The sequence below is a fragment of the Cottoperca gobio genome, chromosome 14 (genome assembly GCF_900634415.1).
Source record: "Cottoperca gobio chromosome 14, fCotGob3.1, whole genome shotgun sequence".
Classification (NCBI taxonomy): Eukaryota; Metazoa; Chordata; class Actinopteri; order Perciformes; family Bovichtidae; genus Cottoperca; species Cottoperca gobio.
In genome coordinates, this window is record NC_041368.1 from 265,936 (window position 1) to 327,712 (window position 61,777).

The 61,777-nt window shown below is 39.5% G+C and overlaps 3 protein-coding genes across 7 annotated transcripts in view; 1 reads left to right on the forward strand and 2 right to left on the reverse strand.

The window, feature by feature from the left end:
* LOC115018604 (RAC-beta serine/threonine-protein kinase-like) overlaps positions 1-4,290 on the forward strand; it is an 18,244-nt gene extending 13,954 nt beyond the window's left edge. For all 4 annotated transcript variants that reach the window (XM_029447670.1, XM_029447669.1, XM_029447671.1 and 1 more), the window contains exons 11-14: positions 18-232; positions 450-537; positions 971-1,073; positions 1,170-4,290. In XM_029447670.1, the coding sequence (XP_029303530.1) occupies positions 18-232; positions 450-537; positions 971-1,073; positions 1,170-1,249 (486 nt within the window). In that variant the 3' untranslated portion in view covers positions 1,250-4,290. The remainder of the gene's footprint in view (positions 1-17; positions 233-449; positions 538-970; positions 1,074-1,169) is intronic.
* A 33,638-nt stretch (positions 4,291-37,928) lies between these two features.
* LOC115018517 (golgin subfamily A member 4-like) lies at positions 37,929-50,464 on the reverse strand. 2 transcript variants are annotated; one of them, XM_029447523.1, is made up of 4 exons: positions 50,323-50,464; positions 50,145-50,206; positions 47,522-49,506; positions 37,929-46,347 (listed from the first exon to the last, which is right to left on the reverse strand). In XM_029447523.1, exons 2-4 carry the CDS (start codon positions 50,179-50,181, stop codon positions 38,260-38,262), a joined length of 10,110 nt encoding a protein of 3,369 aa, XP_029303383.1. In that variant the 5' UTR covers positions 50,182-50,206; positions 50,323-50,464; the 3' UTR covers positions 37,929-38,259. The 2 variants fall into 2 exon arrangements, with proteins under 2 accessions (XP_029303383.1, XP_029303385.1); XM_029447525.1 differs by lacking the exon at positions 50,145-50,206 and having other exon boundaries at positions 50,323-50,438.
* Positions 50,465-51,832: 1,368 nt separating this feature from the next.
* On the reverse strand, positions 51,833-59,036 carry LOC115018519 (trichohyalin-like). The gene is given in 2 exon segments (XM_029447528.1): positions 51,833-56,797; positions 56,800-59,036. Coding segments are annotated over 2 exon segments (4,983 nt in total). The 5' UTR covers positions 58,850-59,036; the 3' UTR covers positions 51,833-53,864.
* Positions 59,037-61,777: the final 2,741 nt, after the last annotated feature.

A 61,777-nucleotide genomic window follows, 5' to 3' on the forward strand; every position in this document is an offset into this window, starting at 1 on the left:
AAATGTCTGTTTCTCAGGTCCTAGAAGATAATGACTACGGCCGGGCGGTGGACTGGTGGGGTCTGGGTGTAGTCATGTATGAGATGATGTGCGGCCGTCTGCCTTTCTACAACCAGGACCATGAGCGTTTGTTTGAGCTCATCCTCATGGAGGAGATCCGCTTCCCCAGGAACCTGTCGCCCGAGGCCAAGTCCATGCTGGCTGGCCTACTCAAGAAGGACCCCAAACAGAGGTGTGTGTGTGTGTGTGTGTGTGTGTGTGTGTGTGTGTGTGTGTGTGTGTGTGTGTGTGTGTGTGTGTGTGTGTGTGTGTGTGTGTGTGTGTGTGTGTGTGTGTGTGTGTGTGTGTGTGTGTGTGTGTGTGTGTGTGTGTGTGTGTGTGTGTGTGTGTGTGTGTGTGTGTGTGTGTAATGCCTACTTAATTCTTACATGATCTTGTTTGACTGAAAGGTTGGGTGGAGGTCCTAATGATGCCAAAGAAGTAATGAGTCACAAATATTTCATCACCATCAACTGGCAGGATGTGGTACAGAGAAAGGTAAGACATTCTGACGTTGGAGGAAGTGAAACTGAGCTTTGCTTTGTAGTCACACAAACAGAAGATGTCCTCGCTGACTGCTTATTTCATCTTTATATCTGTGATTTCAGACACTTTGATCTGGCTTTAACCAAATGTTTGCTTATATTTTGAAAGATGCTCTCAAGTTGTGAACCAGCAGACTTAATTCATCGCTATGAATTAAAATCAAAAGAAACTCCTATTTTATGATATGGTTAAGTAATGTTGAGAAATGGTTCCCATAGAATATATCCCAGTGTTGGTAAGGAATGACACTGCCCTGATCTGCTTATAGTGGATATAATGTAATATTCCAGATGTGTATAAAGTTCACAGGCATATAAATCCATATAAATCCAGTGTCTAACCAATCAAATGCCATTTTACCAATGTTCTCCCCGTCCTGCCGCAGCTCACCCCACTCTTCAGACCGCAAGTGACCTCAGAGACAGACACCCGTTACTTTGATGACGAGTTCACAGCGCAAACCATTACGCTCACTCCTCCAGACAAGTGTAAGTATCATTCGAGAGGCCCAACGCTGTCCATGATGACGGTCTGGGTTCTTGACTGAAATGTGACGACTGACTTCTGATGTCTCGTTCTTACAGATAACAGTCTGGACTGCGACGACCCTGGCCAGCAAGCACATTTCCCCCAGTTCTCCTATTCTGCGAGCATAAGAGAGTGATAGCATCTCTGCCACACACACAAAAACACATGAGGCATGAACACGATGGCCACATTCTTACAGCTATAAACTGACTAGAACCTCCATCAATGATGTTTTAGTCTGCCAGAATCTAAGTGCCTCGGCTGGTATTGTTCTATAGAAAACCCCTTTGTCCACACTACGGACAAAACCTGGCCACACTGGCTGTACTTTTCTCAAACTGGACTTAAGTACCTCACATATTCATCAGCACAACTCAACAACACAATGTCTGTAGCACCTTTGGATGTCTTATAAACAACTACTGCTGCTTTTTCAGAATGTAAACCTGTTATTTTTTAACACTCTCCTTGTTATGGTCTTTATGGAAGCCATACAGTTTCTTTATGATGTTTCCAAGTGTTCTTCAAAACTAGCTTTTTCCACTGATGATAGACATGTTTGTATATGAGGGAGGAAGCAGTGGCAGTTAGTTTTTTTGGTAGGTGTGTGTATTGTTTGTTTTTTTCCTGAAAAAGAGCATCAAATCCAAACTGAATGTCCTCAGTTTAGTCAAAGTGAGTCTGAGCGCTTGAGGCTTGTCCGATATGCATCAGATCAACAGATTCATTGATATGATCAAAGTGTCTCCGTAGAGAAAAGCTTTGAGGGAAAAATGAGGTGTTGGAGAAAGAGGCTTTCCTTTGTAAACTATATGCAATGCAATGAAAACAAATGACTTATTAGTTGGCTCTTATCTCAGAATATGACCTGTTAACAGATTATATGTGAAAACCTTAATGATCAAGGTGTATGTTATTTTTGGAAAAACATGTTTTTGTTTTTATTATTCTTACACTTTAAAAAAACAAATTTGATCATCCAAATACACACCCTACGTGTGATTTAAGAGACTTAATGAGCACTTATTGATTTAAAGCAGACCCAATTTTTCTCAGATGGACCATTTTCATAATGCAGTTGAAAGCTTATTATTTGTTTAACATTTCATGGAAATGTATCAAATTGAGATACCAAAAATTGGTGTCAGACGTCCCGTCAGATTCATAATCCTGTTGAGCTCTGTGATCATAAAGGTTCTGATTCACATCAACCATTCGCCAGATTTGGACTATTTAATGTTGACAATGTTCTTGCAAGGCTGCATGCAGACAACATTTGACATTGGAGAACTTTGGCTATTGTTTTGGTTAAATGTGCATTGTATCTGTACTAAAACCAGCACCAAACGGAAGTCATAGCACTCAGATTACATAGTTCAGATTTGGAGTGTTATCCTTTCTTAGCAAGTTACTTCTGTAATATTTCTTAATTACTCTACACCTATGCTATAATGTATCTTTGTAGCCTTTCTATGAAAGTGTTTCCTTTTAGATAATAACTCACCATGTTATACTTTAATATTCTTGAAACTTTACAAGTTTGAAGTTGTGGCTGACATTTTTTAAGTTTTAATGTCCTCCTGGCAATTGTGTCCGTCATATTTTCTAAATCTTATTGTGCTTAAAATGTTCCCGTGCATCCTCACAGCTGCTGCTTCTCAGACTTGACTATGCCATTAGATTTTAATGGACATGTCTTAGCTGGAGAGCTAAGACATGATCCAGGGAGCTGAGTATATCATGAGCATGGTCCATGATGAGATGTTGTGTTTGAGTGCAATGGTGACTTGAAAGGATGTCTTTTTATTATTTTCAATTCCTCCGATTGATAATATCTGCACAACATTAAATTATAAAAAGTAGAGGTGCACTGTCAAGATTTGCAATACTGGGTGTTATACTGTACATGACAATGCACCCAACATTGTATTGGTGCAACACTGTTGAGTCACTAGTTTTAAATAAAGAGATGATGCAGACAACCTGCTCAACTTCCCTTTACTCACAGAGCCTTTATCACCTGTGCTGTTCTGAAACAACTTCACTTAGTTTTGTTTTTGTCTTGTTTTTCTCCTCAACTTGTTGTTTTTCCCTCTTCCTTCCAACCTCCTTCACAGATTTACAAAATCTCAAATTTAGGAAATTCATAATGGTTAAAAGAAATATGCATTTTCAGTTAAATATTGTATTCAAACAATTCATTTATATTTGTCTGAATGTAATTTTAAAAGACAGTTATCCAATACACGTTTTTAACTGTCTTAATACATCCTCATGGTTGTGTTTTCATTCTTTTCATCCCTTCACTGGAAGGTGCTGAGGTTTTTCCACTTGCTTTTTGTTGTAATACAGGTAACAAGCACTTGTGAGTATAAAGCATTCCTCGCCCTCAGTTGGTCAGGTTATCAGTTATCACCATTAAAGCAGAGCTGATAGGATGAGTGTTTCCTGCCAAACATTTAGTCTTGCTGATACTTTTTCTTTCTTTCTGTTACTGTAACAAATCTCAGTCTGTGACGACATCACATCATTGGTTGGAGGTTGAATATGACACTACCAATCCATGATCCGAGGTGACCAGTGTTGCTTCAATGTTTGTCTTGCTTTTTAAACACTTAACAAAATTGTTTCAAATGTTGAAATATTCAAGACCTTAGATCAGGGGTGTCAAACATGCCAAACGATGACTGAAAAATTAGTTGTTTTGATCATAAAGTAAAATACTGTTCCAGATACCTATGACAAAATGTTTTGTGTTTTTGTAGATACACTGATCTGTAAGTTGTAATGCACATGTGTAAATGATGAAATGAGGCATAATGTTGTTGAAATTGTAAATATTTTTCTCAAGAAATTTCAGGTTGTTCATAATGTTTTGTAAATAATTCATTAAATTTGAATTTTGAGAATGTACTTTGCACTAAAATGAAGAGAAAAATATGGAGTTGTCGTTATTTATAGGTTATTATGCTATGATTTTACTGGTCCGGCCCACTTGAGATCAAATTGTGCTGTATGTGGCCCCTGATCTAAAATGAGTTTGACACCCCTGCCTTAGAGATAACTATGACTGACATCACTGTCTTGTGAGAGACATGGTACCGAGGGGACATTTCACTGGTTGTCCTCGCAGTTACATTGCAATTATTATTCCATCAATTAAACTCCAAACAATCACCCGGAAGGCATTTTTATTAGTTATTAATCAGAACTAACCCACTCAATTGAAGTTATCAAAAGAGTAGAATCCTTTATTTTGCTGAAAATAAAAATTTACAGACCAATATGTCTACCTGTATGCTATTTACATACCCCCTCAGAATCCCCCTGCTACAATAAAGATTGTTTCTACTCTAGAGGGGGAAATAAACCATTTTAAAACGTTAGGAAATGTGGTATTCTATGGGGACCTGAATGCTTGAAGAACTGGAGAGAAGGCTGACACTGTAAATTCCCAGGGAGACACACACTTAAAGCCCGGACAGACCCACATCAGAGAACACGTGGCGACAGCCAACTGTTGCGTCGCCAGCATCTTAGTCAGAAAGTTGAACTTGAACACATCGCAAAGAATACACTCAACGGCCAAGTAGCACATACGTTCTGCGCCTGCGTGACAGGAAATAACTCCATGAGCAGGCGCCGGTCGTCTGTATTCATCATTCAAAAAGGGAAACCAAAAGACCAAAGACTGCAGATATACAAGCCATTGTTATGATACACACATTAAAACAAAGCAGGGTCTGTCGACCACTTTCACACCACTTAGCTTCATTCCAAACATCGGTTTCTCTTCTTGTGCGCTGATTTGCTTAAACTGAACAACCAATCAGAGTGATTTTAAACATGGTGAATCCTCCAAAAAGCTGCTGACAAGGGCCACCTAGTGCCAACGGTTCGGGACACACCGCAAAAACAAGTGCGACAGACAAGCCAACAGCCTGTTGTTGGCTTGGTGTGTCAGGGCTGGAGGAACCTGCTTTCCCTGCCTGAACTCCCCCCTAAACACAATTTTGGTGAAATGACAAACACAAATGGTACCAAGCTTCTACAGCTCTGCCGCACACTGGGTCTGTACATAACTAATGGTAGGTCACGAAGAGACTCTGGGCTGATACACTTTAAGTTCAGCTAAAGGTAAAACCAAATTATAAAAAATTGAGATAAATATGACCATATAATTACCGTGGAATTTGTAAATAGTAACCTGGTAAAAAACTTTTAAAAATGTAAGAATAAAAAACATTTCAGTTTTATCAATGACCATGAATGGAGGGAAACATTTGATATAATTAAATCTATGTCCACAAGTAAATATGCAGTAAAAATAGGAGACAAACAAAACCTTTTACCAGGGTCATGGGGTGAGGCAGGGTTGCAAACTTAGTACAATCCTCTTCAATGTATCCATTAATGAATACATGAGTTTTGTGATGCTATTGCTGTCACAAAAATGTGTCCATAGTCACGCACACACAGAAGATGAAAACAATAAATATACAATTAAATTATACTAACTAGAGACCATCTTGCGATGGGATTACACCAGCCGCAACGCCCAAACAAGGCCATTTTCAACTTCCTACCCCCTACCTCCTGCGCCCTTGCTTGGACCACACCCATCTTCGGACTCCCTTTTGGAGCCAGCCTCAAGTCACCATTTAATGAACTGCAGAGGTTGTTGCTTGGTGTTAGTGTGATCTGCATTGCGTTCTGATTACCAGCCGTATTGTTTTAAGCTTGTGAATCTGTGTGCGTGTTTGTCTGTGGACAGATTGTGTCACCGCGATAGCAACTGTGCATAATTCAGTCACAAAACTTTACAGGTGTGTAAAAGCGGAACAAGTACTGGCTGACGTGTTGTCATTTCTGGAGTTCCTGCTTTTCTGTGTCGCTAGTAGCATAGGCTTCTTAAGCTGCTCGAGTTCGACTCAGTTCATCATGTTATATTCCTGATCACAGAAAATTCATTCCTGGTGACGGAATAGGTGACATTGAATCATATTTAAAACAGCTGCCTTAGGATAAGCGTAAAAATAATAAGATTGTTATTCACGACACCCGATTCCACCTATTGGAAGCTGTGTAATGTGGAGTTGGTGTGTACATATGCAAAGACAATGATGGACTCGTAGTGTAATGTAGTTTTCTTTGTTCCCCTGCCAAATCTAAGCAGTGATGACATGTATAGACGCATGCCATCATTCCACCTTTGGTCTCCAGATAAAGATGTGGGCTTCGTAGATAAATGGAGAACTTTCTGGAGAAGACCCGGTCCGATTAGGTGTGAAAATGCAGGAAATTTGTATTAAATTACAATTTATTTTTTCTGGGAGACGACCCACAGACACATATTTTAAACAAAGGATAAGAAAGATCTATGCTCCTCACCATGGGGTGCCTGTCACGGAGAGTGTATGAACCCAAATGCAACACACAGGGAAACCAGGAATTGTAGATATACAGGTTTATTTACCAGAACCGGCAGGTACAGGAAATCCCAGGACACACGGAGATGTGGAAGATGAGTTTGAGGTCGGGGACAGAAGGCAGGTGGGTATTCCGGGGATACGACAAGGCGGGTAGATCAGAGACAGGCAGGGTTGGTAACAACGAATCAGTCTGGGGGTAATCGCTGGAGAGTCTAACACAGTGGTCCCCAAACTAAGGCCCGCGGGCCGGATACGGCCCGCCTCGACATTTGGCCCGGCTCCCTAAACAATACCAGAGACGCATTATGATTTTTTTTTAGTCTGGCCACACGAATCCTAGACTAGCCCCTGTCAAATAGAACGGAATAATGGCGAAAAGGTTAGGTAAGAGAAAAATTGATTCAGAATGCAGGGTATTTAACCTGCAGTGGTCAAACGATTATTTTTTTGTTCAATGCAAAGAAAAGGCTGTTTGTCTCATCTGTCAAGAGGCGGTGGCGGTATTCAAAGAATACAATCTGCGCCGACACTATGAATCCCGTCACAAAGACAAGTATGATAACTTGCAAGGCCAAATGCGAGCAGACAAACTCTCAAAGCTAAAAAGTGGACTGTTAGCTCAGCAGAATACAAAATAAAGTGAGTATTGTAAATGGCAGTGATAATTGCACAGCAGTGGTGGAATAGTCTGTTCTTGGTGTGGTGGTCTACCTATCTAATCTTTCCATGTTTGTATGTTACGCTCTGGAGAGAGTTGCTTGTTGGGCCAAACTCCGCCAAAGAACGTCAACTTTATCCAAACGCACTCGTCCTTTCAGCTCGTACAGTTTGGCATGTTTCGTGCTGTAATGACGCTCGAGATTATCTCCGCAAAACTAGGCACACTGGCCTATTACTTCCACAAAGAAATCATCGTTCATCCATTTCTCCTGGAATGTTTGACATTCCGCATCTACCTTTCTCTGTTTTACAATCGCCATGCTGCGTTCGTTGATGTCAATGACGAATGAAGTTTTTTGACATGACGTGACCACGTGATGACACATTCCGCTCGTGTTGTGTTCAGTGGCCCATTTTATTCTATTGCTGTCTAGATTTTTTTTCCTAGTTGATTTCTTTGCGTGTGTTTATGAAATACCTCGAGGGCCGGATCAAATGGTCTCGCTGAAGGCCCGGAGGCCGGATGTTCCCCACCCCTGCCTTAAATGATAGTACAATTTAAGATAGTTCAGGATCTAGCGGCAGTTTTTTCATAAAAGTAAATAGATTGATTTCAACATGGAATAGCCTCAGAAATGCTAAATATCAATAATATAAGGCTACGGTTTCAAAATGTGTGCGCAAAGTCAAATCAAATCAAATCAAATGTATTTGTATAGCCCAATATCACAACTTATATATTTGTCTCAGTGTGCTTTACAGACTGTACAGGTTACGACACCCTCTGTCCTTAGACCCTCACATCGCACAAGGAAAAACTTCCTAAAAGAAACCCCATAATTAAACGGGGAAAAATGGAAGAAACCTTAGGGAGAGCAACTGAGGAGGGATCCCTCTCCCAGGACGGACAGACGTACAATAGATGTCGTGTGTACAGGATAAACAACATAGTACAAATACAACATTTGACAGAAATTATGTTGTGTTGAAAAAAGAGAAAGTATGGATGAATCCAGGAAAATGTCAAAAAGTCACTGAGCAAATGACGAGAGACATATCGTTTACTGGAGGTTGGTCAAATGCTATAGGATATTCCTGAAGAGTGAATAAAGGGCTTGGATGAAATGGTGACACTGGAGGTAAAAACAACTCATCCACCTTGATGGCTTACAAGGAATTAACCAGCAACCTAAGGGCCTCATATAAGACACTTTTACATGATGTTAGACTGAGAAGGATGAAGAAAGTGGCCTTTAACTGGACTAAAAGAACAGCAGCAGAAAGGCGGGGATGAGAGAAGTTTCTAAAGAATGCTAAAGAAATTAGTGAAAGAAAATCAGCCTCAAGAGGATCTCAGTGACTACCTGACGGTGTGGGAACAAGTTGACAACTTTACCAACCCCAAGAAATGTCAGTTTGGACAGTTTCAAGTGAGCTATCTTTGGTTCCAGGTAAAAACAGACCTGGGACTCTGAAAGGGCTACCGAGATAAGATAAACCAGATCGTCCCCCCAACCTCAGAGAACAACCTACAAAAGATTTGGGGACTCTGTAATTTTGTGAGAGATCATGTTTCCCAATACTAAAACTACGCCAAAACATTGTATGCCTGCCTCTAAAAGAGAGAAGATGAACCAGACAAGAAAAACAAAGGAAACTGGGTATTGACCGCCACAGAACAGAACAACTTAGAGAAACTAAAAGGCGCCATCCGTGCAGCAGTGCGGTTGGAACCCAGAAGCCTCACCACCAGACTGGTGACAGTGATCAGCTGTGAAAATGATGAGGCTGTACTGAGAGTAAGCAATGAAAAAGGGGATATGGTGTGTAGTGGTAAAATGTTTACTTAAGCAAAGTACTTAGCATCAATATTTACGATAATAATTTGTAAACTTATAATGATGTATGATAATCAATAAATATATATATATATATATATATATATATATATATATATATATATATTCAGTCTAGTTTGTAAGTCATATACATATGTGTTTCATGTTGTTAGGCAGTGTTAGAGGAAGAAGTCCAAACTTCATTCTGGCCCGAAGAAAATACTTTCTTTTTTTGTCGAGATACACCGTATCCTCAGTGGACAAAAAATACCCACAAAAAGAGAAAGAACTAGTTGTGCTGGCTTGATACTGTATTGAATGACCTTGCACAGGGCCAGAAAATCTAAATCATCACCCAAAGCCTGGTACACAAGTTCTTAAGAAAAGGAATGATCGAAAGCACCAGAGCTACAAATACCAGACGAAGCAGGTGGTAGACGCTGATCTGGAAATTGGACTGCTGACAAAAAAACATCAAAACCAGGAGAGGAGAAGCCATATGATTGGATTCTCTAAAGGGCAAGATGATACAGCATACTGGGGGTTCAGAATTAACCAAGCCAGAGAAGTGAGAATAACAGACAGTTACTATTGAGCTCAAACCCTCAAAGAGGGTTTTACTTTTGGGAAGAAAATGGATGTGGCGGGGAAACGTTGTCGCACACTGGGACCTATGGAAAAACAATATGCGGCTCAACATGGACCTAGACAAAATGCATCACGGTAGAGAGGCACATTGATGAGGAAACGATGAAGTGGAACGCTATGTGCAACAGAGAAAGCTCGTTTTTGTCAGGATCAAGATGTGGGACAAAACATCCAAAGGATGGGTGTTCCTAGAAGTGGATGTGATGCAGGCCGTACATGAAGTGCTGGGCCATACAGGTGTGGAAATATCTGTATAATAAAGGATTGGAAAAAGAGTATTTATGAAGTGTAAGCTTTCTGCAGAAAGGATTCTACACAATACAGAGTACTTGGACAACACAAGAGTCTGAAAGAGCTGAACCAAGAGTATTGTTTTGTGTCTTCTTTCATCTTAGAAACTCCCAGTTGGATCTAGTCGCAGCGAGTTCCAGTCCGAGTTCATTCTCTAGAACATTTACCTTCAAGACATTCTAAGTAACCTTCAATACATTCAAAGAAACCTTATGCAAATATGGTAGTAAACATCCATGCCTATAACTATTTACTACCAAACATGGTAGTAAGCAGTTATGCATATGCTGAAATAACACTTTCCATTGCATTGAAAGGACAACCTAAAGCCGTCAGTAAATGTTCACATGTCTAGGCACATTCTTAGGTAGCACACAGAACATTTTCATTACATTTCCCCACTTTTTGGTAATTTATTGACAAATTAAAGTACATACAATCACAGTGAATTTTACTTAAAATATAATATATAAATATATAAAATTAATTCTCCAAATCTATAGCAACGCAATCTATTTTATGCACATTTGTCATTGTTGTTTGTCATACGTTTCTGTCATACGGCTATGTGTGACAGGGTCTTTAGTCATCATGGGCTGAATGAAAAGAAATGTGTGTGTAAGTAAAATGGGATGGCATGGGCGTGGTCTGTCCATGGTAGATAATAATAATAAGCTTTATTTGTATAGCACCTTTCATACAAGAATTCCAGCCCAAACTGCTTCACAGCAAAAGCATAACAATTAGTATAGTACAATAATCACAGTGTTGATGTAAATGAGTCTGAAGTACCATTATAAAAATAACAGAATTAAAATAGTATGAAATAGCAGATAAAATAGCAGAATTAAAATAATATAATATAGCAGGATTAAAATTGTATAAAAATAGCAGAATTAAAATAGCAGATAAAATAGCAGAATTAAAATAGTATAAAATAATATTGGAAATCATGCCTAGTTTCCCTATCTGTGCCGTACTTAACGACCCTATTGCTGGGAAACTGAGGTCACTAATTATTTTAGTCAGAGCAGTTTCGGTACTGTGGCATGCTCTGAAGCCTAATTGAAATTCCTCCAGGATGTTGTTTTCTTTAAGAAAGGAGTTTATTTGGACAGAGACCATTTTGTCTAGTATTTTGCTGATTAGATATTGGCCTATAGTTGGTCAGCGTATTACTGTTGTTAGATCCACGTAGGTCGCGCCCTGGTCCCTCAGGGGCGAGTCTCGACCAACTCTCCAACTAACAGGTCCGAGTCCTAATGCTATCAAGTTCTGCCTTAACTAGAATATAGCGACTATTTAAGTTGGTGGCGAGGAGACTTAGCCTAGTGTCTACTGCCTGTATACAACCGTCTATCCCGCTTGCACCAATAATCCCGCCAAATTGAATAGCAATTTTATTTTATTCTCCAAGACTGCTTGCTTCTTTGCATGATTGGCGTGTCTGATAACCTCGATTAGGTGAACTTCTTCATAGCTAACACAGCTCAATTTCACTGCAGTAGAGAGGGGTAGGAGGAGGCCTTTCAGGAAGCCTTGTTTAAGATAATACTCCCAATTGCATGCTTCCTTTCCTCAGATTGTTTATAGTAAAATCAAGGTAAAACCATTATCAAACACAATCACATTATCAAATACAGTCAAAAATATATAATTTCCCATTTCTTTATATTCCTCTATGTTATTTTCATCAATTGAAATATGTTGGGGATCAATAATCAAAATTTCAGTGTCTCACCGTTTCTTTAGAAGAATTTGTGGACTCAATTCAAGTCCTTCAGGATTCCAGTGAAGACAATGTGGACCTGCCCTCTTGTCTCTTGTGTTATCTGGAGGTAGAGGCAGAAGGAGTACTTCTGGAGGATCAGTCGCCGTCCCCCTTTCGTTCCAGACGGCCTTTCAGGAGATCCTGTTTGTGATGCCAAAATGTCATGGAAAGTTTGAATTAAGTCTTTATACAAATTACCAGTGAAGTCTATAATACTGAAATGAAGATTCTTGAGAAATAAACTTGTCTTTGGAGTGTTCATTCTTTGTGCAAAGAAGGTTCAACAATCATACAGAGTGAAAGCCATATTAATCTTGTTCTGAAGACTAACCCGTGGCGCTCTGTTGCCACACTAGAGACTAGAGACTGGGATTTAATTTACGATCCTTAATAAACTCGCTTCACTGGGAGGAAATCAGAGTAACACCAAGATTGAAAAGTGGCTAATGGTATGCCATTATTGTTCAGCGGCATAACCTATGCCTAGAGTTATGCTGCCCATGTTCCACCGGCATATACCGTTTTCGCTTGAAAGTGGTATGCCACTGTCAGAATGTCAGAGCAGTAACATCCCCTGATGCTGTTTTGACGTACCATGTTTTTTTTACACTTTTAAATCAAATCAAATCAAATTTATTTGTATAGCCCAATATCACAAATTATACATTTGTCTCAGTGTGCTTTACAGACTGTACAGGTTACAACATCCTCTGTCCTTAGACCCTCGCATCGCACAAGGAAAAACTTCCTAAAAGAAACCCCAAAATTAAAGGGGAAAAAATGGAAGAAACCTCAGGGAGAGCAACTGAGGAGGGATCCCTCTCCCATGACGGACAGACGTGCAATAGATGTCGTGTGTACAGGATAAACAACATAGTACAAATACAACATTTGACAGAAATTATGTTGTGTTGGAAAAAAAAAAGAAATAGAAAGTTTGGATGAATCCAGGAAAATGTCAATAAGGCTTCCCGGTGTCCAGCAGGACCAGGTCAGCAGGCGCTGTCACGATTCATGATCCTGACGTAAACTTTATCAGTGGCAACCTGCCACATGAGAGACAGACACTCCGGGGATGATACCCCGGATGGTGAGTTAGTAACATACATTTACATAAATGCATACAGATAGAGAGGGAGAAGAAGAGAGGGAGAAGAAGAAGAGAGCAGGGAGGTGTCCCCCGGCAGTCTAAGCCTATAGCAGCATAACTAGGGGCTGATCCAGGGCAAACCTGAGCCAGCCCTAACTATAAGCTTTATCAAAAAGGAAAGTCTTTAGCCTACTCTTAAATGTGGAGAGTGTGTCTGCCTCCCGAACACAAACTGGAAGCTGGTTCCACTGGAGAGGAGCTTGATAGCTGAAGGCTCTGGCTCCCATTGTACTCTTAGAGACTCTAGGAACCACAAGTAACCCTGCAGTCTGGGAGCGTAATGCTCTAGTTGGTTTATAAGGTACTATGAGATCTTTAAGATATGCTGGAGCCTGACCTTTAATTGATTTGTAAGTCAGGAGAAGGATTTTGAATTCTATTCTGTATTTTACCGGGAGCCAGTGCAGAGCAGCTAATACAGGAGTAATATGATCCCATTTCCTTGTTCTAGTCAATACACGTGCCGCTGCATTTTGGATCAACTGAAGAGTCTTAACCGACTTTTTTGGACAACCTGATAACAATGAGTTGCAGTAATCCTTAGTTATCTGAAACAACAACACCACAGAAATGTATTAGAAAGATATTAGACATGTATTAAAATATTTGCAACAAGAACAGCCATAAAGCAATGAATGTCATGATCCTTGTTTTCCTGCTTCCTGTTTTATTTTGAAAGGTTTACTCCCGTTTTGTCATGTCACTTCCTGTTTGCTCTGCCCTGATTTGATCCTCCTGTGTCCAATCACCCTGCCCTTGTGTCTTTACCTGCCTCCTCCAGCTGTGTCCTGTTCTGGTGATTAGTATGTATACACCTGTCTGTCTCATTCTTCCTTGTCAGTTCAGCGACTATGTTATCTGGTGTGTTTGGTCTTGTGGCGCCTATCTATTCTGGTGCTCCCATCATTTCCATTCTGGTTTGTTCTTTCAGTTTTACTTTTTGTATGTTTTCAAGCTTTGTTTAATAAAGCTCTCTTTTCGTTAACACTCGTCCGTCCCTTTTACACCACCCCGTGACAATGAAACTTACATCAATACTTCAATTAGCTGAAAGTAACGCTGTCTGTAACAGAACAAAAATATCAAAGGCATATCAAGAAACAGTGTTTCACTCTTTGTGCATATATTTATTTTTCCCCTCGGGATGTATAAAGTATCCATCCATCCATCCGTCCATCCATCCATCCATCCATCCATCCATTGTTGTCAGGATTGTGTGGAGGTGTACAGACAGAGTTCTGTTAACATCTTCGGACTCTCCTCTTCTTACTTCTGTTAACGTGCTGCAACTCACATCTTTATCATTTATTAACCTCCTATTATGTTGGGGAAAAAGACATCCATCATGTTTTAGGTCAATTTAGTTCACAGTTTATAAACCCGAACAGGCAAAGAATCAGATCAAATTAGTAACATTTAATGGCTTGTCAGAGGACTCAGAAAAAAATAAATATTAGATAATTTGATATATACACTATATTTAACAACTATTTGATAAATGATGAAAGGAATAAATCATATTTGTATAATTCATAATATTCTACAGTTTGTATATGCAACTTTTTTCTTCAAATTTACTTTTAGTTTTTAGATGTAAATAGGATATATTGAATTAAAAGGTCAAATTTTTTCCCCTGAAATGTTGTGGATTCGTTGTGAAGTAAAAAAAAATGAAATACTAGAATAACGTACATGTACTTAAGTCAGTAGTGGAGTGGTGTGTGTGGTGTTGGTGGTAGTTTGGCACACTACTTGTCGTCGTCTGTTTCTTTGTTCTCTTCCTGATGAGTTGTTATGGCTTTGCAGTGGCTTGCATGGACCCAAGTAGCTCTTTCTGCAACTTTTATTGCCGTCTGGGTGACGAGGAGGATGAGGTATGGACCCTGCCAACGACTGGTTTTCCAGCTCTTTCTGCGGAAATCCTTGAACAGCACCGTGTCTCCGGGCTGGAGGTTGTGCAGGGGTCCGTCTGCAGGTGTTAGTAGGGCTGCTACAACCTGGCGGCGGATATCTGCTAGAATCTGGATGAGAGGTTAATACAATAGCTCAACATAGCATCCTCACACAGTGTCGTGAAGGGGAGTGGCATCCCTGGCGCCGTCAATCCAATCTGAGGAGGAGCACCAAACAATATCTCAAATGGGCTCAGTTGACTTCTGGTTCTTTTCCTCATTCTCATGTACATCAGTACTATCAGTAGAGGCCTGGCAGAGCATCACCAGGGACCAAATCCAGCGTCTGGTGATGTCTATGGGTTCCAGACTTCAAGCTGTCATTGGCTGCAAATGATTTGCAACTAAATATTAAAAGTGACAATTTGATTTATGATTATGTTACTTTGTCCAATTACTTTTGGTCCCTTAAAAAGGGGATACCACGTATAAAATGTGTTGTAATTCCTCCACCATTCATCTGATTTGGATGTAAATACCCTCAAATTAAAGCTGGAAGTCTGCACTTAAAGCACATATTGATTGTTTGATTTCAAGTCCATTGTGGTCGTGTACAGAGCCAAAATGATAAAAATTGTGTCAATGTCCAAATATTTATGGACCTAACTGTATGAACCAACTGAGTAGCTCATTCACCATTTTCTTGGCAGCATGAACATTGACTACTGGTTATTTGTCATATCTCATATCAGCATTCTTTATACACACACAGGTAAGGTATATATTTGGCCGAAATAAAACGTTACATTTATAGCGGCTCAGAGAGGTATTTGCTTTGCACCCTCAATAGCATTTTTAGTCTGATGCTTTGATTAATTTTAATACAGACTATCAACAAAGTTATATTTAATTTAAGGTCAAAATTTTCTTTTTAATTTAAATATTGGATTGTTTTCTCTTAGTCAGATTCCATTTTCAATACAATTGTGGTCTTACCTTTATTTGTAAAATCTTCCATTTTTGGCCGTCAGTCGGACAAAGAAACTAAACTAAACGGTGCTACAGGGCACCTGACTCTGATGTTAGCTAGCAGTAGCTTGTTGGCGCTATCGTCTCTAGTAGAAGCAGCTACATGAACCTGTGGGCTCACATGCGCCCTCTTCAGTGTGGGCTCACATGCGCCCTCCTCAGTGTGGACTCACATGCGTTGCACGAGTCGTTGCACAAGTAGTTGCACGAGTCGTTGCCCTGGGCGTTTAATATTTTTTTGTCATCCAGCCCCAGTCATGTCTTTCTCAAAACCTGCCCTGAAGAGAAAGGTTGGCGACGAGCACAGACAATTTCAAGTAAAGTGGGTGACGGAATAATTTTTTGTTGAGCACAGGGGCACCCCGACATGTCTTATATGCACAGAGAAAGTTGCGGTGCACAAGGAATACAACATCAGACGTCATTACTCAACTAGACATGCTGAGGAGTATGCAAAATACGAGGGAGATGAAAGAGAGGTCACCAATCTTAAAACATGTCTACTGAAGCAACAAGATTGTTTCAAGAAAGCAAGCAAAGAGAGTGATGCGGCAATCGAAGCTAGCGACGTGGTGAGTGAGATGATTGCTAAGGCGGGAAAGCCATTCAAAGACGGTGAGTTCATTAAAAAGTGCATGTTACAGGCTGCAAGTATAGTCTGTCTGGAAAAGAAGGGTCAGTTAAAGGGCCTACGAAATGATAAACTTCTACTGATGATAGTAAATGCTATTTGTGGTGTAAAATGATGTGTTATTTATGATACAATGATTAATAAATCATGTATTTAGTCGACCACCGATGTTTACATTTCCGCTACCGGAAACACCCAACGCCATGTTCTGACGTCACAAGTAGAATACAGTCCACCAGTTGAATACACAGATAGCACAGCAGAACCAGCAGAAGTGGCAGAAGTGGCAGAAGTGGCAGACGTGGCGATGTCGGACTCTGGCTCGGATATTTCGACAGAATCGAGTGACAGTGAGTCTTCAATAGACTCGTTGCACCTTCAAGAAGAGGAGTTTATTGAAGAGAATGCCGGTGTCGTGGATTTAGATCATGCAGGCGAGTTTAACGTGGTGGAAACAGAGCAGCTCGAGACACAGTATTCAAGATGGAGACACAGACGGGAGCGAACATGCGGATGATGGTGACGGTGATCCTGGATTTGGCGGAGATCCTCTGCAGTAACAGAACACAGACAGGTATATACATTTGACTATAGTTCATAGAACTTCCCAATAAATAGTGAATACGTCATAATAAAACGTAACATTATCCTCGATCGTAAATAGATCGCAAGCTATCCTATATCGAGTCGATAGCTTGGTTTCCTTTAATTGTTATGAACCCGACTAGTTGTCCGCAAATTGCTCGATCGCTAAATATTCAATTATTTCTCTACGTGGACACATCAATGTCTGTAAAGCTTGATAACTTGATAACTTGATTCTTTCTCGAAGTTTCTGCGGTTGAGGTTATATCGTTGTGTCTGATGTCAAACGTCATATATTACGAGGCTGTATATAAAGCATTAGCTATTAGCTAACAAACAGACTGGAGGACAGCGCTGGTTTATAAAGTATAGTCTGTATACTGACCGTCTCACGGCTGCCTATAATAGCCGGAACACTTACCAGACGTTCATGGAAGTTACGATGTCGTAACTTTACGAGACTTACGTGAAACGGGTAACAAGTTGCTACTAGATAGATCCAACCTCCGTACGACCATAACAGGCTTATGAGCTGCTTACGAGCCTGTCGTCAAACACAGGCATATAAATAGTATGAAATTAAGATGACGTTAATATTGGCCTTTTTTCTGGATATTGCATATTGTGTACATGTCCTTACCATTCTTCCTTTGTACAATTAGGTGTACATGTGAAAACTGTACAATTATGGAAGCAATTGAAAAGCTGCTGCCAAGAAAAGGATGTCATGGAGGAATTCAATGAATATGAGGGACATGGTGCAAACATAACCTGCATAACAGATCACCCAGGAGTCAAACCAAAGTCTCTGGATGTTTGGGTGTTGCAGACAGCCTACCAAAGGTATTCGAAGAGGGACAGACAACAAGCAGGTGATCAGCCATGTAATGAGGAAGTTACTTGTGTGCACAAATGTGTAGAGCTCAGAAACTTTGATGTATTTATGGGGAGTCGAATGGTCACTCTGGCACAGTCACAGAATAAATAGATAAATAAGCAAATAAGGTTGAAGTGAATACCATTGACATGTATTATCTTGTATTTTACAGAATGTATCACTGTATGGCATACCGCCGATCTACTTCTATACAGCACAACAGCATCCCTCTTGTTTGGTTCTTCCACCGACTGCTGAGTGGAGCTGGGACTTCGAAAGGTTCCTCATCAACTTTGTCTTGGCACAAAGCATTGAGTCTCGGTCAAGAGTTCAGTAACATACTCTGCAAAAAAGATGTTTTATAATCAAGCATTATATATAATATATATGTATGAATGTATGTATGTATGTATGTATGTATGTATGTATATATATTATGATGCTGACCTTTGGAACAATCAACTTGGATTGGAACTTGCGGTCCAGCTGACCTGACATGTTATCGCGCCTGCATAGACTTGTGGTGTGTGGAGGGGGATCCGTCTGCACAGCAATTTCTTTCTGACATGTCTGAAATGTACAAAACACAACTTTACTAATAAATCTAAAACCAGCTTGAAATTGCACTGCATGTTTATACATGTCTGCGTAAAGAAAATATATAATGTATTGTACAGATGATATACAGTCTGTATACTTACTGGTGTACACACAGCTTCCTCCCCAGTATGGATGTCCAATAGATGGTCGCTGATCATACAGGTATCCTCAGTTCTGTCAGTGGCTTCATTCACCAATGTTTCAATACCTGTATGTAATAATAGGGTGATAGTTAAAAGTTAAATAGACTCACGCTTTTACTCAAACTACAGAATAAAATGGGGAAGTCTGTTATAAACATTGAATCTATACTTAATTAAGCTAATGAAGTGTAATTAGCTAAAGTTATTAATACTACAAACAATAACACACAGATATTGGCTAGGGCCTGGTGTAAACTTGTTAGTAGGCCTAGACCGATTATGGCTTTATGCTTGAAACAATAAATACAGTAAACAAGTAGCACGGCTTACCTTTGCTCTCTCCCTTTTGGCGAATGCATTTCATCGTCTCTTTGGTGGAGGACTCTGCACTGGCGGACGTGTTTGAATCGGCGTGCTGGCTTGTGCTGGTTCCAAACACGATCTCTCAAAGTGCTCCCCACAAATCATCGGTTTCATCAACGCACTTGTCTTGTCCATAAACGCGACATTTTATCATCTTTTGGCCACAGAAAGTTAGATTTGGAGACGGCCTCACATCCCCATTCAACACATCGCTTCACAATTATTGCCGATCGCTTGTTGTCCATTCTTTCTCGTAATAATTGACAGCAGTCTTTGCTGGACGCTTCAACGCAGACGAACACTGGCAGCGGCTGTATTCTACTTGTTTCGTCATCGCCCGAACATTGCCGAAGTGGATGCTCTCGGTGCAGCGATCGATTGTTGTTAGCGGAAGTCATTTTTATGCTGTTATGATCGGGATTTATTACGAATACATCAATATTAAAAATATATATATATATATGGCACATTTCACAATAGATATGCAACCTCTGTCATATACCAAGGCCAATAACACTGACAAAATATAATTTCGTAGGCCCTTTAAGCAACATCAGCCTTTCAGCCAACACAGTGGCAGAGCGCATTTCTGACCTGTCAGGTAACATATACTGCGTGAGAAAGCCAAACATTTCCGTGCATACTCAGTTGCTCCTTATGAGAGCACAGACATCACTGACACTGCGCAGCTCGCAATGTATGTCCACGGTGTTGACGACAATTTTGAAGTGATGGAGGAGTTGCTCACAGTGATTCCAATGCATGGCCAGACCACCGCTCAGGAAATATTCCAGCTGTGTGATGCCATTGTGGATGCCGGTTTACCATGGAAGAGGTTTGCTGGAATAACAACCGACGGAGCACTATTAATGACAGGGAGGAGAAATGGACTGGTGGCACTTGTTTAAAGAATACTGGGAGATGAGGGTGTGGAGGAAGCCATTGATCTGCACTGCATTATCCATCAGCAGGCCTTTTGCAGCAAATGCCTGAAGTTTGACAATGTGATGTCTAATGCATCACACTATTCAGTGGTGAGAAGTATGCTGATGCCGTTGTAAAGCTAGAGGAGGAATTTGATCACAGGTTTGCAGACTTCAGGACACACAGAGCCAATTTTTTGCTGACCCCTTCTCCTTCGATGTGCCCCTCCTGTGCTTCAAATGGAGCTCATTGACCTGCAGTGCAATTCTGAACTCAAAGCCAAGTTCAGGGAGGTGAGTGGAAAAGCAGACAAACTTGGACAATTTTTGAGAGAATTGCCCCCCACCTTCCCTGAGCTTTCCAGGATGTTCAAGCGGACCATGTGCCGTTTTGGGAGCACATATCTGTGAAAAGCTCTTCTCCACCATAAACTTTAATAAGTCAAAGTACAGGTCCAAACTTACTGATGAGCATATTCAAGCCATACTGAGGGTCTCAATTGCTTCCTCCCTGAAGCCAAATGTGGCTCAGCAGTGTAAGAGGAAGCGCTGCCAGATCTCTGGCAGCAAGGAGTAGGTAAGAGAAGCCTATGTTCTGAAGAACCGTTCATGTTCTTATTACTAAAGATTGAGAAGATTGGATCAGTTGTACTTTTTTTTGGAATACTTGAAACCCTTTTTTTGTGGAATATTTGATGCGGCCCAGCCTCACCCAGACTCTACTACCAGCAGCCCCCAGGTAACTTGAGTTTGAGGCCCCTGGTCTAAGCCATCAACCTGTCTTTTAGACCCGATTATAACTAAACTGTTTAAAGAAGTTTTACCATTAATTAACACCTCGTTATTAAATATGATCAACCTGTCTCTATTATCTGGCTACGTACCACAATCCTTTAAAGTAGCTGTAATAAAACCACTTCTTAAAAAGCCTAGTCTTGATTCAGAGGTTTTAGCCAACTATAGGCCGATATCTAACCTTCCCTTTCTCTCTAAGATCCTTGAGAAAGCAGTTGCAAAACAGTTGTGTGAGTTTTTTACATAATAATAGTTTATTTGAGGTTTTTCAATCTGGATTTAGAGTTCATCATAGCACAGATATATAGTTAGGGCTGGCTCAGGTTTGCCCTGGATCAGCCCCTAGTTATGCTGCTATAGGCTTAGACTGCCGGGGGACACCTCCCTGCTCTCCTCCTTCTCTTCCTCTCTCCTCTCCTCCCCTCCCTCTCTTCTTCTCCCTCTCTATCTGTATGCATTTATGTAAATGTATGTTACTAACTCATCATCCGGGGTATCATCCCTGGAGTTTTGGTGTCTCTCATGTGGCAGGTTGCCACAGATAAAGTTTACGTCAGGATCAGGAATCGTGGCTGCGCCTGCTGCCCTGGTCCTGTTGGACACCGGGAAGCCTTTTTGACATTTTCCTGGATTCATCCATACTTTCTCTTTTTCAACACAACATAATTTCTGTCAAATGTTGTATTTGTACTATGTTGTTTATACTATGTTAAGCATACTGAGACAAATGTATAATTTGTGATATTGGGCTATATAAATAAATTTGATTTGATTTGATGTACTTAGTTACATTGCACCACTGGTTACCAGTGATCTATATGAACTGGTAATGGATGAAGAGCGGTTGGAGATAAACAATATAAGAATGGAACCAAAGAAGTGAACATTAGAATGAACGTACGTCATAATGCCCACTGCTATAACGTTCACCACAATGACTGATTCTATTCGCAGAATAAGTTAATTTCACCGGCAGACAACCTGTGAACCAGAGCTACAAAACTCGAGATAAAGTGGAAAAACCCAATCCTCAAGAAGACTTTTAAGTCAAGTTAGCTAACTGTACCGTCAGTGAACGCACTAATAGGTAAGTAATTGCACAGCTTAATATCAACTGTAATATTTACAGGAGCAGATACATACCTCAAAATGAAAGCTAACTGAGATAACATACACACAGCTAACGTTAGCCAAATATTTTCTCTAAAGTGTTGTTGTTAACACAACATCATTGTTCAACTTTAAATGAGTAAGATCAAGATATGAAGTAAATCCAACGTTTAACTTAAGTACTTATAGGTAGCTATTTAATACTGATGTGATCCGCTCATGAAAGTGAGTAGAAGCCTGATCACAAGACCAAAGCATAAATAAAAAAGGTTTATGAATTGCTCTGTGATCCGCTCATGAAAGTGAGTAGAAGCCTGATCACAAGACCAAAGCATAAAAACTCTATGCAACAGTTTGAACCTTGGGAGAAATAGAGTGAAATAGTACGAATTAGAGAAGTTGAGGCAAAAGAGTGAACTATTTAATATTGAGAAATATTGAGAAAGTTAAAACAAAGTAATGCATGCATCCTGAATTGAGAAATATCTAGAAAGAGACACAAGCACACGAACATTTCAAAGTTGAAGGATTTGAAAAAGCACACGGACATTTGGGGAAATTGTAAAGGAGTCTAGAGCAGGATTCGGGAACCTATGATTCTTTCAATGACGCAATATGACTCGCGAGCCATATATGGCTCTTTCGATGACACATTATGGATCGCAGACAATTTTGAGCTGACATTTTTTAACATGATTAGCAAGTAATACATTATTATACTGTGTCATTTTAAAGTAAAACATTTAGCGGCGGATTTCTTTTTTAGTTCTCCCCTCTCCTTTCCTCCGCTCTGTCTCTGACTGTAAGTGTGTGAGTGTGTGTCTCGGGGGCGGAGCCCTGCCCTTTGAGGAGAAAATGCGCAAAGCAAGCAATAGAGCTGTACAGTCTGTAAAGCACACTGAGACAAATGTATAATTTGTGATATTGGGCTATACAAATAAATTTGATTTGATTTGAATAGAGCAGGGGTGTCAAACTCAATCATAGAGAGGTCCAAAATTAAAAACTGGGACTACGTCAAGGGCCAAACACGGTCCACATTTATTGAACAGGATAGACATATTGGAGAAAGTGCAAATAGATATTAAACATATTTAGGTAGGCACACATGTGTCAGATGTTTGGAATCTTTTCTTAGCTGCCAGTTTGGGGTTCTGTGGAAACCCTCAGTGAGTGAAGGTGTGCATCAGTGAGATGACTCCTGTGTGGGTTTTTGTTCATCTTCATCACAGAGAAAAGCTGCTCACACAAGTATGTGCTTCTAAACATGCAAAGCATCTGAGCGGCATGAAGGAGGGATGAAGCTTGTTTCGGGATGAAGCTTGGAAACTGTGCAGCGCCCACAGAGTCATACTTTGCCTTGAGTGTGTCGTTACACTGGATGTCAATCAGCTCCATTTGGATGTACACAGGTGCCATTTCCACGTTGAGCTGCAAAGTCGGCAAATGCGCTCCGTTTATCAGCAGAATGCGCGGTCGGGAACACAGCAGTGGAGATGGTTTGTCAGTGTTTGGAAACACGTAGTGACCAAAGTTTCCTTTCTGCATCCAAGTCTCTCACAGGCAGCTTGGCATCATACATGTCCGTGATCACACGGCTCTGAAGCTGGAGGTTGGAGCTTGCAGCTTGGTTATGTCGCACAAAAAGGCCAGCTCACATTGACACTTTTCGTCCCAGAGATCTGTGGTGTCTTTCCCTTTGCTTTCCAAAAACTAACAGATTTCCCTGAAGCAACTTGAAAAATCTATTCAGCACTTTCCCTCGACTCAGCCATCGCACCGCCATGTTCAGAAAAGACTTAAATTGGCTCTTGTAAAGTTTCCTGTCTGTGTTACGGTGCTTATTACATGTTCCATCTCCATCAGAGCTTTACAACACAGCGCTTCCTGATGTATGATGCAGTGATACACCGTCAGCTCACCTGCACAGGTCTCCCGCTGCATCTTCTCCCGCATCCTGCGCACTAATCTGATCTTTTCACCGCATCGCAGGCATTCCATCTGTCGTCAGTCCCGTCAGTTTGTCCCGGAGCAGTTTAATTTCTCACACATTTAGATACTTCCTCAAAAATGTATTTTCCCGTGGATGTGCCATGCATTGATTTAATTACCAAAACCGGCGGGCCAGTTATGATAGATATGATATTTTCTCGCGGGCCGGATATAATTGCCTTGAGTTTGACACCCGTGCAGTAAACACTGAAACGTACACACAAATGTGATCAATAACATAAGCGTTTAGTTTATTTAATAAAAGAGCACCTGTTCAATGAAACACTGATAGCACTTTTAGTAAAAATGCTCGCTTAAAGTTGCATTCAATTTTATTAAATATATGGCTCTCAAGGAAATACATTAAAACATATTTGGCTTTTATGACTCTCCCAGCCAAAAAAGGTTCCCGACCCCTGGTCTAGAGGATAAGACAAGTACCACCTAGTGGTGAGAGAAATACATTACACTAGACTGTGATTTCTGCACATAGTGGTGAGAAAAATACATTACACTAGGCTGTGAGTTTTGGCACACTCTGCTGGCACATGGGACTCCGGTCCCAACTACAGGGACAGTGGCACACTTCAAACAAAGGTTGCAGACATGGCTTTCTACTATAACAGAAAAAGATTATCTAGACAAAGTAGTAACATATTCCCTCGCCTTGTTGCAAGATTGGCAAGATAGAGGATTGGTTGCAGTGGATGATCAATGAGTTATGAAAATGGAGAATATGGCGCCATGTATAAGAAATGGATTGCAGCTGGGAGACCTACCAAGATAGAACGGATGAAAGCAGAAAAGGATCAAGCTGACAAACGGAGAGCCAGGGTGGCTACCCCTGTGATGCATCTGAAAGCTCTAGACCCAGCTTCCAACATCTTCCCTCCCCCTCCTCCTTCTCATCCTTCTCCCCCTCCTTCCCCTGCACCCATGGATGAAGAGGCTGAGCCCCACACAGATGAGGACCAGCAATCAGCACTGCCTACTGCGCCACTGTATCCCCACCTACGTGATCTCGAAGCAGGTTACCAACACCACTGTGACCAATAAATGAGAAAAGGAGAAGCAAGTGGAGGACAAGAGAGAAAAGGAGAGAGATCCATTGACGTGGAGGAAGAATATGATGATGATAATGATGATGATGATGATGATGATGATGATGATGATGATGATGATGATGATGAACCAAATCAAAGATATAACAGACAGTTCGGGGCTATCAACATCTGCAAGTGGGAGAAGGACAGAGAGCAAAGAGGCCACACATCCAAGAAAGGAGTATGGTACAGTGACTATGAGCCTTCGATAGCCACTGACGACGAAGAAGATCAAGGGATGGCAACTCTCAGGAGGAAGAAACACAAATTGGAGAGGAAATTGAAAATAAATGAAGGAAAAGGTGAAAGCAGAACAACAAGATCCGAAATGGGATCGCTAAGAGAGCAAGGGTGGATCCTCAAAAGTAAAATCCGATAGATAGAGGATCAAATTGAGGAGTGCTACGAGCGCACTACCAGGACATTCCAAGATGTACCCACTCATGGCTGCACCAGCTGGAGGTGCCATGTATGTCCCCTGGCCTCACAGAGATATGGACACCTTAGTGGCCAAATTGCCTCCCCTGGGAAAAGGAGGACATGACTGGGTGAGGACATTAGAGCAGAATACAGCACAAGACAGGCTGACATTGGGAGACATAAGTCCTAGTCCTCAGTCCTAGTCCTCAGAGAAATTGAAACTGCCGCACGCAGCAGGTTGAGTGCTGATGATGTTCCATTTGGTCCAATCAGGAGGGCATACTGGGATGCCCTGCGAGCAAAGTACCCCACTCAACGGAGCCTGCAGCCTCTAACCAGTTTGACTAAAGCCAACAGCGAAGAAATGCATACATACCTGAAAAGGTGTGAAGAAGTGTGGGAAAGCAGCACTGGAAGAAGACAGGATGAGAATGAAACAACCAGTATGTTGTGGATTCCAAGAGGAAGAGGAGGACCCCTAGAGGAGGATACATCCCCCAAGCAGGACAAATATCAATGAGAGCCTTGGATATAGATGATTACATTGGACCAGAAGGGGTCGCTGCAACCGTAACTCTCACTGGAAAACAGCAACAGTGGTATGTTCTGGCTTCTGAATCCTGTCCCCACGTGACACTAGCCCTGGCTTGGGGCTACGAAGCAAGGTCATTAGGTCCCATGGTGGTGACTGCACAACAGGAATGGGAGGGAACCTATTCACCTGACCTGCACAAAACAGCAAATGGAAAATTCTGGAAAATCACCAATTCATGCACAGACAAAGGCATCAAAGAAAGGCAAGAACTCGACAGGGATCACGGGAGAGAACACACCATCCTGCTACCGAAAAGATATTACAAGGTGTACTAATCGACCTATGGGCAAAAGGTGACTATAACGTGGGAATAGTCAACCATGTGCTCACTGTCAGACTCCAAGAAGGGGTGGAGGTGAAATTTATAAGACAGTACCCCTTGAAACAAGAATAAATTGAAGGATTGCATCCACCATTGAAGGACTGCTTCAGGCGGGTGTACTCAGGTATGCTCAGTCACCTTGGAACACACCCATTCTGCCCGAGCCTAAATCAGAACACAGAGGATGGAGGATGGTGCATGACCTAAGAGCCATAAACCTGGTTACAATAACCGAAAACCTGTCAGTACCTGATCCATATGTTGCCCTGCAAAATCTGAGCCCATCACACAAGTACTTCACAGTCATCGACTTGGCAAACGCATTCTTCTGCCTCCCTCTTGACCCGATGGTCCAAGACATCTTTGAATTCACATTCCGAAACAGACAGTACACCTACAACAGGATGCCCCAGGGCTACAAAGACAGCCCATGATTGTTCAACAAAGCCTTAAGAGAAGATTTGACTGACCTGGATCTACCAGAGGAGGGGACATTGTTGAAGTACATGGATGACCTACTGCTGGCCGTACCCACACCAGAGACTTGTCTGGCAGGTACAAACAACTTGCTTCAAATCCTGGCAACAGCAGGCTACAAGGTGAAGAAATCAAAAACACAGATTGCCAGACAGACAGTCACTTTCTTCGGGCGACTGATTTCTGCTAATGCTCAAACCCTGACGAACTCCCAAAGAAGTGCAATTGTTGTCCATCCCAAGCCACTGACCGTCCAAAACATGCTGGCTTTCCTGGGTCTGACAGCAGAACCCATGTCCCAGACTATGTGGACCTCACTCACATTCACCAAAATCAAACAGGCCTTAGGCCAAGTGTCTCATTTAGCCACATCAGACTACAGTATTTTCCTTGATGAATCAGACACTGCAGGGATCATGAATGCTGTCCTCTACCAGAAGAATCACGTGAAAGAGATACACTGTCGTACCACAGCTGATTGGATAACATTGAGTTGGGACAAACAGGATGTGCCAGACATCTAGCTTCGTTGGCAAGAGCCATTGACAAGACGTCACGTGGTGATGTGCCACCCACTGAAAGTGAACACAGCGCATGGCGTTGTTGCATTCCTGAACTCTCAAGCGTTCACATTCTCAGCAGCCAGAAAAATCAGCCTGACACAGCCACACATAACTAAATCCAAACATGGCCCAAGGTATGTCCCAAGAAGGGGAGCCTCATGATTGTGAGCTTGTCTCTCGAACAGGCCTGAAATTGCGCATCGATTTGAGAAATGAACCTATGCCTAACACAGATTTAACTGTATAGTGACGGCTGTTGCTATAAAGGTGAGATTGGTAATGTGGCATCCTTTGCTGCCATTAGTCAGTCAGAAGGACAGACTACAGTACTAGAAACCTCAGTGATCCCCTAACCCGCCTCAGCCCAGCTTTCTGAAGTCATTGGGTTAACCAGAGCACTACAAATTTCCAAAAACAGGATTGTGAATATCTACACAGATTCCGCTTATGCACCCAGCGCTGTGCACATTGATGGATCACAATGGATCCGAAGGGGGTCCTTGACGTCGGCCAAAGTCCAAATTAAACATTGAGGTTGCCAGGGGCAATGATGCAGCTGATAAGGCAGCCAAGCAGGCTGGAGGCTATGTGAAACAAATGATATCTCTCTTGGGAGAAGATGTACTGCCCAGTCTGACCTCACAAGACATTAAGGTCATGCAAGAAAAGGAAGGACCTTATGAGCAAAGCCAATGGTGTACCAAAGGGGCAACATTGGAGCATGGTATTTGGCGATCACATGATGGCAGGCTGGTTGCCCCAGCTAATCTTTGTGTTTTACTCATAAAGCAAGCACATGGTCCTACCCATGTAGCCCTGAACAGGACTTTGTCAGGAGTGGAGCTCCGATGGTGGCATCCATTCATGAAAGCTACGGTCAGCAACTACATCAATGATTGTGATACTTGCAGCGCTTTCACAGACAGGAGAACGTATAGATACCCAATGGAACGTTTTCCTGTTCCAGATGCTCCATTCAAGGAGATTTGTATTGACTTTACAGATATGGGAGCTGATGAAGTTGTGACAGGCCAAAGATACATTTTGGTAATGGTGGATCGATTCACAAGGTGGATTGAAGCCATCCCATGTAAAACTGAGAGTGCTGCCACAGTCATCAAGTGGTTGAAAAAAGAACTCATTCCCAGATATGGTGTTCCTAGAACGATTCGTTGAGATAACGGGACACATTTCACCAGCAAACATTTGGCACAAGTGGAAGCCTATTTTGGTATTACACACAAGTTTGGAGCAGTCTATCATCCTGCATCGCAGGGGATAGTCGAGAGGGCTAAACAAACGTTGAAACGCAAGATAGCCAAAACAACTATGGGCAATAAGTTGACGTGAGTAGATGCACTACCTCTAGCATTAATGTCTATGCGCATATCACAGAGTGTTAAGACGCATTTGTTGACAGATTTGGAATACTCAAGATGATAGCACCCAAAACAAAGGTTCTGAAACGCCAGACCCTTAGAGATCCTACCTGCTGGGGCAATCCAGTATATTTTGCTGCGACAGCATTATTGGCTGCATTAATATTCATTCCTATACTATGGCTGGAAAAACAACACATCAAAGAGCTATCACAGCCATAGAACAAAACAAACACTCCGATACCAGACACTCCGATAAACATAACTACCCCAACCAAAACAATGTTATGGGTGATCTGTAAAGTTTATATGTGAGCTTTCAAACGGCACTGAGCTCAAAGAGGAAGAATGGCATTTCAGTTGGGCACAGGTCATTGCTAATACAGGCCCCTCAGATTGGGGGTATATAAGAGCACCCAAGGTGAAAACCCCACTGAAGGGTAAATTATCGATCCAAAAAGGCCATTTCACTGCTGGTAGTACATGCAAAACTTCCCGTAACCCTGTACGAATCATGCTTTGCGACCCTCAGAAAACAGACACCGACACGTACATTTTGGGAGCCCAGGTCTCCGGGGAAGACCATTTAGGCAAATTTCTCATAGAAGTGATTGATCCCCTGATAAAAACATATAACAATAAGCTCATTGCCACCCCTGCTTCCTTCCCACTAATTGCCGCCCCTAACAAGACGAAGGCCTTGGTAACTTATGTAACTATGGACAATGTAAGAGATTTGTATGCGGTGGAAACAGGATACACTGATCGTAATGTTTGGATAGATTGGATGTTGTATTCAGCCAGAGAGCAAGGTAAAACTGATGTATAGCTTGTGCAGGAGGGAGGCCTCATTTGGGCACCATGCCATTTCCTTTGAACAAACATAATGACCCAGCTGGTAGCCGATGTATGTACACTCTGTACCAAAAGAAGCGGACCAAGAGTCCACTATGTAATGCCCTCTCACACATGTTCTGCCACCCAACTGGGTAGGCATTTGTGCGTTAGTTCAGTTAGTCATGCCTTTTTACACTCTTGCCGTCACCCCACAACAGATCAGAACCATGGCCATACCACAACCTCCCGCGAGAATCAGAAGATCAGCTCCGTTGAGCCCTGTAGATGCCCTAAGTGGCTCAGTTTACATAGATGGTATTGGGGTCCCTAGAGGCGTGCCAGATTAATTTAAGGCTCGCAATCAGATTGCAGCAGGTTTTGAATCACTGCTTCCCTGGGTCACTATAAATATGAATGTGGATTGGATCAATTACATATATTACAATCAGCAAAGATATGTTGAAAATACTATATACTTTATATATGTTTATTATTGTTAAACAATATTTCTTTCCTTCACATTTATTTAATTCAATAAAATCCATGCAGATGTGCTGAAACGAATATTGTGGAGTCGGTATTTGGCCTCTTTGGGGCCGAAAAAATATATGTAATTTGTAAATATAAATTCAAACGCTATGAATATACTCTATTAATATAATCATCCCTCCTTTTGAGACATGGTCAATACCATGGCTCAAAGCACATGCACATTGATATAAGCTTATTGGTAGTACTAAGTTCTTCTCTGGTCAAGTACTCTTTCAAAAGTTGTCTTTGTCCTGTATGCAATTATTCTTAGTCCAATTATTTTTCTCTTTACTTTGTAGCTGTATTTTACATATCTTTTAATATCTCTCTGTCTATGTGTTCTGATGTGTCTGTCTTCTCATTTATATATTGCTGCTTAATTTCACTCCCTGCTTGTGCTGCCTTCTTGGCTTCCTCGTCTGCTTTTCTTTTGCCTACTGAAACTGGATCATTTCCTGTTGTTTATGTTGTGCATTTATATATATATATATATATATATATATATATATATATATATATATATATATATATATACAGTAATAGTCTTTGGTAGCTGTACTCCCTCTAATAAGTCTTCTATTAGAGTGTGATGTTTAATAGGTTTGTTAGTTGATGTTACCATACCTCTATTCTTCCACTAATGTGGAACAACAACACTAACAACACGTAATGTTGAAAAATGCATAGTTACTGTCTGTGTAGATATTTACAACTTTGTCTTTCTTTAATCTGCATTCCACTGTCAATGCTATTAGTACTGCTCCTTTGCTGACAAATGATTAGGTAGAGCTTCTGATTTTAATACTTCGGTCTGTGTCACTACAGAAAGCTTGTCGCATTCGTACCATCTAGAGCAGTCTTTCTCAAAGAGTGGTCCGCGGACCACTGGTGGTCCGTGAGCGACCGCTAGTGGTCCGTGAGTATATTGGTAAAATGTCACATTTGAAATTAATATATTATAAGTTTAAAGTGTTTCTCAAACAAAATTACTAGTATAGACTAGAGTGTAGCATAGATGTAGCGTAGCTATGTAGGTTCGTTTTACGATCTTACATCATAAATGATCTGCGCAGTCAATTTGAGCCGCGGTCAAGACAGGGTCAGTTAAAAGAAAATTAAATCAAAAATCTGAGGTGAAGGTGCATCGTCCTGATGCAGGTGATTCAGCAGCTACAACAAGTGATTTTGTGTGCGTTACTGAGTACCAGAAGAGCGGTTCGCCGTCCAACTACCACCCGGCTGAAAGCTGTGAAACTCGGCTTGAACGCGGAAAGTCCAGCGTTAAAGTGAGAAAATATCACAGCAAATTTGGATTTTTGGACTGGAGATGAAGAGGATCCCAAACCACACTGTGTTTTGTGCTACGAGTCGTTGGCGAACGAGGCTAGCGACATTTTGGGAGTAAACACAAGGATTACGTTGGGAAACCTTCAGAATTTTTTGAGAGAAAACGTGGTGAATTTAAGAAACATATGACGAAGGCGCCCCCACAGCTTGCATTTTACGTATCTCTCAGTAGCAAACGATCTTGCTGTGGGTAAATTGCGGCGGCTCTGTACGGACATAAACTCAGTAATACATGTAGTCTACGTTTCATATGATGTGTAAAATCTATCAGCATTCACCATTTAAATCGCATATGAAGAAATGCTTGTAGAATCCGTAGTTGTATTTGTATTGTTGATTTAATGTGTGAAGGAGCGATATAGAGAAGGTCACAGGAAGCTCATTATTAGGCTGTCATTTGTTATATTTTTTTGGAGTGGTAAGCAGGCCTATTGTTTTGGATATTTGGGAAGTTAGGTGGTCCGTGTGTGTTTTTTTATTGGTTCTCCTCTCCTCCGACTCAGGACACCTCACCATTCTCATCCTCCAGGGACTACCTCATCCCCCTCGGTCACATCATACACCGCCATGGCCTCCACTTCCATTGCTACGCTGACGACTTCCAGCTCTACATTTCAACAAAATCCATCACCACTGCAACCCTCTCCACTCTGACCAGCTGTCTCCCTGAAATAAAATCCTGGATGCAAAACAACTTTCTAAAACTCAACTGTGATCAATTCGACATGCTGATTATCAGTCCCAAATCCCTCAGCAAAAACAACAATAACTTCTCCCTTACCATTGATAAATCCACTCTGTCTTCCTCCCCACACATCCGTAACCTTGCCTTTTTTCATCTAAGAAATATAGCTTGTCTCCGCCCATCACTTTCTTTTCCTACTGCCAAAACCCTTATTCATGCCTTCCTCTCATCCAGACTTGACTATTGTAACAGCATCCTCTACGGCACACCATCCAAACTCATCAAAAAACTACAACACATCACAACACTCCCTGTCGCACCCTCCGTTCCTCCGATGCCAACCTCCTGTCTCAGTCTCTCACTGGGCTGAGACAAACTTCATAATTGACGACGTGCTCAAACCTGTCTTCTTTCAGACTAGTCGAAAGAAAACATCCAAAATACACTTTTAGGTTCAAAACAGAAGAAAGGACCAATTCACTCGTCTGGCATGATGTTAAAAGGCCTTTAATCAGATGGCTTTTTCATGGTGAAATTCTAAAAACATAGACGATGCTTGTACATGTTAAGATTGAGCTTGGTTACAATCCACGCATAGTGGCACAAACACCCTGTTCGGGGTCATTTAGGTGTTTATTTCACTATACTTTGTCTATTTGCATCGAATGCCTTATTTGTATATTTAAACATAACATTACAGAAAATAATTGTCTTAATGTAAGTTATCAACTGGGAAAGTTTCACGCGATATCTTTCAGATTTGAACCCTATTCCATATATACCATAAGTGACCGGAATTTGGTTCAAAACCTTTCTGGATTTAGAAAACACAGAAGAATATAGTTTTATGTATGTGACACACATGGTGGTGGTGACTTTCCAATCCTTGTGATGAGCCTCAAATAATTGCTTGCTTCCCTGCAGTTAGTACACTGTAAGTCTGCTAAATGACCCGTAATGTAATGTAATGTAATGTCTTTCTTCTCTTGTCTCCAAACAGTTTCACCGTCATTGACTGTTTGCCATGCCATGTGTTTTTTGAATAAGCTTCAATGTAAGTAGCAGTTTCTAATTGATTGGGATTGTGGTGTGATTCTGAATTGATATGAAGGTTAATGGATAATCTTTGATCTAATTTGTTAAGTAATAATATGATGAAGTACACATTTGGCTAATCATTATTTTAAATACGTATGTTACTTTAATGTGCAAGTATTAGCTTCTTTGTTTAGAACCATGGCCATCATCAGACAATCAATAATAACATAATTTCCTGGATAGATAAACTGGACATTTGATTGCAGCTCTTGTTTCCTGGTGGTTTGTGGTTCCAGTTAGAATCTTAAATCATAAAAAAGATGTTTTTACTAAACATGACTTAGGAAACATTTATAACATTATGTACGATGGACCTTGTTTATTACGGGTTGAACATTTCCCCAAACTCATTTTATTATTATTATTATTTTCTTTATATAGTATACTGTGAGTTACCATGTTGGTCTATCCCAGGGGTCGGCAACCTTTACCACTCAAAGAGCCATTTGGACCCGTTTCCCACAATAAAGAAAACACTGGGAGCCACAAAACCCTTTTGACATTTAAAATGAAATAACACTGCATATAACGTTTTTTTTTTGCCTTTATGCTATGTATAAACAAACTATAATGTGTTGCATTTATGAAATCAATGAACGACTGCAGAGAAAACAAAATTACATTTCTGCATGCAACAAAACATTTTGAGCTCCGAAAAAAAGACGTTGACGTTGCGTTGAAGGTTACTTTCAAGTAAAATACTCAATGTCTATTTGAGTCCTTCTTGTATTCATGAAAAAAAAAACGCTGAACTTAAATTATCCACCGTCAGCAAACCAAAAATGCCGTCCTCTCTCTGTGTGCCGTCATCCTTTTACTGGCGCGTGCAGTCAGCTGTCAACCTGAAAAATAAAAGGACTATTTCACTGAACAATGAAAAAATATGAATATGTGCAAAATAATAGGCAATTAAAATATTTATCATACTTGGTTAATGTGATTTCTGCTCCTGAACCTCAGCGCACAGCGTCTGCACATCAGGGCTGTATGCCGTCACCTTCATCTTCACACAGGATCGTAAGCTGTCATCTGTGAGGCGTGCGCGATGTTTGCTTTTAATAAAGTTCATGTTGGAGAACACCTGCTCACATACATATGTGGATCCAAAGATCGACAGGACTCCAAGTGCATACTTTTTCATGTTCACATAAACGTCGGGGATAGCATTCCAAGTTTCGAACACAAGTTGGTCCGTTTTGGGGAGGTTTTCAATATCACGCCATTTGTGATTCTGAGCAAGAACGGCCTTCTGACGGGCAACATCTTCAAGGTCTGCTGTCAAGCGTTTAAACTTGGACACCCACATGTCTTTGTCGGCTATGTCGGCCAGTTCCATCTCAAGATCAGGTTGACTCACACCTGCCAATGCAGTCGTATTATTATATATTCTCCATCTGTGAACGGCTTCCGGTGCCTGACTATTTCCTACAAAACTCGCGTATGTACTTGAATTTGCAGACTTCATCCACTTCTTGAAGTGATTTTTACTCAGATCAACCTTCCGCATCAGTTCCGAAACGGCTTTTTTTCTCTCATCTCCATCCGGATATTTTTGAGCAAAGGCTGCGTGTTTATTCTGGAAATGTCTTGCGACATTTGACTTTTTGTTGTTTCCTAGTTTCTCATTACATATTAAGCATACTGGTAAACCAGTCTCGTCAGCAGTGAAAGCAAATGAATCTGTCCACGTACCATTGAACGTTCTGTTTTCTTCAGACACTTTTCTCTTCTTAGAATTCTCCATAGTTGTCCTACCTGGGATTCGAAAAGTTCAAGAAATCGCGCGCTGGCGGGTGTCGCACATTGGCGGTTGTGACGCATAGTAACAGCGTAACAGCGACATAACATTTTTTAACACGTTTTATTTAGATGTTACAAGATCACCATAATCTTCAAATTGAGAATTACATTTTAAAAACGAACAAACTAAAATAAAATACATTTTAATTAAATACTCATTAATTATTTTCAAAAGCCACAGGGAGCCGCATCAGAGGGATGAAAGAGCCGCATGCGGCTCCGGAGCCGCGGGTTGCCGACCCCTGGTCTATCCCATTAAGAAGTGAACCACCGTTGTAGGACTGAAAACCTAGCAGGGTTCGTAGTACAGGCCTCTGCCTCCATAGTGGAATCCCAGATTAAGCTATTGCACGTGATTGGAAAACCACAGTACAAAGCGCAGGACTCTGTAATTACCTCAATGATGGTACTCAAACTTTATCAAGGTTGATGGACAATGTTAACCTGATGACACATTTTTAAAGTTAAAGATGCCAGCTATATTATCTTTCCAGATAATCATCATTGTTTTTATTGCTGCTGTTCACATTCTTCCTGATGCTAATTCAAAAGATAATAATAATAAATTGAATTTTCTATAGCGCTTTTCTAGAACTCAAAGTCGCTTAAAAGATGCACTACAGGAATGCACTTCTGTTTTTTTATGTTTTGTCTCGTTATTCTTGTGTAGCATAAATAGACCAGGCTACAACTGCATTTCATTGTGCAACCCTGTGTTGCCCAAGGACAATAAACAATCTTTGAATCCTTGAACTTTACTTAACACATACAATTATAAATTATCGACAGCATGGACTATCATACCATACTAGGAGTCTTACTACAGTTGATTGTTGAGGTGTGTATATATAGATAGTCATAATGTATTATAAACCCCATTAGTCAACCTCTAGTTCAGTGTTACTCATTGCGCGGCTCGCGAGCCTCATGCGGCTCGCCAAGCTTTAATTGATGGCTCGCATGGCAGTGGGCTAAATAAAAGGGTGATAGATATGATTATGGAGTCAATACAGATATTTCATAAAAACATTACATATAGCCCATTAAAACACTGAAAGTGTGCTCTATTAGCCTACAAATAATACAAATAATAGATACTATATATATATATATATATATATATAATTATAATTATATAATTGATAAAAGATGCAAATATAGACTAGAAACAAGATATTTAAACTTGCTCAGCGGAACACTGACTCACTGCGGATTTGCCAGTTTTGGCGGTCTATCAGCACTACAATGGTGAATGTGCTCTTGGACGGGTAGATACGTGGTGGGCTAGTATAGAAATATATAAACTTAAGGTCATTAAAAATATGTTATATATTTATATATATCTTATATATATAAGCATGCTTATGAATATGGACATTTGCTAAAAGATCATTTATATCGCTAAATTTGAACATTTAAATTGGAGGATACTACGACCAACCTGACACTTCATACACCGCGTTAGCTTGGCTCCGGTCGACTCGTTTCACCATTACATGCTAGTTACCACGTCTTTCTACAGGCACTAGAATGGATCAATTTCTTATAAAAAAAATAGTTGCACACCAGGTGGACAGAAACAAAGCGTGACAAACGAGAAAAATTAAGATTTGGTTTTGGAACATCAAACCACAGCGGAATCGATAAAAAAAGAAAGGTAGGAGCCATACAAAACGAGCAAAGGAAATTTCAAGAAAAGTGGACAGAGGAATTTCTATTTGTCCTCCGAGTCGAACCCTTTGTGCTTAATGTGCAAACAAACCCGCTCTGGTTTCAAGTCATTTGGAGTGGCATTTCCAAACGACGCATACAAAATTCAACGAAATTTACGCACCTGGAAGAGAAATTAGTAAAAAAAAAATAGAGCAGCTTTCTTCTGTTTCTGGACAACAAAGGCTCAAACACAGGACAACTAATACAGTTGAACGATTAACTGAGGCATCTATTGAGATTGCATGGAGTTTGGCTCGAGCAAAAAAAACCTTCTCAGACTCACAAAATTGTGAAACACTGCTTTTTGGTTTCAGCAGAAATATTGTTTGCAGATTCTGACCACATCATCCCAGTACTAAAAATAATCCTGCTTTAATGCATACATTGGTTGGCTGCATTGCATATTATTTGTTCTGGGTGGGATGACAGATTAATAAAAATCAGACGTGTTTTATGACGAGATTATCTTTTAATACTTTGTGGTAAAATTGGCTCTCTATAGACTTGTCCTATTAATGTGACTCTCACGTAAAAAACTGTGAATTACCATGTTCTAGTTTATACCGATTCAAGAGCATCCAAAAGACACTTTTAAATAATGATAAAATCACATCTATAATGTTTTATGACTGATGCTATGCATCAGAAAGCTTATGTGTGTTTAGAGTGTAGTCATTAAGCAAATCACTATAATTGCTCTCATAAAATCTTGTTATTTTACATCTGATTTGTGCATGCTGTATTATTATTTATTTATTATAGTAATTATTGTAACATTACAAGTTAAACAAAATTAATCCTTTAAAACAAAACAACAAAAACAAACATCATATCAACACACAACAACAACAACATTGTGTTACTTGCCAAGGTCAGTTCTCAATATTAAGATTTTCTTAATTGAGTATAAATTGATTTTTACGTTAATACATTATGTTTAATATTGCAATATGAAGGACTTGATGTTTGAAAACGACACAAATAAAAAATTAGACATTCCAATTTAAAATGTAAAAATAAAGGACCACTATTAAATCTTTTTTTGTGCCCAACAAATAATAGCTTTTTAATAGGCAAACAAAACATGAGTGCATATCCAATAAAGGTAAAGCATTTTTTAGGCAACAAGCATCACACATGTCAAACTTGATGCAGAAATACCTGACATTTTGAATTATCGCATTCATTTTTGTTTGGGTACATTATTTGTTTCCAATTGGTTTCCAGGGTTTGTTGTTGTCTTTTGAACTCGTCTTCCTTGAGTTCTTGTTCTTCTTGTTTTCGGGTGATCATGTTCATGGCATTCTCCAGTTTGAGTCTTTGTGTCTGAAGCTGAAGAGTCAGATCTTTAATGTTGCTTTTCTCTCTGTTTATCTCATCAAACTGACTGTCTGCATGTTCTTTCTTCTTTTGTAGCTCAGACTTTGTTATTTCAAATGCGTCTCTTTCCTCTCGTATATCTTGTATCTCTTGTTCTAATACGTCACTTTGTTTCCGGATATCAGATGTCATCAGCTCCAAGTTCAGTTTTTCTTTGTTCATCTTCTCACTCTCTATCCAGATGCTCTCTCTCTTTCTTCAGATCAGACCATTCTCCTACCATTCTGTCCTTTTCATTCTGGAGCATTGCTATGTCCATGTCAGTAGTTCTCTTTATGTGATACAGTTGTTCTCTCTCTCCACTCATGGTGTTCATTGCAGCATCTACCTCTTCTTTCTTCTTGTTCAGTTCCTTCCTCAAAAGCTCCACCTTTTCTCTTTCTTCCAGTACACTGTTCTTACTGGTTTCCAGGGTTTGGGTTTGTTTTTTGAACTGTTCTTCCTTGAGTTCTTGTTCTTCTTGTTTTCGGATGATCATGTTCATGGCATTCTCCAGTTTGAGTCTTTGTGTCTGAAGCTGAAGGTTCAGATCTTTAATATTGCTTTTCTCTCTGTTTATCTCATCAAACTGACTGTCTGCATGTTCTTTGTTCTTTTGTAGCTCAGACTTTGTTGTTTCCAATGTGTCTCTTTTCTCTCGTATATCTTGTATATTTTGTTCTAATATGTCACTTTGTTTCCGGATATCAGATGTCATCAGCTCCAAATCCAGTTTGTCTTTGTTCATCTTCTCACTGTCTCTATCCAGATGCTCTCTCTCTTTCTTCAGATCAGACCATTCTCCTTCCATTCGGTCCTTTTCATTCTGGAGCATTGCTGTGTCCATGTCAGTACATCTCTTCATGTGATACAGTTGTTCTCTCTCTCCACTCATGGTGTTCATTGCAGCATCGACCTCTTCTTTCTTCTTGTTCAGATCCACCCTCAAAATGTCCCGCTCTTCTCTTTCTGCCAGTACACTTTTTTTATTGGTTTCCAGGGTTTGTTGTTGTCTTTTGAACTGGTCTTCTTTGAGCTCTTGTTCTTCTTGTTTTCGGGTGATCATGTTCATGGCATTCTCCACTTTGAGTCTTTGTGTCTGAAGCTGAAGGGTCAGATCTTTAATATTGCTTTTCTCTCTGTTTATCTCATCAAGCTCACTGTCTGCATGTTCTTTGTTCTTTTGTAGCTCGGACTTTGTTGTTTCCAATGTGTCTCTTTCCTCTTGTATATCTTGTATCTTTTGTTCTAATACGTCACTTTGTTTCTGGTTATCAGATGTCATCAGCTCCAAGTCCAGTTTCTCTTTGTTCATCTTCTCACTCTCTCTATCCAGATGCTCTCTCTCTTTCTTCAGATCAGACCATTCTCCTTCCATTCTGTCCTTTTCATTCTGGAGCATTGCTATAGCCATTTTAGTACTTCTCTTCATGTGATACAGTTGTTCTTTCTCTCCACTCATGGTGTTCATTGCAGCATTGACCTCTTCTTTCTTCTTGTTCAGATCCTCCCTCAAAATGTCCAGCTCTTCTTTTTCTGCCAGTACACTGTTTTTATTGGTTTCCAGGGTTTGTTGTTGTCTTTTGAACTGGTCTTCCTTGAGTTCTTGTTCTTCTTGTTTTCGGGTGATCATGTTCATGGCATTCTCCAGTTTGAGTCTTTGTGTCTGAAGCTGAAGGGTCAGATCTTTAATGTTTCTTTTTACTCTGTTTATCTCATCAAACTGACAGTCTGCATATTCTTTCTTCTTTTGTAGCTCAAACTTTGTTGTTTCAAATGCGTCTCTTTCCTCTCGTATATCTTGTATCTCTTGTTCTAATACGTCACTTTGTTTCCGTATATCAGATGTCATCAGCTCCAAGTCCAGTTTCTCTTTGTTCATCTTCTCACTCTCTCTATCCAGATGCTCTCTCTCTTTCTTCAGATCAGACCATTCTCCTTCCATTCTGTCCTTTTCATTCTGGAGCATTGCTGTGTCCATGTCAGTACTTCTCTTCATGTGATACAGTTGTTCTCTCTCTCCACTCATGGTGTTCATTGCAGCATCGACCTCTTCTTTCTTCTTGTTCAGTTCATTCCTCAAAAGCTCCACCTTTTCTCTTTCTACCAGTACACTGTTCTTATTGGTTTCCAGGGTGTGTGTTTGTCTTTTGAACTCGTCTTCCTTGAGTTCTTGTTCTTCTTGTTTTCGGGTGATCATGTTCATGGCATTCTCCAGTTTGAGTCTTTGTTTCTGAAGCTGAAGGGTCAGATCTTTAATGTTACTTTTCTCTCTGTTTATCTCATCAAACTGATTGTCTGCATGTTCTTTCTTCTTTTGTAGCTCAGACTCTGTTGTTTCCAATGCATCTCTTTCCTCTTGTATATCTTGTATCTCTTGTTCTAGTACAGCACTTTGTTTCCGGATATCAGATGTCATCAGCTCCAAGTCCTGTTTCTCTTTGTTCATCTTCTCACTCTCATTATCCACATCCTCTTTATCTTTCTTCAGATCAGACCTTTCTCCTTCCATTCTGTCCTTTTCATTCTGGAGCATTGCTGTGTCCATGTCAGTACTTCTCATCATGTGATACAGTTGTTCTCTCTCTCCACTCATGGTGTTCATTGCAGCATCGACCTCTTCTTTCTTCTTGTTCAGTTCCTTTCTCAAAAGCTCCACCTTTTCTCTTTCTGCCAGTACACTGTTTTTATTGGTTTCCAGAGTTTGTGTTTGTTTTTTGAGCTGGTCTTCCTTGAGTTCTTGTACTTCTTGTTTTCGGGTGATCATGTTCATGGCATTCTCCAGTTTGAGTCTTTGTGTCTGAAGCTGAAGGGTCAGATCTTTAATATTGCTTTTCTCTCTGTTTATCTCATCAAACTGACTGTCTGCATGTTCTTTCTTCTTTTGTAGCTCAGACTTTGTTGTTTCCAATGTGTCTCTTTCCTCTCGTATATCTTGTATCTTTTGTTCTAATATGTCACTTTGTTTCTGGTTATCAGATGTCATCAGCTCCAAGTCCAGTTTCTCTTTGTTCATCTTCTCACTCTCTCTATCCAGATGCTCTCTCTCTTTCTTCTGATCAGACCTTTCTCCTTCCATTCTGTCCTTTTCATTATGGAGCATTGCTATGTCCATGTCAGTACTTCTCTTCATGTGATACAGTTGTTCTCTCTCACCACTCATGGTGTTCATTGCAGCATCAACCTCTTCTCTCTTCTTGTTCAGATCCTTCCTCAAAAGCTCCAGCTCTTCTCTTTCTGCCAGTACGATTTTTCTATTGTATTGCAGTTCTTGTGTTTGTCTCCAGATGTCAGAATCTTTGCGATGTTGTTCCCTTTGTGTCAGAGCAATAATGTTTGTTGCATTCTGAACTTTGATGTTTTCTTTCTGAAGCTGAAGGGCCAGCTCTTTAACATGTATTTTCTCTCTGTTTATCTCATCAAGGAAGAAGTTGATGTGTTCCTTCTGGTCTTTCAGCTGAGTCATTGTGATTTGAAGCTCATTTTTTCTCTCTTTCATTTCTTGTCTGTGTCGTTCTAACAGGTTAATTTGTTTCTTCATGTCAGACTTCATCAGCTCCAAGGCCAATTTCTCTTTGACCACAATGCCGTTGATACTTTTCTGATCTTCTCTCTCTTGGGTCATCTCTGTCTTTAGTTTTCCACCATCTTGTGCTTCCATTTCATTTCTGTTCTGGAACATGTCTGATTTCGTAGTGATGAGATGTTGCTTTTCTCTGTTAAACACTTGAATGTAATCAAGCAACTTGTTTTTGTCTTCATCAAGTTCTGTTTGCTTTTGATCGAGGACACTACATAGCTTTTGCACATCTTCAGCATGTTGTGCTAATCTCTCCATTTTGTTCTTGATATTTTCTTGTGTTGTTTCACTGAAATGTTTGAGTTTTGCTCTCAGACTTTCAATGTATTTCATTTTATCATTGAACTGATCGGCTTTTATTTTCAGCTCCGACAGTTCTTTTAGTCTTTGCTCATCATCTGAAAGCATTTCCCTTTCCATGTCTACTTCAGTCTTCATTTTAGTGAGTATTACTCTCTCTCCACTCATGGTGTTCATTGTAGCATCAACCTCTTCTTTCTTCTTGTTCAGATCCTTCCTCAAAAGCTCCAGCTCTTCTTTTTCAGCCAGTACATTGTTCTTACTGGTTTCCAGGGCTTGTGTCTGTCTCTTGAACTGGTCTTCCTTGAGTTCTTGTACTTCTTGTTTTCGGGTGATCATGTTCATGGCATTCTCCAGTTTGAGTCTTTGTGCCTGAAGCTGAAGGGTCAGATCTTTAATGTTGCTTTTCTCTCTGTTTATCTCATCAAACTGACTGTCTGCATGTTCTTTCTTCTTTTGTAGCTCAGACTTTGTTGTTTCCAATGCGTCTCTTTCCTCTCGTATATCTTGTATCGCTTGTTGTAATACGTCATTTTGTTTCCGGATGTCAGACGTCATCAGCTCCAAGTGCAGTTTCTCTTTGTTCATCTTCTCACTCTCTCTATCCAGATCCTCTCTCTTTTTTATCAGCCCTTCTGTGTCTAAGAGCTCAGTTTTCTTTGCACTTTTTACTTCCTCCTTTTCCGATTCCATTTCTTCTCTTTTTGCCTGCTCAATCAATTTATTTTTAAGCATGTGTTTTTCCTCTTCTCCATGTTCACTTTCTTTTACGTCGTGAATTTCCTTATGCATATCATCTTCTGTTTTGTCAGATTTTAATTCATGTTGGTTTATCAATGTTTTAGTTCCAGCCACATCTTTCAGGCCCTTGTCTCTCTTCTGGTTTAGATTTACATCGCCTAATTCTTGAAACCCAACTTTCAGTTTCCTTTTACTTTGGAATTTCTCTTTTCTTGTTGCAATTTCAGGTTTTTCATTCATAATTTTTGTTTTTAAAGGTTCTAGTTTCTCCTTATTGTAATTTCTAGGTGGTTCATTCTGTTTTAACACAAGAGTGTCTGTACAATCATTTGAAGATGTTTTTTCTTTCTTTTCACTTTTTAATTTCACCTCTTCTTCATTTCGCCCTTTTCCACTTTGGTCTTCCTTTGTTAATTCTTTTAATTCATCTAACTCATTCTGTATTTTCTCACTCACATTAAATGGCCTCTTTATTACCCTGTGTTCTTTCTTTTCTTTCTGTCGTCCATCTTTGAGGATCATTGTCTCAGCTTTGAGAATCTCTTTCTCTCTCTCTTTAACTATATTAATCTCCTCTTGCTCCAAATGTGTTTGCTTTTGTTGCTTGTTCTTTAAAGCACATAATATTTCTTTTTGTCTTTGAATCTCCATCTTGATATTTTCCACTTTCTCTCTTTCCTGGGTTGTGATCTTTGCCTGGGCCTCCATGTGTCGTTTTTCATCTTTAATTGCTCCATTCCAATCTTCATTCAGTTTTTCCATGACTTTATATTTCTCCATACATGTCTGAATTAGCCCCCAGTGCTTTTGAATTGGATTTGGAACTTGTGTGACTGTTGCCATCCTGGACACTTCTATTCCACCTTTGATCCCGTCCTTTTCTCTTTGCATCTTTAGTTTCATGATCTCCAGTTCGTCTCTCTCTCTGCTGATCCTCTCCAGTCGCTGGTCGAGCTCTTTCTTTCTCTTCTTTCTCTCCCTCTTGTGGGCATCTTCTTCTTCTTTGACCTCAGCCCACATCTTTTTAACTTCCTGCTCTTTTTGAATGCCTTTTCGGATCATCCGTTGATTTTCATTTTTTTTCCCCTCCATTTCAGACTTCAACACTTCAATCTCTCTTCTTTGTCTTTTAACTTCTTCTAGTGTGATTTCAAGCCACTGTTTTTGTTTTTGGATACCGTCCGTCATGTGCACCATTTCAACCAAATCTGCTTCTGCCTGTATTGTCATTTTGACAAAGTTCATCTTTATCAGATCTTTGATTTGGCTCATGTTGTGCTCACTGTTTGGCTCAGCTACAGTCCTGTTCTCAGCTTGTATTGCTTTGAGCCCTTCTCTTTGTTCCCCTAAATCAACATTTACATTTTCCAGAATTCCCATTTCTCTCCTAATTATTTTCAAATGTACATGAATATTTTGTTTCATGTTTTGAAGGCCAATAATGGAATCAGTGTCCTTTGAGCTTTGGTGGATCATTTGAATTTTCTCCCTGAAGTTTTTCACCTCTGGCTTTTCCAGACTTTGTTTTTCATGTTCTCTGTATACTTGGATCAGAGTTATCTGGTCTTTGAATCTCTGTTTCTCCTCAGCCAGCTCCTCTTTCTGCCGTTGCAGTTTTATCTTCAACATTTCTGACTCATCCCTCTCTCTCATGGTTTCTTCCAGTCTTTGGTCTAATTCTCTTCTTCTCTTTTTGGTCTCTCTCCTCAGTACTTCCCTTTCTCTTTGTATGTCATTCCACCTCATTTCACTCTCCACCATTTTTCGCATGCTTGTTCTATATATCTGTTTACTTTCTTTTTTCTTTATTTCCAGCTCTGACTTCAGTATCTCCATTTCTCTTATTTCTGTTTTGGTTGTTTGCACTCTGTCATCAAGCTCCTGTTTCTGTCTTTCGATATTCTCCCTTAAACGGTTCATCTCATGTATTTCTTGTTGTCTTTCTTTTCTCACATTCTCCCGCTCAACTTGAATCTGTTGTTTCAGCATCTCAATCTCTTCTCTCTCAGTCTTTTGTTTAACTTCCTCACTTATAGACTTTTTCAGTTGTTCAATTTCACTATTTTTCAGATCCAAACTGACCATTGTCAGTTTTATATCCTTCTCCAGTTTCTCTTTTTTTGATCTGAGTCTGAAGATTTCATTTTCCATTTCCTCAATGTCTTTACCCATTCTGTTCTTAATCATTTTGTCCCTTTCTGTATCTGTTTCATCTCTTTCACATTGCTTTATGTCTCCCTTCTCTCTCTCAGTACTTTCCAAGGCACATTCTCTGTCCTTTTTCTGTCTGATTTCAGTGTGGACTTTTTCAAGGTCAGTTCTTTCCTGGAATGTAAAAGCAAGGCTGTTTTCCAGTTCTTGTTTTGTAGCCTCAATCCTATAGTTCAAGTCTTCCAACTGTCTCAGTTTTACTTGGGTCTGCTTCATAATAATCTCTGTGTCTTCACTTTTCTGTCTAGTCCTTGCAGCAATTTCCTCGACAGTCCTCTTAACTTTTGTCATTTTCTCCAACTTCTCCTCTGTCTCTTCAGTTTGTTTCTGCATTTTTATTTTTAAATGATCAAATTCATCTCTGTCTCTCAAAGTTTTCTCTAACCTCTGATCCAGTTTTCTCTTCAGTTTTTTGGCTGCAGTTTTCCTCAATTTCATGTTGCTCATTTTTTCTTTCAGATGCATTTTATTTTGCCTCATTGCAGTTTTTAGCAGTTTTAAAAGCTCTTGGAATTGTTTCATGTCTTGTAGTAATCCTTCAATTTCACTGTCGTTATCCCTATGATCTTTGTCGATATTGCTTTCTTCATCTTGGTTTTCAAGTTCTAGTTTTACTTGTCTTATAATATTTTGTGTTCTATAAATCTCAGCCCTAAGTCTTTGTATATCAGCACTTCCTGTGTCCTTTTTATCATAACCTCCATCAATCTCCTCAGTATGTATCTGTATATTTTCTCTTGAATCCTGACTTTGTTTTTGCTTCTCAACAACATCAATAACTTCTTGTTTCACCTTATTGTCATCCTCCTGTTTTTGCATGTTCACTTCATATTCAACGATTTCATCTTTGAAAACATTTGTGCTTTCCCTGACTGTAATTGGTAAGCAATTTTCAGCCTCTGGTTTCTGGCTCTGCAGGTCATTTATGTCCATAATGATCCTTTTAATCTCTTTATTGTCTTCCTCCATGTTCTCCATAGCGTACCTTATTTGTTCCCTTAATTTATCCTCTCTCTTCTTGAGTTTGAACATCTGCTTTTCTACTTCCATTTCTCTTACATGTATCACTAATTTGGTCTGATCATCATCCATTAATGTTTCTTCATAGATTTTGGTCTGCATCTGTAAGAAAACATTCTGCTCCTCTTTCATGTCCACTGCAAAAAAATTGAGTCCTTGTCTCTGTTTGTGCTCTGAATGCTCATTTGTATCTTCACTTTGAGGCTGGTCTTCTAATGGTATAGTCATGGTTTCTTTTGTAATTTCATCTTCTACACCTTCTTTGTCTGTTAGAATTTCAAATGCTTGATCCTTGAGAGAGTCTCTGGCTGTTTCTTTCTGTGCTATTTGAAGTTTAGATGTATTCCTTGAAAAGGTCTTTTTGATTGCAGATTCAGTCAATATCCATTTGCTGACCTGAACTTTCATGGAAGTCATCTTATCCTTCACAAAAAAAAAAGAATTGTAATTTTTATTGTTTCCAGTGAGACCGAGTTAGGGTTAGGGTTAACAATCCACAATCCAAAAAACTTCCCTTGTCTCATTTTTCTTCATTCGTTTTATTTATTTATGTGTGTGTAAAATAGACACTCACACTTAAATTTTGTATTCACAATTATGCATCCCAGAACCACTAAACCCACAGGCCATTTGTGAAATATTCAGGTATTTATAATAATACTGTTAAACACTCTACAAGTAAAGGTTTGCATTGAAAATGTTACTGTAAGAGGGATTTGAATTAATACTGTAACGACAACGTATTACTTTTGAATTTCAGACCTGCCGTTACACAGGTCCAGCAGCCCGCTGTGACTGCAGGGCTGGAGTTTGCCAAACTACTACAACTAAAATATGAACATTAGAGATCGTATGCAGCCAGTGTAGAGGGGAAATACTGCCCCCTGTTTCTTTAGAGCAGGTGGCTCAGAACAACACATTGAACCTTCAACGTAGACATATGAATAAGTAAAGTTTAGCAACTTTTGAGCTGACTGTGCTTGTGTGTCTACAACATATTAAAAACACATGAATGACAATGAGCCACACTGTTGCACTGGGTGACATGTTCATTCATTACATGAACACACACACGTATGAATGTCAGTCAACTATATATGCAACGTGTTTTTAAATATATACATCTTCAGTTTGAACCAATGGGCTTTGTGCTGAGAGCTGCAAACAGTGTTTGGAGGTCAGACAGTATTGAGAGACCAACAATTATATTGTTTGGCTTTGGTCTTTTTGTGGGATTTATTAACAATAAACAGTATAAAAATATACAGTACTGTATATATAGAATATCTCAGCCTTAATTCCAAATCATGCAGTATACCAGAATCCCCTTTTGTTAGCTAAACCCATATTGACTATTGACTGGATGTAAGTTTAAGAATGTTTAACTAGATAATTTAACTTCTTTGTGTGTCTGGGGGAATATTTAAGAAGTTATGACAAGACATGGTAACAAAATATCAGGCGACCACAGTTTAAATAATATACACTGACTGTACCAATGATATAGGCAATGGATTTATAAATGCAGTGAAATGTTTAACGATGATGACTTATATTCTTCTGCTGAGACAAAAATGTAAAAAAAAAATGTACTTACTACATACTTCTTGACCTCTTCCTTGTTCTGGTTTGTCTTCCTTTGGACTTCGAGCATCTCCTCCCTGGTATTTTTCATCTCTGCAGCAGCTTTTTCTATGCTAGCTTTTATCTCACCCATAGTCAGAATTGTAGTTATAGTAACTTCCAGTTTTTGTTTGACCTCTTCCCTGTGTTGTTGTATCTTTACCTTCATGATTTCCATCTCATCCCTCTCTTTAATGCTCTTTTCCAGCTGTTGGTCAAGCTCTCGTTTATTTTTTTCAAATCGAAAATTCATCCATTGGATTTGTCTCTTTTCTTCTGTAAAGTCCTTCCTGCTTTGCCCTGTCTCTTTTCTCACCCTACGCAGCATCTTTCTGATTTCTTTTACTTCAAGAATCACTCTCTCCATGTCAGTGTTCATTTTATTCTTGGTGCTTTCCATGTTGTCTTCCTCAAAGGAATGTTCTTTAAGCTGTTGTATGTCTCTAGTTCTGTCAACCTGCTGGAGTCCTATATTCTGCTCATCAAATCTGTACTCCATGTTCACCTGCAGCACCTGCTCTGACCAATTCTCCTTAGTCTCATCTTGTCTTTCCCCCATGACTTGTTTAGCATCTTCAGCCTCTTCCATCATCTTGCTGATCCCTTCCTTTTTTCTCCTGCTCATTCGTATTATTTTTACCAGGTCTTTTATCTTTATTTCAATCTCAGTGTTCAACACTTCCTTCTCTCTTATCTCTTTCTTTGTCCTCTGTAACTTGTCGTCCAGCTCCTGTTTTTGTTTTTCAGCACTCTCCCTCATACAGTTCATTGCATTCGTTTCTGCTTTAGCTAACTGCCTGTCTCTCTCTATGTTCTCTCTCTCAGTCTGTATTTTAGTCTTGATTTTTTGTATCTCGTCTCTTTCAGATTGGACCTGTGACAACTTATTTTCTAAGTTTTGTTTTTGCCTCTGCATATCAGCAGTCATCGCTGTTTTCCACTGTGTTCTCTTTATGCTCACATCTGTGTCTGAGTCAGATTTTATATCTTCCATTTGACCACTCTTTGTCTTTAGCTCCTGCTTCTCTCTCACAGTCACTTCCAGTTGTTGTACGCTGTCTTCCAGCTCATCCCAAAGTTTCTCCATCTCTTCCTGGATTCTGCGGAGTTTAATCTTCACAGTGCCGAAAGTGTCTCTTTCTTCTTTCTGCCTTTCTCTGCTTTGTATCTCTGGGACTGCAGCTTTCTGCATTTCAACAGTTCTTTGCTTCATCTTGTTAATATTTTCATTCATATTGTGTTTGATGAGTTTAATTTGATCTCTATGGTGGGAAATATCCTTTTTATTCCTCTGAAACTCTTGCTTTATGTCTGCCATGTTTTTCTTCATATGTTCTTTTGCCTGCTTTGCTTCAAGCATTATTTTCTTATTTTTGTTAATTAGACTGAGCAGACAGTCAACCATCAGCCTCTCCGTAATCTCCTGCTCTCTCTTTATCTGCTCCATGGGTTCTTCGGGTTCCTTACTTTCTTGTGATTTTGTCTTTTCATACTTGATCATTTCCAACTTGTGTCGCTCATTGATTAGTTCATTACGTCTTCTTTCCAGAGTTTCCCTCTCTCTGTATATTTCAGTCTTCATTTTCAGAAGTTGCATTTCTTCTTGAGCGGCTTCATTTTTATTCTCCTCAAGTTTCTCAATAATATTTTCTATCTGTATTCTCAGTCTATTTATTAATAAATACTGCTCATGTTTTTTAGCTGTCAGTCTGTCAATGTCCTCCTGCTGCTGCTCTGTATTTGTCTTCAAGTACTCGATATTATTTCTCTCTCTTTGTGTCTCTTCCCAAAGTTGTTCAATCTCCCCCATTACTCGACATGTCAATTGTCTTTGTATTTTAATAATCTCCCATTTGGTTTTCATGTTGACTATTGTTTGTTCGTCTTCTAATTGCTTGCTGTTTTCTCTTGTCCACTGCTGTTCTGTTTGGGTCATCCTGCTACTCTGTTGTCTTTGCTCTGTTGGTCAAGAAAATGGACAGAATATCACTCCAAACTGCATCCTATATTGTGTTAAACCAAGCCAGAAAAACTCTCCATTTGGACAACAAATGAAACGGAAAAAGTACAGAATCAACTGAAAAAGCACGAGCATGTTTATCTTCTTTAGTGACACCAAAAATAAGTATGGCAAGAAACAATTTATAACATAAAGAAAAGCAAGTACACGCATATCATTTTTCATCCAAGTTCCCTGAGGAGTTAGACACACACTTCTCATACTGGCCAAATGATTGCACTTGACTAATTCTTCAACAATCAGTTTTTATTCTCCTTACTCTCTCTCTAGCCCCCTCTCCATCACTCACAAGGCTGGCAACCAGTAGGACCATGTCACACTGCTATAGTGCTGACCTCGCTGTTACCCACCTTCATGTTTTAACTCAAAGCTCAAAAGAATCAGCAACAGAAGAGCGGCTTCCCCTCTTGTGATTGAACAAACTGGATTTGCAATAGATTTAAACATAGTGTCATTTTGTGGTTAAAAATTGACATATGACATATTTACCATGTAATGACCATTCATGCATATAATAATACATGTATGTATTATTGAGAACCAAACATCATATTTTTGAGGAAAAAAATAAACTTACCAAGGTCTCCTGATTGATATGTTTCCATCTTACACATTCAGAACTTCCCATGAGATTACAGGCTTGAGTAGAAATAAATTAGACTTCAGAAACATTCTTGAAAACTTACCACAAACAACCAACATAACATATTGAACTATTGCACATTTGTAATATTCATTATATATTTTTTCCTTACCTCACCTCCCTTTTGTCCCGAGTTGTGTACAAAAACATAAGGAAAACCATGCTAGGCTCAAATTACTTGAAGATAAGTCACTTTTTAGCAAGTCCTTTGAGTGATGTGCTTGTCTGCTTGGATGTTAAACTCTGTGTAGAGGCAAGCTTACACTATTATCTTTAAAACACTGATATCTCTTCCCTCCACATGTTTGTTGACCACCCGGTCGGGCTGTCCAATAAATGTGACACCCAGTAAGTTGTGTATGATTGGATGGTAGGTGATGTTTGGGTGGTGAAACACTTTGCTCTGTGAGTCTGGTCTCAGCTGATAAGGGTGGGGTCCATGTTTGTATTGGTGGGTTCTCCTGATGTTCATAAGCATTGAGTAATCACATATGAACACATATGGCAGTGGCTCCCATACTCATACATATATTAATGCACACAGAAAGGGTGTGCTGTGTTTTGATACGTTCCCATTGGCATTATTTCTTGAATTTATAGCATAATGTAAATATGGTAAAAAAAAAAAAAAGATCATCAAATATTTGGACAATAGTTATATGCAAGTCTTATTTTTTCAATGTAGTCATGCACTAGAATTATCCAAACATGCGACTACATGCACTGCATGAAAAGAGGTGCAACGAGAAATTAAGATTAGATTTGGTTTTGGAACATCAAACCACAAGCGGAATCGATAAAAAAAACGAAGGTAGGAGCCATACAAAACGAGCAAAGGAAATTTCAAAGAAAAGTGGAACAGAGGAATTTCTATTTGTCCTCCGAGTCGAACCCTTTGTGCTTAATTGTGCAAACAAACCCGCTCTGGTTCAAGTCAATTTGGAGTGTGGCATTTCCAAACGACGCATCAAAATTCAACGAAAATTTACGGCACCCTTTGGGGGAGAGAAATTAGTAAAAAAAAAATAGAGCAGCTTTCCTTCTGTCTTCTGGACAACAAAGGCTCAAAACACGGACAACTAATACAGTTGAAGCGATTAACTGAGGCATCGATTGAATTGCATGGGAGTTTGGCTCGAGCAAAAAAAAACCTTCTCAGACTCCACAAAATTGTGAAACACTGCTTTTTGGTTTCAGCAGAATATTGTTTGCAGATTCTGACAACATCATCCCAGTACTAAAATAATCCTGCTTTTAATGAATACATTGGTTGGCTGCATTGCATATTATTTGTTCTGGGTGGGATGACAGATTAATAAACAGACGTGCTTTTTATGACTGGATGTAGCTTTTCATACTTTGTGGTAAAAGTGGCTCTCCTATCGACTTTGTCCTATTAATGTGACTCTCACGTAAAAAATAGTGAATACCACTGTTCTAGTTTATAACGATTCAAGAGCATCCAAAAGACACTTTTAAATAATGATAATCACATCTATAATGTTTTATGACTGATGATATGCATCAGAAAGCATTATGTGTGTTTATGAGTGTAGTCATTAAGCAACTCACTATAATTGCTCTCATAAATTTTTTTATTTTTACATCTGATTTGTGCATGCTTTATTATTATTTATTTATTATATATAATTATTGTAACATTACAAGTTAAACAAATTAATCCTTTAAACAAACAACAAAAAACAAACCATCATCATCAACAACAACAACAACAAAATGGTGTTAACTTGCCAAGGTCAGTTCTCAATATTTAAGATTTTCTGTAATTGAGTATAAATTGATTTTTACGTTTAATACATTATGTTTAATATTGCAATATGAAGGACTGATGTTTTGAAAACGACAAAAATAAAAAATTAGACATTCCACTCTTAAAATGGTTAACAATAAAGGACACTATTAAATCTTTTTTTGTTCTCCAACAAATAATAGCTTTTTAATATGCAAACCAAACATGGTGCATAGCCAATAAAGGTAAAGCATTTTTTAGGCACACAAGCATCACACATGTCAAACTCTGATCTGCAGAAATACCTTGACATTTTGAATTATCGCATTCATTTTTGTTTGTGTACATTATGGTTTCAAAAAGTGTCAAAAGCGTAGTTTGATTTCACTCAAGCAATTTTGATATATTAGGAAACCTAACATCAGCTATATAGTCTGCCAGAACAGAACTGTTCACTGACAATGTGATACATACAGGTTCAAAATGTTCATCTGTTATCTTTATGTTACAAGTGGTTAAGTCAAATACTACTAAAAAGTACAAATACTATACCAGATTCATTCAAATTGATCATGACATGTCATGACATGTCTCTCATTTTTCCTCTTGGCAGCATTGCTTGCAGCAGGCACAGCAGTAGCAACAGCATCGATAGCAGTAATGCTGGAGCTGAAAGAGGAGTCCACTGGATGTCTCAGGAGCTGCTTTATTTTCTTCTACATTCATCTGCTCTTGATAAAATTTTGCAGAAGCTTGTTCTGTTACCTGCACTGTTGAATTCGCAGTGGTTATATTGACCTGGAATGTTTGATTAGCTTTGTTGCTCGTTGTCAGTGCCCTCGTCACTTTTTCTTTGACACATAATTTCTCAATCTCAATGAGCATCTGAACTTTAAGTTGTTGGATCTCTGAATATCTTTCATTGATGGTTGAGCAGTCTCTATCGCATTCACTTTGGGCTGTCATGTCCTTAATTAGCCCTTGTTTCAGATTACTCTCCAATGGTTCCTTTTCCTTCTGTAACCATGTTCTCTTAACAAACTGATTGATCACCTCCAGTCTTTTCTCTAGGTTGTTTCTCATCTCATGGCTCATGCACTTCATTGATAGATCTCCTTCCGTTCCATCTTAGTGTCTTTCCAGATCTTTCGCAAACAATCTCTTTTTGACATTGTCTCGTCTTTGAAATCATCTTGCTCTGAAGTTGACTCGGGCAGCGTTGCAAGCTTGTGTTTCTGATTATTTTTCACTTCTTCATTCTCCGCTACCATCAATAGACCTTCCCTGTCAGTTTTCAAGTATTTACTTTTTCTTTGGAGATCATGTTTATCTCCCTTGAACTTCCACTGATGTTCAAATTCTTCAGTCTGGATTGCGAAATCTGACCACAAAACAGCCTTCTGATATTTAAACTCTTTAAGTATATTCAAATTCTGTTTCTTGACATCTAGCTGTTTTTTTACAACCCCTGTTTGTACTGCCTTATCAAACTTCATTGACTCAATGGGTTTCTTCTCTTTTGTATCAGATCATAATAACCCATGATCTTATTTCTCTGTTTAACAAATTCATCACAATTGTGTTCCAATAGTGAGTTCAATTGGAGCATGTCTCTATATTTCTGCATTAATATTACCATATTATTTTTAAAGTATTCATGTCGCATTTGATTCAGTTGTTTAAGTTTTGCTCTAAGACTTCCCATGGAGAACATTAACCTGGTGAACCAGTCCTCTCTTATTTTCGACTCAGACCTTTGACACAGTCCTCCTTCCATCCTTTTTTCATTTAACAACAATTCTTTCTCACTTTCAATAGGTGTATTGTTTTGATACCATTGTTCCTTTTCTTGGTTCATATTATCCATCATCAAACCGTCTGCATGTTGTTTCTTTTTTTGTTGCTCAGACTTTGTGGTTTCCAATGTGTCTCTTTCCTCTCGTATATCTTGTATCTCTTTGTTCTAATACGTCACTTTGTTTCCGGATATCAGATGTCATCAGCTCCAAGTCCAGTTTTTCTTTGTTCATCTTCTCACTCTCTCTATCCAGATGCTCTCTCTCTTTCTTCAGATCAGACCATTCTCCTTCCATTCTGTCCTTTTCATTCTGGAGCATTGCTATGTCCATGTCAGTACTTCTCTTCATGTGATACAGTTGTTCTCTCTCTCCACTCATGGTGTTCATTGCAGCATCGACCTCTTCTTTCTTCTTGTTCAGATCCTCCCTCAAAATGTCCAGCTCTTCTCTTTCTGCCAGTACACTGTTTTTATTGGTTTCCAGGGTTTGTTGTTGTCTTTTGAACTGGTCTTCCTTGAGTTCTTGTTCTTCTTGTTTTCGGGTGATCATGTTCATGGCATTCTCCAGTTTGAGTCTTTGTGTCTGAAGCTGAAGGGTCAGATCTTTAATGTTGCTTTTCTCTCTGTTTATCTCATCAAACTGACTGTCTGCATGTTCTTTCTTCTTTTGTAGCTCAGACTTTGTTGTTTCCAATGTGTCTCTTTCCTCTCGTATATCTTGTATCTTTTGTTCTAATATGTCACTTTGTTTCAGGATATCAGATGTCATCAGCTCCAAGTCCAGTTTGTCTTTGTTCATCTTCTCACTCTCTCTATCCAGATGCTCTCTCTCTTTCTTCAGATCAGACCATTCTCCTTCCATTCTGTCCTTTTCATTCTGGAGCATTGCTATGTCCATGTCAGTACTTCTCTTCATGTGATACAGTTGTTCTCTCTCTCCACTCATGGTGTTCATTGCAGCATCGACCTCTTCTTTCTTCTTGTTCAGATCCTCCCTCAAAATGTCCAGCTCTTCTCTTTCTGCCAGTACACTGTTTTTATTGGTTTCCAGGGTTTGTTGTTGTCTTTTGAACTGGTCTTCCTTGAGTTCTTGTTCTTCTTGTTTTCGGGTGATCATGTTCATGGCATTCTCCAGTTTGAGTCTTTGTGTCTGAAGCTGAAGGGTCAGATCTTTAATGTTGCTTTTCTCTCTGTTTATCTCATCAAACTGACTGTCTGCATGTTCTTTCTTCTTTTGTAGCTCAGACTTTGTTGTTTCCAATGTGTCTCTTTCCTCTCGTATATCTTGTATCTTTTGTTCTAATATGTCACTTTGTTTCAGGATATCAGATGTCATCAGCTCCAAGTCCAGTTTGTCTTTGTTCATCTTCTCACTCTCTCTATCCAGATGCTCTCTCTCTTTCTTCAGATCAGACCATTCTCCTTCCATTCTGTCCTTTTCATTCTGGAGCATTGCTATGTCCATGTCAGTACTTCTCTTCATGTGATACAGTTGTTCTCTCTCTCCACTCATGGTGTTCATTGCAGCATCGACCTCTTCTTTCTTCTTGTTCAGATCCTCCCTCAAAATGTCCAGCTCTTCTCTTTCTGCCAGTACACTGTTTTTATTGGTTTCCAGGGTTTGTTGTTGTCTTTTGAACTGGTCTTCCTTGAGTTCTTGTTCTTCTTGTTTTCGGGTGATCATGTTCATGGCATTCTCCAGTTTGAGTCTTTGTGTCTGAAGCTGAAGGGTCAGATCTTTAATGTTGCTTTTCTCTCTGTTTATCTCATCAAACTGACTGTCTGCATGTTCTTTCTTCTTTTGTAGCTCAGACTTTGTTGTTTCCAATGTGTCTCTTTCCTCTCGTATATCTTGTATCTTTTGTTCTAATATGTCACTTTGTTTCAGGATATCAGATGTCATCAGCTCCAAGTCCAGTTTGTCTTTGTTCATCTTCTCACTCTCTCTATCCAGATGCTCTCTCTCTTTCTTCAGATCAGACCATTCTCCTTCCATTCTGTCCTTTTCATTCTGGAGCATTGCTATGTCCATGTCAGTACTTCTCTTCATGTGATACAGTTGTTCTCTCTCTCCACTCATGGTGTTCATTGCAGCATCGACCTCTTCTTTCTTCTTGTTCAGATCCTCCCTCAAAATGTCCAGCTCTTCTCTTTCTGCCAGTACACTGTTTTTATTGGTTTCCAGGGTTTGTTGTTGTCTTTTGAACTGGTCTTCCTTGAGTTCTTGTTCTTCTTGTTTTCGGGTGATCATGTTCATGGCATTCTCCAGTTTGAGTCTTTGTGTCTGAAGCTGAAGGGTCAGATCTTTAATGTTGCTTTTCTCTCTGTTTATCTCATCAAACTGACTGTCTGCATGTTCTTTCTTCTTTTGTAGCTCAGACTTTGTTGTTTCCAATGTGTCTCTTTCCTCTCGTATATCTTGTATCTTTTGTTCTAATATGTCACTTTGTTTCCGGATATCAGATGTCATCAGCTCCAAGTCCAGTTTGTCTTTGTTCATCTTCTCACTCTCTCTATCCAGATGCTCTCTCTCTTTCTTCAGATCAGACCATTCTCCTTCCATTCTGTCCTTTTCATTCTGGAGCATTGCTATGTCCATGTCAGTACTTCTCTTCATGTGATACAGTTGTTCTCTCTCTCCACTCATGGTGTTCATTGCAGCATCGACCTCTTCTTTCTTCTTGTTCAGATCCTCCCTCAAAATGTCCAGCTCTTCTCTTTCTGCCAGTACACTGTTTTTATTGGTTTCCAGGGTTTGTTGTTGTCTTTTGAACTGGTCTTCCTTGAGTTCTTGTTCTTCTTGTTTTCGGGTGATCATGTTCATGGCATTCTCCAGTTTGAGTCTTTGTGTCTGAAGCTGAAGGGTCAGATCTTTAATGTTGCTTTTCTCTCTGTTTATCTCATCAAACTGACTGTCTGCATGTTCTTTCTTCTTTTGTAGCTCAGACTTTGTTGTTTCCAATGTGTCTCTTTCCTCTCGTATATCTTGTATCTTTTGTTCTAATACGTCACTTTGTTTCCGGATATCAGATGTCATCAGCTCCAAGTCCAGTTTTCTTTGTTCATCTTCTCACTCTCTCTATCCAGATGCTCTCTCTCTTTCTTCAGATCAGACCATTCTCCTTCCATTCTGTCCTTTTCATTCTGGAGCATTGCTATGTCCATGTCAGTACTTCTCTTCATGTGATACAGTTGTTCTCTCTCTCCACTCATGGTGTTCATTGCAGCATCGACCTCTTCTTTCTTCTTGTTCAGATCCTCCCTCAAAATGTCCAGCTCTTCTCTTTCTGCCAGTACACTGTTTTTATTGGTTTCCAGGGTTTGTTGTTGTCTTTTGAACTGGTCTTCCTTGAGTTCTTGTTCTTCTTGTTTTCGGGTGATCATGTTCATGGCATTCTCCAGTTTGAGTCTTTGTGTCTGAAGCTGAAGGGTCAGATCTTTAATGTTGCTTTTCTCTCTGTTTATCTCATCAAACTGACTGTCTGCATGTTCTTTCTTCTTTTGTAGCTCAGACTTTGTTGTTTCCAATGTGTCTCTTTCCTCTCGTATATCTTGTATCTTTTGTTCTAATATGTCACTTTGTTTCCGGATATCAGATGTCATCAGCTCCAAGTCCAGTTTGTCTTTGTTCATCTTCTCACTCTCTCTATCCAGATGCTCTCTCTCTTTCTTCAGATCAGACCATTCTCCTTCCATTCTGTCCTTTTCATTCTGGAGCATTGCTATGTCCATGTCAGTACTTCTCTTCATGTGATACAGTTGTTCTCTCTCTCCACTCATGGTGTTCATTGCAGCATCGACCTCTTCTTTCTTCTTGTTCAGATCCTCCCTCAAAATGTCCAGCTCTTCTCTTTCTGCCAGTACACTGTTTTTATTGGTTTCCAGGGTTTGTTGTTGTCTTTTGAACTGGTCTTCCTTGAGTTCTTGTTCTTCTTGTTTTCGGGTGATCATGTTCATGGCATTCTCCAGTTTGAGTCTTTGTGTCTGAAGCTGAAGGGTCAGATCTTTAATGTTGCTTTTCTCTCTGTTTATCTCATCAAACTGACTGTCTGCATGTTCTTTCTTCTTTTGTAGCTCAGACTTTGTTGTTTCCAATGTGTCTCTTTCCTCTCGTATATCTTGTATCTTTTGTTCTAATACGTCACTTTGTTTCCGGATATCAGATGTCATCAGCTCCAAGTCCAGTTTTTCTTTGTTCATCTTCTCACTCTCTCTATCCAGATGCTCTCTCTCTTTCTTCAGATCAGACCATTCTCCTTCCATTCTGTCCTTTTCATTCTGGAGCATTGCTATGTCCATGTCAGTACTTCTCTTCATGTGATACAGTTGTTCTCTCTCTCCACTCATGGTGTTCATTGCAGCATCGACCTCTTCTTTCTTCTTGTTCAGATCCTCCCTCAAAATGTCCAGCTCTTCTCTTTCTGCCAGTACACTGTTTTTATTGGTTTCCAGGGTTTGTTGTTGTCTTTTGAACTGGTCTTCCTTGAGTTCTTGTTCTTCTTGTTTTCGGGTGATCATGTTCATGGCATTCTCCAGTTTGAGTCTTTGTGTCTGAAGCTGAAGGGTCAGATCTTTAATGTTGCTTTTCTCTCTGTTTATCTCATCAAACTGACTGTCTGCATGTTCTTTCTTCTTTTGTAGCTCAGACTTTGTTGTTTCCAATGTGTCTCTTTCCTCTCGTATATCTTGTATCTTTTGTTCTAATATGTCACTTTGTTTCCGGATATCAGATGTCATCAGCTCCAAGTCCAGTTTGTCTTTGTTCATCTTCTCACTCTCTCTATCCAGATGCTCTCTCTCTTTCTTCAGATCAGACCATTCTCCTTCCATTCTGTCCTTTTCATTCTGGAGCATTGCTATGTCCATGTCAGTACTTCTCTTCATGTGATACAGTTGTTCTCTCTCTCCACTCATGGTGTTCATTGCAGCATCGACCTCTTCTTTCTTCTTGTTCAGATCCTCCCTCAAAATGTCCAGCTCTTCTCTTTCTGCCAGTACACTGTTTTTATTGGTTTCCAGGGTTTGTTGTTGTCTTTTGAACTGGTCTTCCTTGAGTTCTTGTTCTTCTTGTTTTCGGGTGATCATGTTCATGGCATTCTCCAGTTTGAGTCTTTGTGTCTGAAGCTGAAGGGTCAGATCTTTAATGTTGCTTTTCTCTCTGTTTATCTCATCAAACTGACTGTCTGCATGTTCTTTCTTCTTTTGTAGCTCAGACTTTGTTGTTTCCAATGTGTCTCTTTCCTCTCGTATATCTTGTATCTTTGTTCTAATACGTCACTTTGTTTCCGGATATCAGATGTCATCAGCTCCAAGTCCAGTTTTCTTTGTTCATCTTCTCACTCTCTCTATCCAGATGCTCTCTCTCTTTCTTCAGATCAGACCATTTACGAACTGTTTAAATTGGCTGAAATCAAAACATTTGGGACTGTTTTTGGAAATAAGTGGAGTTGTGTGAATGGCAAACTTCCAGGAAACATGACAAACATTTGTTTGTAACTACTCCCTTTCTGTGCACACAGACACAAACTCCAAAGCTAAATACAAACATATACAAAATATTTGGTTTAAAGTCATCAGTCTTTCCTTTTGATGTGTTGAAGGTGTAAAGATCGCATACATTTTAGGGGACAATGCATGAGCGTATAGATGACATTTATTCATACACAGTAAAGCACATAGACCTGAGGTCATTTAGGTACTACCACTCATATCTGCAACTACCAATTTACTGCCTAGTTTAACCATCAGCTATTTGATGAGCAGCTCAGTAATTTAGAGCAGTGGTTCCTAACATTTTCCTTAAGGAACCCCTTTTCTATCATTGTGTGAAATGATGACCCCAGACTAAGTGACATATTTTATGAATATTTCATATTATATTCAAATCATAGTACTAACTGCAGGAAGTGAAACAAGTGAATTGTGAGCAGATAATTTCCTGTCAATATGAAGCTATTTAGCAGAGAGGGAAGGTCCCGATCCAGTGAGATTAGCATCCAAACTTTAAAAATAACAATTTCATTTAGTGTTCTTCACAGAAAGAAATCTAATCCTGAGATATATACTAACTGTATATTTAAAAAGAAGACTTCATGTCTTCCTGTGAAGATTTGGAGGTTTGGTTCCCAACCTGGGGTCAGGCCCCAGGTTGGGAACCAGTGATTTAGAGGATGAAATTATCAAAATGTCAATGAAAGACATGATCAGCCACCATCTCTCTATGAATAAAAACATTAAAGTATGAGGACAATGCAATCACGTTTTTCCCTGATCTGCTGTATCAGTTTTCTTTTCTATTACACCGCCCTCTGCTGGGCAAATGTCAGCCCAGGACAGCACAGTTGATGTGGAGCGTCACACAAGCTGTCCTGTCTGGACCATACATTTCAATGTTTGGGATCATCTGCACTTAAAATGTAAGATTCACTGTAATTTATGTATCTTTGTAGATGACCCGAACTATAAAAGCATATCGTATAATATACATGACAGACAGACGCAACAAACAGTTGCCATCACTAAAAGTTTCATGTGACAAATGACATAATGATAACAAACGTGGTAACATTTATGAGGTCAAATTAAGTAGGGATACTTACAGACAAACAACACAGTGCATCCTGGCAGTCACTAAACTTAACACATTTCTCCTGCTTTTATACTGCCCCCCTGCACAACAGTGTAGTGTTATTATATTTTGATATATGAAACTGAGGAGGGATCTCTCCTCAGCTGCTCTCCCTAAGGTTTCTTCCATTTTCCCCCTGTTAATTATTTTTTGAGTATTTCCTTGTCAACTGCAAGGCTCATTTGTGATATAGGCTATTTGTAATGTGTGATATATAAATAAATACATGTTGATTGATATTATATGCATGTATGAATATCCTTCTTATATTTATTACTGGTTTATTATGATTAATTTGTTGTAATAACTAGTAAATAACTGTAATAATAATTATTGTATTGCCTTTATAGCCAGTTATGGTACACCCACACTGCTTCATGTGTCATTTCCGGTCGAACACTTCTCGTTTGTTCAGACTTGAGAGGAGTTGTGTGGGTTTATTTGGGAGCGGCCCTACCCCTGCCCACCTCCTCTGTGGTTACATCAAGACGCTAGCATCAAGCAAGAACAACACCGGAAGTGTTGCCAATTTGCCTCCAAAATAAAAGCATAAACTATTTATGTTGTGATGCGATGGAAATCAATCATGCAGTTCTAATGGGAATTTTGACATCAAGTGTAAGTAAGTGAAGTTCAACTGACCAAAAATATAAACGCAACAGAAAACCATTCAGTATCTGGTGTGACCACCATATAGAGACATGAACATTGAATTCACAGGCAACAGCTCTGGTGGACATTCCTGCAGTCAGCATGCCAATTGCACGCTCCCTCAAACCCTGCGACATCTGTGGCATTGTGCTGTGTGATAAAACTGCACATGTTAGAGTGGCCTTTTATTGTGACCAGCCTAAGGCACACCTGTGCAGTAACCATGCTGTCTAATCAGCATCTTGATATGTGAGGTGGATGGATTATCTCAGCGAAGGAGACGTGCTCACTAACACAAATTTAAACACATTTGTGAACAATATTTGAGAGAAATAGACCTTTTGTGTACATAGAGAAAGTCTTAGATCTTGGATTTCAGCTCATGGGAGCAAAAACAAAAGTGTTGCATTTATATTTTTGGTCAGTGTAAGAACAGTTACTGTAACAGAATCTAACGGACAGTCTAACTTTATGCCAATGGTGTGTGTAGGCTAGTCTTTCCATGTATTCCATGTGCTCTATACAGGAGAGTATATGGTAAATGGTGTTTTGGATATGTATGCACATTTTCTTTATATATACATATATCATTTTATAGTTTTCACATCTTTATATATAATTTTATTAATTTGTATAATTTTATTAATTTGTTTATTAAATACATATTTCTTCAGTTATCCACCTGAGTGGACATATAAATATCTCTGAAAAATGAATGTAAACAGTAACTGTGCATGCAT

Coding starts and splice junctions, on each gene's coding strand:
- LOC115018517 (XM_029447523.1), bottom strand. CDS start 50,181: ATGTGTAAGATGGAAACATATCAATCAGGAGACCTTG. Junction 49,507..50,144: donor ATATCAATCAGGAGACCTTG/GTAAGTTTATTT, acceptor CTTGACCAACAG/AGCAAAGACAACAGAGTAGC. Junction 46,348..47,521: donor AAGAGGTCAAGAAGTATGTA/GTAAGTACATTT, acceptor TTTTTTGTGAAG/GATAAGATGACTTCCATGAA.